Source organism: Vipera ursinii (genome assembly GCF_947247035.1).
Source record: "Vipera ursinii genome assembly, chromosome: Z".
Classification (NCBI taxonomy): domain Eukaryota; kingdom Metazoa; phylum Chordata; class Lepidosauria; order Squamata; family Viperidae; genus Vipera; species Vipera ursinii.
The window spans coordinates 97,967,734-98,039,822 of record NC_139517.1 but is presented as its reverse complement, the minus strand read 5'-3'; positions in this window follow the sequence as shown (position 1 = coordinate 98,039,822).

Sequence of the window (72,089 nt, the reverse complement as noted above, 5' to 3'; positions counted from 1 at the left end):
GTTTTGGTTGCTACCTGTTCTACAATGTTCCAAACCTCTGTCCCTAGTTCTTCATGCACTCTGTCTATCAGATCTAATTCCTTACAACTTACTCTAAGCTAGTTCCTTATAGATGCTGTATGTTGGAACTGCAGTTCCCAGAATTCCTAGCCAATATGGCCAAGGATTATAGCATAGCAGCAGATTTAGAATCCCTATCCAGTGTTGTGGGGAAATGAAGTCATTTTAGTTCATGTTATTGCCTTAGAAAATCATGCCAGGATCTTTTCCCAGCTGTGGTAGGACCTACTGGAATGGCAAGAATTACAGAGATTTTTCTTTATCCTCTACAGTACTGTCCTCTTGTTACTTTGTTGTGGTTTGTTGCCTGACTAATTATTTTGTGTTTTGTTTTCTACATTTTATTTAGTTGCCTTAATAACTAAACTACTCAATATTTATTGAGATTTTATAATTTGTCTGTTGATAAGAGATGAGATATGGGAAGAACAGAGTTTTTAGTGAAATGTTAGACAAAGTGATAAATTACAAAAGTTGTTTTTACTTGTCTGGTGGGAGAGAGAAGTAATTTCTTTACACATCCTTTTTCTTATTTTTCCTTTTTCGTGCACGTTTAGTGCCCAGAAAATTCTTAGTTTGCATACTTTTTATCTTTGTATTTGTAAGCTTTAATTCAAATTATTAAAATAAATTATGAGCCATATATTTTGCTTATTGAAAAATAGAACCCCTGGAGCAGGCATGTCAAACTGCCAGCCCGTGGGCCAGATGCATCATACTGAAACTGCACCCACCCCATTGCCGGTAATGGGGAAAAAGTCACGATACATCACGTGATGTCACGTGACGTTGCGAGTTTGACATGCCTGCCATAGAGCATTAAGTGAAATTAGATTTTTCAAGGATACCATGCTGATGTTTATTAGGTATAGTGGCTCCTGTGGGTTGCTTCTAGATCTAATAAACAATGCTGGTGTAACCCATAAAGATATAAACTCTTTGAGATTAAGATGCTAAACAAATAGAATAGAATAGAATAGAATAGAATAGAATAGAATAGAATAGAATAGAATAGAATAGAATAGAATAGAGTTGGAAGGGACCTTGGAGGTCTTCTAGTCCAATCCCCTGCTTAGGCAGGAAAACGTATACCACTTCAGACAAATGGCTGTCCAGTCTCTTCTTAAAAATTTCCAGTGTTGGAGCATTCACAACTTCTGGAGACAAGTTGTTCCACTGATTAAATGTTATAATTGTCAGGAAGTTTCTCCTTAGTTCTAGATTGCTTCTCTCTTTAGTTATTTTCCATCCGTTGCTTCTCGTCCTGCCTTCAGGTGCTTTGGAGAATAGCTTGGCTTCTTCTTTGCAGCAACCACTGAGATATTGGAACATTGCTATCATGTCACCTCTCGTCCTTCTCTTCATTAAACTAGACATACCCAATTCCAGCAACCGTTCCCTATATGTTTTAGCCTCCAGTCCCCCAATCATCTTTCTTGCTCTTCTCTGTACCCTTTCTAGAGCCTCAACATCTTTTTTACATCATGGTGACCAAAACTGGATGCAGTATTCTAGGTGTGGCCTTACCAAGGCATTGTAAAGTGGTATTAATCCTTCACATGATCTTGATTCTATCCCTCTGTTAACGCAGCCTAGCACTGTGTTGGCTTTTTTTTGCATCTGCAGCACCTTTCTCAATATATGCTTATTGAGTTTTATGATTTGCTTTCAAAGATTCTGTTTTGTGTGCTTCTGCCAAGTGAAGTGAGCCAAGTGGTTATTAAGTATTCTTGATAATGGCATCTTAGTTTTATTAGAAAACTCCCTGGAGAGGGTTTGCCTGATGTCTTCTTGTGCTTTATGCATTTGAGAAAGATATGGTTATTTTCCTAATCTTTTTACATACTACGTGTGCTCTCACTATTTTAGAATGACTTTTAATTTCATTTTTCTTGTAGTTTCTTTAGTAAAATATATTTTTATTCTTACATTTTTATTATTTGTTGCCTGAATAATAGTTTATTGTTTTGTTTTCTACATTTTATTGGTTTGCCTTAATTTCTAAACTACCCACATATTTATTGATGGGCAATCAATAATAAGTCATGTCATTTGGGGAAACACAAGATTGGATTAGATGAACCCTTGTCCTAATCTAGCAGAAGTTTTGACAATCTTATGCTAAATCTAATTATTCAAGTAAACAGAAAGACACTGGGAAAACAAACAACCATTAGGAACATATTATCAAGTTTTGTGAAAATGCTTTTGCAAATGATGCATTAATGAAGGTATTTAGTCTCTTCTTATTGTACAATATTGATAATTCCATTAAAAATCTTATATAAGTATGATCCAGCTTGGAAGATCAAATAACTCAAATTCTAGAAAAGGATTATTACCTAAATAGCTTGATTTTCAAATTTTAATAGCCAGAATGACTGCTTAATCTATTTTATATGGAAAACATGGATCAAGTTACTTTGCATGGGTTTAGATGGTTTCACATAGGTATTAAAAGCAGCACAGTATGATTGGTAAGCCTCACAAAGACATCTATAGGGTGCTATGATTTTGTTACATGGCATGATATTAAGCTTCTGGCTCAGGAGTGGAATATACCAAAGACTAATCAGGGTTGGAATCTAATACTATGTATCTGAAAATCATATTGAGACTGATTTCTGAGAAAACATGTAGATTTGGAACTAAATTTGTTAGTCCATAAAGATTTCTTTCTCAGCCTAAGGTCTCAAAGTTTGATCCAAGAATCTTCTTTAGAACATCATTCCTATTTTTCAATTAACCAATTTTGTCTTGATGAGTATACAAAGTAGAATGATAAAACGAAGGAGATCACAGGAAAGTTTAGAAATACTATACATTATTATCATAGTGTTTCTAAAGTTTCCTGTGATCTTCATTTTATCATTCTACTTTGTATACTATTTTCCTTTTTTTATTATCTTCAACCTTTCCGACCACAATGACTTTTCCTAATTCATTATCTACTCATTCCATATACTGAAAAAAGTGAATTTCTGCTTGCAAGAATAATCAATTATTGCTGTTAAGATACAGTGAGTTTTTGTTTCATTCTGAATCAGCTGATTAGTTCTTATTGCTGTCCTTGGTATTCAAAGTTATTTTCCAATTCATAAAAATAAGATATCCGTCCTTTTTCTCCTGCTGTTTTTCAGTGTCCAGTTTTCATAATTGTATATCCATTACCACTACATAGGTAAAAAGACTAAATGGATAATTTCTCAATTCTGATTTTATTTTAATTATTTTTTTAATTTTCTGGTTCTAATGTTATAGTTAAAAAAGGTAAAGTTTCCCCTGCACATGCGTGCTAGTCGTTTCCAACTCTAGGGGGCGGTGCTCATCTCCATTTCAAAGCCGAAAAACCAGCGCTTGTCCGAGGACGTCTCCATGGTCATGTGGCTGGCATGCCTAGATGCCAAAGGTGCACGGAATGCTGTTACCTTTCCACCGTAGTGGTCCCTATTTTTCTACTTGCATTTTTACGTGCTTTCAAACTGCTAGGTTGGCAGAAGCTGGGACGAGTAACAGGTGCTCACTCTGCTACGCGGCACTCGGGATTCGACTCACCAAACTGCCAATCTTCTGATCGACAAGCTCAGTGTGCTAACCCACTGAGCCACCGCGTCCCTAATGTTATAGTTATCATTGTTTTATTATTGCATCATCATCATCAATCATCAATCATCATCATCACCATCATCACTCTTTGGATTTTATAAGGTGAGCATTAGATTTTTAAGAGCTATACAGACATTCCTTGAAGTAACTGACACCTGTAAACAACTTTCATTTAAAGACATGTTTTAGTAAGGTCTCAATTTAGAATCTTTATTAGTTGGATAAATAATCTTGATTTATCTATTTTTTCTCTTGCTTTAATCTATAGCTGTAGCATACTTTTTCAATATATGCTTAATTAGTAAACATAATATCCAACCAATGATGTATAGATTATATTTTTACCCAGTTTACAATAATGGGAGGTTTCCTGCAGTACATACAGTATTTATAACTTGATGGAGAAATGACAGAAAGCATTACCTTTTTTCCACATATTTGCTATTCCATGCAAAATGGACAACATATAAATCAGAAAGGTTTACGCATTATGCAGATATAGATATTTTACACATATAAATAAAATGGAATAAACAAAAAGAGAAAGCTTGACAGAAAGATTTCCATTTATGTCTGCAACTGGAGTTTTACAATTTTCCCTAAAGTAAAGAATCTATTTTATAGATTCTTTAACTTTTAAAAATTCTAGTAATATAGTCTGGTAAAATCAGCTGCAAATCAGTGTTTTCTTGCAGTTTGTTAGCAACTGTCAGAAAAAAGAATTGGAGCTGTTTATTGGCCTGTTAATACCTCTGTTTTCCTCCATCCATGCATTGAAAGGATCTGTCTGTAGAGGGCGGTGTTCTCTATACATGTGGGCTTCTTCCATAACATGGAAGCTACTTAGCATTCTGTTCTCCATGTTTACCAACCCATTCAGGGCAAAATAATGAGAGGGAAGTGGGAGGGAAGTGCCACAACATCAAGATATGTGGCACAGGACTGTTAAATGGTTGGAATTTAATACTATGTTGAAATTGAAATTTTTGAAAAGTTGTTTCCTGCTATAATAGAACTTGAAGAGAATTTCTTTGAAATCTCTTATTATAATTGTTTCTAAACTTATTTGGAGATGGTGGGCAATATTGTTTTCTGTTGTACTTCTTTGCTGACTGCTCATCCAAATTTGAGAAAACTCTGGGGAAATATCTTTCTTCAGGTTGTTTTCCCTTGAATTGTCAAGACTACCAGAGATATAATTGCACAGTGAACAACTCCACCACTTCATAGCTAAATAAGGGCAAGTGGACTCTCCATAAGAATTATTTTTTGAAAATAATCTTTATTAATCTTTGAGAATAACATTTTAAAATACAATTTTCTTTGAAAAGATTAAATGAAAATATTTATAAAAATGTAAAAGAAAATTTAAATATAGTACAGAAAGTATAAATTATTCTCTTTAGCACTGATTTTAATCAAATTCCTTTTAAAGCCACAACAACACTTTAATGCGTGTTTACCTGTGGTTTTAATTAAGCAGGATTACTTTTATTTGATAGAAATTTGTCTCAGTATTTATGATTATATGTATTTTTTTAAGTCACTGTTGATGGAACTGGTCATAAAACAAGTCTTCTGTTATTTTCTGAGGTTATATGCAGTTAATAATTTACCTTATATATCTACAATCAGAATCAGTATGTCAGAACTTTTTTACAATTTGTATACTTTAAAATAAGTGTAATGCAAAACTTGCCTAGTTGGTTTACATTTAATCAATAACCAAAAAGCCATTTATAGCATCACTAATAGTTGCTTTGAACATGTTATATATACGTACACATTCATATGTATATGCATACATATACACATGAACACACATCCATTCTTGATTTTCTTATAAACAGGCCCCAATATGTGTGAACTGGAACAAATATTTCTAACATCATTTTCTTGAGCACAGGTACTTCTCAGGGCTGCGTCCTAAGTCCACTGCTGTTTGCCCTGTTGACCCATGACTGTTGTGCTAGGTTTGCCACCAACCATATTGTGAAGTTTGCAGATGATACAACAGTAGTGGACCTTATTCATGATGACAATGAGGGTACTTATCACAAGGAAGTAGAGAGTTTGGTGAACTGGTGTAAGGAAAGCAACCTAATTTTAAACACTGGAAAAACCAAAGAAATCATTGTCGATTTCAGAAAAGGCAGGCACAGCCACATTTCTCTGTGCATTAATGATTCCCCTGTGGAGATGGTTACCAGCGTCAAATTCCTGGGTGTGCAGTTAACAAGTAGGCTGGTGGGTCACTCAACAGCGAGACACTGGTGAAGCGGGCATAGCAGCTCCTGCATTTTCTGCATCGCATGAGAAAAGCACATCTTCCTTCTCCTATCCTTACCACTTTCTACAGAGGGATAATTGAGAGCATCCTGTCATACAGCATCACAATCTGGTTTGGAAGCATCAATGCTTCAGACAGGAAGGCGGTGCAGAGAATGGTGAGGATGGCTGAAAAGATCATTGGCAGTTCCCTCCCTTCCATCCAGGACATAGCACAGAAGTGTTGCTTGAGCAGGGTCCGTAAGATTGTCTGGGACACTACACATCCTCTTCACACTTGTTTTCCTTGTTATCTTCTGGGAGAGGCTCTGTGGTAGCCGAAGCAGAACATCCAGATTCAGTTCCAATTTTGTGCCATACAGTATTAACCTTGTGAACTCTAAAGCTTCCTCCTTCCATTATTGTATTCAAGATGGACAGTGATTAATAGTTATATGTTACTTATATGTAAGGGTGTAGGTCTATGCATATGTTGTATATAGTATGTTTAAATGTGTGTTATGTATGTGTACACTTTGAGAGCAAGCAACTAAATTTCATTTTTAATGTGTACCATTGTGCCCACAGTAAAAAAAATGTCAATAAATCTTATCTACATACATACTGGCAATTTGGAACATAGTATTCATTTTTACATACATAATGTTAATATGTTTTATAGTTTTAAAAGGAGGGCCTGCAGTGGTTGATTCCATAGATTTTATAGAAGTACTGGAAACAGAATATCAAGAATAGTGTCAAGCATAAAGTGACATTAGAATGTATCTTCTGAAAATGCATATTCTTTCTAAAGCATGGTTTCAATTCAAAATGATTATTCTGTATGTTTCGAAATATTTTAGCAAAGGTCTTTCACAGGTATGAAGACCTGGAATTAACTGATTCCCTAGGATATTTGTTGAAACCCTAGGATTGCAAAGTCTCCTATATATATTTGGGTAGATGGCAATGCTAACTTTTTAGTTACCAAAGCATTTAATTACAATTTCAACTTGATATGTGTGGCATTGAATGTATATAATCTTGGGATAGTCATCTTCTCAGTGTTTTTTTCTATATACTTCTAAAAACTCTTTGTCATGACCTTGGAATAGACTAATTTACATGTGTCCAAAATCCAGGACCCATGACTGTCAATGGAATTAAATTTGGAAAAGTTGTGTCTGTTTCAGGGTTACTGGTTGCTGCTGAGTTACATGATGTCCGTATTCAATGTTCCATGACAGTTTCCCAGCCAGTCTTGCAATCTCTTACTCCCTTGGTCTCCCTACCCAGCTACTTATCTGCCAGTTGGGAAGGGAAGGGAAGAGAAGGGAAGGAAGGGAAGGAAAGGGAAGGGAAGAGAAGAGAAATGAGATTTCCTGCTTCCCACAAGGAAACTCAATGGGGAGGCTGGCAGAAAGTCAAAAATCCTTCTTCAACTGTTTTTTTTGCCTGTCATTATTTATTCTGTTTTTCTGTTTAGGCAAATAATTATCTCTGAAATGATGATCTCATGGGGCACATGTTGTCTAGGTTGAATATAAATGAGATGGAACCTCCATATATACTTCCATAGGTAAAGGTAATCTAAAATGGTATGTTATAAGAACAGCAATATTAAAAAGTCTTACTGAATCTTGTCCAGTGCCCCTCTAGACCAACATTCAGCATTATAATCAGGGCCAACAAGGAACTTTGAAGAAGCTAGGAAACATGGGTAAAAGAGATGGCTCTTTTCCATTGTTTCCCCCTAACATTGGTATGTTAAAAGTATATTGCCCATGATTTAGGAAGTAGCCTGCATTCATTAAGATTACTAACCATTTAAGGCATATAAATTTATGCCATTAAAGAAATAAGATTCCTGATTTTAGCTTTCAAGCTTGCTATTAGCAAGACCAAGAAGAATAACATACATCTTTCATGGATCAGCAAGGGAAATTCTTTTGGTTTTAAAAAGATCTTTGAAGAACTATACAATGAACAATACATTTATTCAAATTTGGCTGCAAGTTATTAACTATATTGCTGTAATGATGGTTTTCCTAATACATTAGCTTTGTCTTTACAACTGTAATTTTGAGTTAGAAATAATGATCTTGGGTGTTTAATATATTTTTCCTTAAGGAATTCATCTTTTTTTCATTCCATGTGCATTTACACACACACACATATTTTTTTTAAAATTCTTTTGCTTTTATTTCTTTTTCTTGAATTATTGTACTTTCTACTCCATTTTTAAAATCTTGGTTTGGAGGTTTGACTTCAAATACAATTAAAACAAACAAAATCAGATATACAACTGAGAATTTGATTCTCTATGAATATGATAGATAAATATATAAATATTGGTAGTCCTTACTAAGGGTGATAATGAATTTGATACCGTGATAATGGTATCTTGAACAGTATCTTGAAATTATAGAAGGTGATTTTTTTTTAACTTGGCACTAATATTTGCAATGCATTGGTCATATATCAGTATGTTGCATATATCCTACTTGGTGGAATGCAGGAAATATTACACTGGCTTGTAAGGTGTCTTTAGATTAGAGATTCAGCTTGCATTGACTGGCATAAGCATGCTTGGAATAAAATTAAGCACTTTTGTAGTGGTTGTGGCATATTGTCTAAAATGTGGAAAAAATTGCCCTTCTGGTTAGCATGAATATTGAATGTGACAAATTATGAATAATTTGATAACTAAGAGCATTTTGACGTCAATGTAAGAAAGATGACCTGAAGGAAGATGCATTGATTTATCATATTATTTATTTACATAATTCTAAACTGTTTCACTCTAAAAGATTCTAATGAATGAAATGAAATGAAAGAAAATTAAATATGATGTATTCCTGTGAAACTAAGAGAAATGAAGAGGATATAGTAGAACTTAATGAAGGTTGCCTGATTTTTGTAGAGTAAAATTGATGCATATGAGTGGGAAAGTAATGTATAGAGTTAAGTATGAATGAAAATTCTGAAATATATCTTGGAAAGAATGAATTGGTGTTATCTATATTGCTGTGCATATGAATGAAAGAGTTCATATGGTAATAATAGCTGTATATTATTATCCAATGAAAGTGCTAATAGCTATTACAATACCACTTAGACTTATATACTGCTTCACAGTGCTTTATTTAATTTAATTTCTATTAAATTTAATTTGTATACCACCCTTCTCCCGAAGGACTCAGGGCGGTGAACAGGGCCATAAATACCAAAATAACCAAAATACAAAATACAAAACAAATACAACCTCTCTTAGCAGTTGACAGAGTCAGCATATTGCCCCCAACAATCTGGGTCCTTATTTTTACTGACCTCAGAAGGATAGAAAGCTGAGTGAACCTTGAGCTGGTCAGGATCAAACTGCTAGCAGTAGGCAGAGTTAGCCTGCAATACTGCATTCTAGCCACTGCACTGCTGCATGGAATGATGGAACAATGTCCATAGAATAATGGGAGAATCAGAAGAGTTTTGAGAACAACTATGCCTTGTTCCAAATGGATGTGATGTAAGGGAAAACATTATTCTACTAGGTGACATGAATACATGCATAAGCATGTGTAAAAAAAAATTTGGGCCATTTTAGGACCCAAGAATGAATGAGAAGGGTGATTATTTGGTGAGTATCTTTTAAGAAAAAGGTCTCTGTGTTTTGAATATGTAGTTTAATCATATGTCTATTCATATGTACAGAGAAAATGATGAATATAAATTTAAAATCATGATCTGACTATTTTTAAATGAAATGCTGAGAGAGTAAGTAAAGAATACGAGCAATGATAGATTCTGTATGTGGGATAGATTATTTTCTGACAGTGTGAAAAAGTGGTGAAAAATAAGCAAAAATGCAAAAAACAAAAGAAATAACAGCAACTGCAGTAAAAGAAAAGTATAAGTTCCATGTGGAAAAAAAAAACAATTCTCTCAATAGAATGAACAGAAAGTGGATTTAAGGAAAATGATTATAGAGACTGCTTGGCACAGAGAAGAAAGAGTTGCATTTCAGAGTGTTACAGAAATATGCAGAGTTATGCTTGTTGAGATAATGAACGGAAACATGCTGTGGATGAGAAAAATGCATTTCAGAGAAATTAGAAATAGATAAACATTTATGAAAAACAAAAATATTAACTGATTTGACACCAAAGTGAGGGAATGTAGGAAAGAGTATTTTAGACACTGTGTAGGAAATATGAGAGCCAGATTGGTATACTAGGTGAGGCTAGAAACTATGAATTCTAGTCACACCATGAGCAGGAAACCAGCTGGATGATTTTGGGCCAGTTAATCTCTCTTAGCTTTAGAAAAGAGGCAATGGCAAACAACTTCTGAAAATCTTGTCATAGAAACTGCAGGGGCTTGTCCATGTAATTGCCAGAATTGCCAGGAGAAACACCCAAACCCATACACCCATACACAAACCTAAACCCACACCCCACCCACAAAGATAGTTGATAGATAGATAGACATTCAGTATGACAGATAGATAAATAGACAGACAGACAGACAGACGAATGGACGGATGGATGAAGGAGGGAGGGAGGGAAGAAAGAAAGACAGAGACGAAATAGTATATGTCGAAGTGTAGAGCTGTAATACTTTGAATGTTACAATCACTTAGAAAAAGTTCTTTTCTTCAAAAAAAGATAAGTGAAAAGGAAGTAATAAATGCTGAAAGAATGCTGAAAAATAGCAGGGCTGTAGGAATAGATAGTATTAACTGCAGAAATGTTGAAATATGGGTGTGGTTTGTTTATAGAGTGGCTGTAACAGAACCTGAGGTAGGTGACTGGAATAGTACAATTGTTGCTCTTCTATACTTGTATAATTTATAAAGTGTGCTTCAGGAGAGGTCAGGCAAACGTCTGATAAAACGGTTACAAGAAGGGAAAGGAAACAAAATATGGAAAGTGTGGTACTCAGAGGTTTTTGCTGAGCTTGTGGTATGAAACACAGTTCAGCAGTCACTGAAAATAGCTGCTGTGATTGTGAGAAAGAATGCTTCTTTTATGTTTGTTGATTTGGAAAAGGCATATAATAAAGTGAAGAGGTTTGAATTATGAGATGTTTTGCATAAATCTGGAGTTGCAAGTTGATTGCTAAATACAGGAAGGACAGTATGGTAGGATGGCCCATTAACCACTACACCAAACTGACTGTTGCTATGATGGTCTGTTACTAGGATGTAATGCTTGATAAAAGAATTATAAATGGTTATGTATAAGTTTTCTTCTGTCCATTTTCATATGGAAGTGGGTACTGGATATGTCATTGTTGTTGTTGTTGTTGTTAGTTGCGAAGTCATGTCCCACCCATCGCGACCCTATGGACAATGTTCCTCCAGGCCTTCCTGTCCTCTACCATCTTCTGGAGTCCATCTAAGCTCACGCCTACTGCTTCAATGACTCCATCCAGCCACCTCATTCTCTGTCGTCCCCTTCTTCTATTGCCCTCAATCTTTCCCAGCATTAGGCTCTTCTCCAGTGAGTCCTTCCTTCTCATTAGGTGGCCATAAGACATATTAAAAATAAATGGCATATGACAAGAATGAGAATGCGAGGAGTTTCATATCAAATAAAAAGTAGTAATTCTTTATACAGCATCTAGTTAAAATGTGTTTCATTACACTCAGTGTTTCTCTTTTTTAAAATAAAATGTTATTAAAGATTTTTTTAAAAGTTAAAAACTAATGCAAACCAACAAATTAAGGAAAAGAAAAAGAAATAAGTTCAAAGAAAAAATTAAAAGTGCAAGAAAGAAAAAAGAAGAAAAATAGAAAAGGCAAAAGATACAAAGAAGTAATTTCTGATCAGCAGTAGTTATAATTACAGTTATAAATTTATGTCTTATTCTGTGGCTATAACATATCTCTCTGCTAGTTGTGATGTTCAGAATCATGTGTAGCCAATTAATACAGTAGCTTTGTTTCACTTTTAGAAGCCAAGCAATGTATTGGATAGTAAAGCAATGGATGTACATGTTTTACAGTGTAGCAACAAAGGTTAAAAAAGTTTGAGATTAGGAAAAAAAGCTTCTAAAATGAATTACCACATTTTAACCTTGGTTGGAATTTTTATGGTGGAGCAACGTTTCATAGGTGAAGCTTGTTACAATATGCACATGAGCTGTTTCAATCAGTTGGTTGTTCAAATGGAAAAACCTTTGGGAATAGATGCAATTTGAAATCAGCTAAAGTCCTAAATATATACCTTTATGAAACTAAGTTTTGAGAACCTCTCTCTTAAGTTGATTAGATGGGGAAACTTGCCTGAGTACATAATTTGGGGTTCCTTGCTCATTAGAATATTCTAAGACTAAAACCTCAATAGAAGCAGTTGGTAACTTGTATGAATAAGTTTCATAAACTCATTCTGATTATCAATTAACAATCAGTTAAAATGTGTAAGATGTTTCCATTTGTTATAGTCCCGATCAGTGCCAGTAACAATTGTAAGAAAAAACATCATTGTATAAATAAAAGGACGTTACCCCTTTACCATGCTACTATTAGCAGAAAGACCCTGGCACACAATTTATCTTACCCACAAGATTGTTCTTTATAGAAATGGAACTCTGAGTTGCATTGCATCATGATAATATATGATTTTGGTTCTAGAGGCTTGTCAGAATCTAAGTGATAAATTTACAGATTTATTTATAAATGCCAAAAATGTTTTATTTCTATTTTCTATGTTGACTTTAAAAGAGTGATTTGTAAACTTAATTACTTTGCATGTTACATAATTTATTAGAATGTAATCTAGCAAAGTGCACTATGAAGTTTCCTTTTAAGAATGGCTTGAGAAACATTTAGTTATTTATATATGGCATCTTTGCCCATAGGCTCCCAAAGTAAGTTATGAATGCTCAGTAATAAGTATATATTCTATATATTCATATTTATAATCTATTCTAAAACACATGACATACAAAGAAAAAAGGATGGAGACAGAGGAGGGAAAGGCAAGCATTAGTTTTTAACATTTTATATTATATCACAATTATATTACTTTATATCTTTGTGCACGTGTTGGACAAAGAAATGCATTATCTACAAAATAACTTCTTGGCTGGGAAGTCTCAGTGTTGTGACTACATCACATCTGAGAATACCAAGAGGGAAAAACTATATATTGGCAATCATTGATTGGGTTTAAAATAGCTTCTTAGGTCTTCTGGTATTGAGCTTGATAGGTCATAAAAATGTGCCATGGTAATCACATCAGATAAGGTCAACTCAGATAGGAATAATTATTATGCTAAATGTCCTGCAGAGTAGGTTCAAGACCCTCTGCTTTGAATCTGTTTCAGGAGTTAGAATGTTAGACATGGTCTGGGAGACCTGGAATTGAATTCCAGCACTGGTGACAAAGCTCAGCGGGTGAAAGAGGCAACCCCTTTATCTCTGCCCATTCTAATCTAGTGCACAAGGCTACTGTGGAAGTAAAAAGAGTTCACCACGTTGGATTCCATGAAGAAAAAAAATCTATCCACTGTGAAACCAAATGAACTAAAGTGTTACATATATAGTACATAGTACTCTGATAAATGCTATTTAAGTAAGAATAATACATACATAAAATTCTAGAGGGCCCTAAAGACTGGGTTTTCTGCAAAGCTTTGGGCTAGGGTGGTGGAAGCTCTTATTGGATATACTGTATGAGATGTTTAATCTTGGCTGGATTTGCCATTTTATTTACTGTTATGTGCTTTGTTTTTTTTATTATATATTTGTTTGGGTTTTTTTCATACAGCAAGCCATCCAGAGATAGATTGGAATGAGGCAGTGCCTAAGCTGAATGAAGCAAGCAAGCAAGTAAATATAAAGAGAAATCAATAAATAAAATATAGAAGTTCTTTCAGGTTCCTCATAACACATAGAACATTTTTTATGTTTCATCTGTTTAACTTTTCCCAAACTGGTTTGAAACTCTTTAATGCTATGCCTTAATTTTATTTGCTGAACAATTGATGTTAGCATGGGAAGAACAACAAAATGAACTATAACATCAGGGTTAAATAGTTGAATGTTTTGGGGTGAATATATCTATAAATTTCTACACTACTCTTGTCTTAAATGTGAATGAGGTAAATGTTTGTTGTAAAGAACAAATGTAGTCATCCTTTATTATCAAGCTTTTCTAAATGATTCTTTATAGATATATACAGCATATACTTATTTAGCTTTCTTTAGTTTTCTATGCTGATGTTTTTATGCAAAAGGTTCAAGGGATGAGTCTGTGATCTAATTTGTGCAATTGTTTTTGTGCAACATTTCTGGATGGGGGCATCACCAAAGGATATAAAAAATCATCATGCAAACATGCAATTGAAGCCCACATGTGACATAATCACAGCTACCATCTTGACTTTTTTGAATCCTTCTCAGATTCATCTTTTTCTGGAAACACTGGATCTATAGAGGTTTTACAAACCACCAAAGTTTATTGCAATGTGATGGAGGAGATCAACTGCATAAATCTGCTTTACTTTATCAGTACAATTTTGCAATCTACAATTATTCTTATTCAAAATCCTTGTCAGAATTCAAGTAGCACAGAGGGCCTCCTCAACTTTAAGCTGTCCAGTTGATTTGACTCTAGTTCTAATTATTGTTCACCATATTAGCTTGGGCCAATGAGAATTTTATTGTTGAAAGTTGGGTAGCATATACATCATCATCATCATCATCACAACAACAACAACACCATTTGCATTGACAAATTCACCATTAGTCAATTGCAAAAGGTGGCCTTCCTAGGAACAGCTTCCATCCTGCGATGATATCTGTAATATTATCAAACATCGACATCTGCCTATCCTTGATAAGGACTCCATAGGTAGACAAAAGTGCAAAATCCAATCTGAACATCTGGCTGACTGTATGGTGACCACCACCACCAACAACAATTCAGAAATATCTGGAGAAACCTGTATGGGGAAGGATAGACCAACAGCAGACTGTAGAACAAGGGAAGAATAATTTTATGTCCTTTTGTAGGGTGGCAGTGGAATATCTATGGAAGTTTACTGCTGTATAGCTACTCTACTAGAAACCCAGCCAGGATAATCAATGAAGATAAATGATGGGAGTTAATGTTGGCAAGATCTTGAAGGTCAAAAGTTCATAGCTTTGGCATAGGACGTAAGAGGATTCGTCTGTAACTGGAGAGTGAAAAGAGATTATTTGCATCAATGCTGAACTGAAGATCAGAAGACAGAAATGATTCTGCTTCATTTTACTTTTGCACTGCATACGACCTTGAAAAAGCCTTGCTATGCTTAGAGAAAAATGTGGGGTGCTAGAAACCTTAAGTATTTTTTTCAGAGGCAGTATAATTTCTCACCTTTATGAGGATGTAAAAATGTAAATACAATTGCTGGAGGTAAATGAAATATTTGAAGGTCACGCTAGTATCCTCCATAAAGAGATCCAAATATACTATTTGATTCATCAGTGCCTGAACAGACAATAAGGCAGTCTATTGCTCTCTAGTAATCTTTTTCTAAGCACTTTATGGCCAATATTTATGTCCCTAGTTTCTAGTTTGGGAAATAAGAAATCTAAAATAAACCTTTAAGAACTTCATTGTAGGTATATTTATATCCTGACTTACAGCGCATCAAGCAATGAACTTTTAAAATGCCAAGCCTTCCTGGATTACATTTTCTTAGTTGCAAAATGGCAGTACAGAATATTTGTAGAGATAGGAAGAACAGCTTTTGAAAGCTCTTGAGCAATCTTTGCTAGACTTTAAAAGAAAGAAAATCTTTAGGATCCTTATCCATTATTTCCTCTTGCACCATTACCATAGCAAAATAGGCCCTTTCACTTTACTATCTTTTTCTATTACCAAACAAAAGCAGTCATATTTCCACAGGTAATATTTTAATTTATCTTAATTGCTAAACAAATGCTTCCACTATATTTTAGATTCATAATTTATAAAACTTGCATGTTGAATTTTAAGGAAAACCAGGTAGACCCATGATTTCATTTTTCACTTGAGGTCTCAGGATGCTGCAGGGATGACTAAACCTGGACTCAGCTCATTCCTTCCCTTTACATAGACACTAATAGATTAATAAATTATTTAGACCTCAAATTAATGTCGTATGGAGATATTGGACCATAACACCATCCCATGTTTGCACATAATCTGTTCTAGTTGAGAGTGGCAGGACATATAATCAAATACATTCTGAAAATATCCATGAAGTCACCACAAGTTGAGTTTGACTTGAAGGAGACACTCACTTTTTGAAATTCAAACAAATAAATTGGAGACAAATTTTCCTTAAATCACAATAACAGGGCTTTCCAGTTCCATTAACAAGATAAAGTAATAAACATTCATGATTTTATTTCCATTAGCATTTAAGGTACAACAAATTTCTTGCTTTGTTCCCATTTTTCTGCAGATTAGTTGTTCTAGATTATGGACATATTTAAGAACTTTGTTGATTGGCGAGGGACCATGGTGTGTAAGGTGCTGATGCAAAACAAATGGGGCCAGAAGTATTTGTTTTCTTGGACTTTATAACAGAATATATTCATTATATTTTATTATTTTATTTTAAAACTTTATGGCCACTTCAGTCCAATGACTTTAAGCAATGTACAGCTTTCCAAAGCTTTAATTTGGGATTAAAACCAAAGAATATTTTTAATGCAAAATCATATATTGTAAATAACTTTAAAAAATTGTGAATCAACATCCAGTGTAATAAATATATATCAACCTAGCACTTTCAATAGTCAATGATGCAAATCCAAGTCCTTTTGCATTGGCCTAATTGGTTTGTGATCCTGAAAATCAGTAAGAATAGGAAAAAATTAACTTTTATAATAATATGGTAGGAAAAATAAAGTTAAGATAATTAAATATGCAATTAATATAGCATAGTAATATATTTGTACTTTATTAGCCTAAGCTATAAAAAACAAAATACCAGATTCGAAAGCTTTTAATGTCTTGGGTGCACATAACAATTGTAGATCAGATTGTGTTCTACATGTATATCTCACCATCTTCTAAAGTTTTCTGTAGTCATTCATTGTTGAATCTAATGCTCCAGAGCTAAGGATGCATATGTCATATTTAAGAACTTGTTGTCATTGTTGTTAGCTGCAAAGTCATGTCCGACCCATTGTGACCCTATGGACAACATTCCTCCAGGCCTTCCTGTCCTCTACCATCTTCTGGAGTCCATTTAAGCTCACGCCTACTGCTTCAGTGACTCCGTCCAGCCACCTCATTCTCTGTCGTCCCTTTCTTCTCTTGCCCTCAATCTTTCCCAGCATTAGGCTCTTCTCCAGTGAGTCCTTCCTTCTCATTAGGTGGCCAAAGTATTTGAGTTTCAATTTCAGGATCTGACCTTCTAAAGAGGAGTCAGGGTTGATCTCCTCTAGGACTGAACGGTTTGATCGCCTTGCAGTCCAAGGGACTCCCAGGAGTCTTCTCCAGCACCAGAGTTCAAAGGCCTCAATCCTTTGGTGCTCAGCCTTTTTTATGGTCCAACTTTCACTGCCATACATTGCAACTAGGAAGACCATAGCCTTGACTATACACACTTTTGTTGACAGGGTGATTTCTCTGCTTTTTAGTGTGCTGTCTAGATTTGCCATTGCTTTCCTCCCCAGGAGCAAGCACCTTTTAATTTTTTAGCTACAGTCCCCATCTGTGACTGTGATCTTGGAGCCCAGGAAAATAAAATCTGTCACTACCTCCATTTTTCCCCCATCTATTTGCCAGGAATTGAGAGGGCTGGATGCTGTGATCTTGGTTTTCTTAATGTTAAGTTTCAACCCAACTTTTGCTCTCTCCTTCTTCACCCGCAACAAGAGGCTCTTTAGTTCTTCTTCACTTTCTGCCATTAGAGTGGTATCATCTGCATATCTTAGGTTGTTGATATTTCTTCCGACAATCTTAATTCCAACTTTTGATTCATCTAGCCCTGCCTTTCTCATGATGTGCTCTGCATAATTTAAATAGGCAGGGCGACAGTATACAGCCTTGCCGGACTCCTTTCCCAATTCTGAACCAATCAGTACTTCCGTGTCCAGTTCTCACTGTTGCTTCTTGACCCGCATATAGGTTTCTCAGGAGACAAATAAGATGGTCTGGTACTCCCATCCCTTTAAGAACTTGCCACAGTTTGTTATGATCCACACAATCAAAGGCTTTAGCATAGTCAATGAAGCAGAAGTAGATGTTTTTCTGGAACTCCCTAGCTTTCTCCATGATCCAGCGTATGTTGGCAATTTGATCTCTAGTTCCTCTGCCTCTTTGAAATCCTTCCTATACTTCTGGTAGTTCTCGATCCACATACTGCTGGAGTCTAGCTTGTAAGATTTTAAGCATAACTTTACTAGCATGTGAAATGAGTGCAATGGTGTGATAGTTTGAACATTCTTTGGCACTGCTTTTCTTTGGAATTGGAATGTAAACTGATCTTTTCCAATCCTGTGGCCACTGTTGAGTTTTGCAAATTTGCTGGCAAATTGAGTGTAGCACTTTTACTGCATCGTCTTTTAAGATTTTGAATAGCTCATCTGGAATACTGTCACCTCCACTAGCTTTGTTGTTGCTCAGTTTTTCTAAGGCCCACTTCAATTCACATTCTAGGATGTCTGGCTCGAGGTCAGTGACCACCTCATCATGGTTATCAGGGATGTTAAGCTCATTCTTGTATAGTTCTTTGTAACTTTGCCACCTCTTCTTAATGTCTTCTGTCTCTGTTAGGTCCTTGCTATTTTGGTCCTTTATCATGCCCATTTTTGCATGAAATGTTCCCTTCATCTCTCCAATATCTTGAAGAGATCTCTGGTCCTCCCTATTCTACAGTATTGTTTTCTTCTATTTCTTTGCACTGTTCTTTTAAGAAGGCATTCTTATCTCTTCTAGCTATTCTCTGGAATTCTGCATTCAATTGGGCGTATCTTTCTTTTTCTCCCTTGCCTTTCACCTCCCTCCTTTCCTCATCTATTTGCAAAGCTTCCGCAGACAGCCATTTTGCTTTCTTGAATTTCTTTTTCTTTGGGATGGTTTTAGTTGCTACCTGTTGTACACTGTTGCCAACCTCTGTCCATAATTCTTCAGGCACTGTGTCTATCAGATCTAATTCCTTAAATCTATCTGTCACCTCTACTGTATATTCAACAGGGATATGATTTAATTTATACCTGACTGGCCTAGTGCTCTTCCCTACTTTCTTCAGTTTAAGCCTAAACTTTGCAATGAAAAGCTCATGGTCTGAGCCACAGTAGAGCTCCTGGTCTTGTTTTTTACTGACTGTATAGAGCTTCTCCATCTTTGGCTGCAGAGCACATAGTCAATTCTGATTTCTGTGTTGACCGTCTGGTGATGTCCATGTGTAGAGCCGCCTCTTGGGTTGTTGGAAAAGAGTGTTTTCTATGACCATCGTATTCTCTTGACAAAATTCTATCAGCTTGTGCCCTGCTTCATTTTGTAGTCCAAGGCCAAACTTGCCTGTTATTCCAGTTATCTTTTGGCTTCCTACTTTAGCATTCCAATCCCCCATGATGATAAGGACACCATTTTTTGGTGTTAGTTCTATAAGGTGCTGTAGGGCTTCATAGAACCAGTCAATTTCATCCTCTTCAGCACTGGTGGTTGGGGAATAGACTTGGACTACTGTGATATTGAATGGTTTCCCTTGGATTCGAACTGAGATCATTGTGTCTTTTGGGGGATTGTATCCCAGTATTGCTTTTCCTACTCTTTTATTGACAATGAAGGCTATTCCATTTCTTCTGAGGGATTCTTGCCCACAGTAATAAACCTTATTGTGTAGTGGGCCCGACGCAAGGAAGAGACGCCAACCGGAGTACGTGTTCAGCTCTTTATTGGAAGGGGGGTAGCGTACTGGGGAATGAGGGTTACCTGGCCTCCTTAAATGCCTGGCCAGGTAAGCGGACAGCCAATGGGGTTGGCCCTAGGTTTCCTGCCGAAACTGGGTTTCCCGCCAAAACCGTTCAGGCCAACGTCCCCTGGTGGCTGTTGCTATGCAGGTGCCTGCATACATAACACCCCTCCCTCCTTAGAGAAGAACCACATAACGATGACACAACTTACAACTAACTACAACTATATACACTGTATGTCAACAATTTAAAAAAAACAATGCAACTGTGTAGGGGTCAACTGCACACATAGTCCGACAGGTAGGCAGGTGTCCTGTGGGGCCGGGTGGACCACCTGGGTGTGCCTTGGCCCTGGGCTTGGGCAGCTGGTTCTTGAGGCCTCTGTGTTGGGTTGAACAGAACTGGGTTCAGGAGGCCCTCCTCCTCTGGTTCCTGCTCTGTGTTGTTTCCAGTTGGGTTGGCCTCTCCTGGGGTGTGGCTCTCCTGTTGGGCGTGTGTGGTGCACTCAGGGACCCTTTCTCTGAGCTGGTTGATGTGTCGCCTTATGTGTCTGTCCCCCTCCACCCCCACAATGTAAGAGAGGGGTCCAGTTTTCTCAACCCCTGTCCCTGGAACCCATGGTTGCCCTGCCCCGTAATTCCTTGCCCAAACCAGGTCCTCCACGTTGAGCACTCTGTGTGCTGGTGCTGGTGGTGATGCTGATGGTGATGGTGGTCTAACCATCTCGGATGCTACTCGGTCTGGGTGTAAACGGTCCAGCTTGGTGATGAGGCGCCATCCCCATCGAAGCTCTGCTGGGCTCTTCCCGGTAGCAACGCATGGTGTGGTGTGTTGGGCAAGTAGGAATTTCGCCAGTCTGTGATGCCAGGCCCGCTAATGATGCGCCGGAGTGCGTCTTTGGTCGTCCTTACCATCCGTTCAGCTTGCCCATTGGTTGATGGATGGAAGGGCGCGAAGGTGGTGTGTCTAATCCAGTTCACCTTCAAGAACGCCTGGAAATCATTAGCGGTAAACTGAGGCCCGTTATCAGACACAATTATGTCGGGGAGGCTGTGTGTGGCAAAGAGTGCTCTGAGCACCTGGATTGTCCTCCCAGAGGTCATGTTAGGCACCGGGACTACCTTCAACCACTTGGAGTGGCTGTCCACTACTACTAAGAACAGTTGGCCCTGGAATGGCCCTGCATAGTCAATGTGGATGCGGGACCAGGGTGTGTGTGTAGCCTCCCACCTGTGCACGGGTGCATGTGGCATCTCTGGCCTGGATCTCTGGCACGTGTAACAGGCCTTGACCCGTTCCTCAATGTCCTTGTCCAGCCCTGGCCACCAGAGGTAGCTTCTGACCAGAGCCTTCATCCTAACCACCCCTGGGTGTCCCTCATGTAAGGAGTCCAATACCCTGTCCCGTACTGCAGGGGGAATGATGACCCTGCTTCCCCAGAGGAGGCAGCCCCTGTGCGTGGAGACCTCATTGCGCCTAGTGAAATAAGCCTGGAACTCAGGCCCCAGGGACTTGTCCTGCCACCCTGTGCAAACCCATGAGTGTACCCTGCTCATGACGTTGTCTGTGGCTGTGTGGCTGGCAATGTCCTTGGCATGAACTGGGTACTCTGGTAGCTCCTGCAGTGCTAGAATCTGTGTTGCTGGGGCTGGGTCTGGATCAGAGGTGTCTAGCGGTAGCCTACTGAGACCGTCTGTGTGGCCCATCTCCTTCCCTGGTTTGTGCACTAGCTTGCAATTGTAGGCTGCAAGGAAGATGGACCACCGGAGCATTCTGGGGGACAGAATTTGGGGAGTCTGCCTGTCCATTGTGAACAGGCCCAGGAGTGGTTTGTGGTCCGTGTAGACAGTGAACTTCCTGCCATACAGATAATCGTGGATTTTTTTTGATTCCTGCCACGATTGCCAGGGCTTCTCTGTCGATTTGGGCGTCGTTCCTTTCTGCTACAGACAGCGTCCTGGAATAGTAGGCTATGGGGATTTGCGCCCCATTGGGCTCAAGGTGACTGAGTACTGCGCCCACACCGTAAGGGGATGCATAGCATGCGATGCAAATGGGCTTAGACTCGATGAAATGGGTTACTGTGGACTTATCCGACAGTAGTGCTTTCAAGGCCCTGAAGCTATGGTCATGGGCGTCAGTCCAGGCCCATGCTGCCTGCTTGTCTAGTAGCCTGTGGAGTGGCTCTGCAATGGCTGCCTTGTGGGGCAGGAAGGTGTAATAGAAGTTGAGCAGGCCCAGGAATGCCTTTAGCTCTGCCTTGTTCTTGGGTGTTGGTGCCAGTTTGATTGCCCTTACCTTGGACTCTGTGGAGTGGATCCCCTTGGCATCTACCCTGAATCCCAGGAACTCAGTGGAAGGAACACCAATGCTGCACTTTTCCCTCTTTAGTTTGAGGCCAGCTGTGCGCAGCCTGGATAGTACTTCCCTCAGCTTACCTGCCAGCTCTTCTGCTGATGCTCCTGCAATCAGGACGTCATCAAAATAGGGGCAGACTCCTGGGATGCCCCTGAGCGTTTTCTCCATGATTTCCTGGAAGATGCCTGGAGCTACGCTGATCCCAAACTGCAGCCTGTTTACCCTGAACGCTCCCCTGTGAGTCACTATCGTCTGAGTGTCAGCTGTTGCCCTGGTAACTGTGAGTTGCTGGTACGCCTGCACAAGATCGAGCCTTGCAAAGATGGCACCGCCTTGGAGGGAAGCAAGAACGTGGCTGACCGTAGGGACCGGGTAAGTGTGCGGGTTCAGAGCGTGGTTCACCGAGCACTTGTAGTCAGCGCAGATCCTTATTTCCCCGTTGGTCTTGAGGGGGGTTACGATAGGGGTTTCCCACTCCCCGTCTACGGGCTCTAAAATTCCCTGGGCCACCAGCTTATCTAATTCACGCTCTATTTTTTGTTTGAGTGCGAAGGGGACTCGCTGTGGCTGGACCCTAATGGGGGAAATGTTCGAGTTAAGCTTTGACGATATGGGGGGCCCTGTGTACCTGCCCAGCATCCTGTTGAAGACGTCTGCGAACTCCTTGCAGACGGTCTCGATGGGGTCCCCCTGGATCCGGTGGATCCCGGTGACTGCGATTCCCAGGGCCTCGAACCAGTCTAGGCTGATCAGGCTGGCTCTCCGGCCCTCCACCACTACAACCCCCAGGTGCTCTTCGCGACCTTTAAACCCCACTGAGACGGTAGCCTCCCCCTTTACCTTGACCGGTGAATTCTGGAAATAGATCAGGGTTAAATTTGTAGGCCGTAATTTAATCTGCTGCTTGCTCTGGCTATTTATGTAGTTAAGGGTCTCGTAACGAAATGATCGAGACCACTGATCCGGAGTCAAGCTCCATGCTGCAAGGGATGCCTTGCAAGCAGATTGTTAGTCTAATTTTGGGTTTGAGCAGCCGGCGGCTACCCGTGTGGTTAATGGCCTGCCAGCTCTCAACATAGCCAATTCACATTTTGGTCGGGGCCCCAGTACCTTCGAACGGTGAATCTTCCGGTTGCAGCTCGTGGATCTCCTCTCGGGGGCGGCGGCTACGACAGACCACGGCTATGTGGCCTGTTTTCTTGCAGGCCCGACACGTGGCAGACCGGAACTTACAGAGGCTGCGCACGTGGTTCCCACCACACCCTGTGCACTTCTGAGGGTTGGCGGCATTGCTGGGAGGCCTGGACTTGTCTGGGCATCTGGCTCGCTGGTCAGGGGTCAACTTCCGCTGGAGGAGGTCGATGCTCTGGTCGTCCTCGGCCATAGTGATTTGCCGGTGGATGCTGGCCGCCTGGCTGCCAGTCCGGATTTCCTGGACTACTTGGACAGCCCAGCAGGCCTCTTCGTGGGCCAGGATGGCTTCCTCGGCTTCCTGGAGCGAGACCTCCTCTCTCTCGAACAGGTGCTCTTGCAGCCGCCTGTCTCGTAGGCCGCAAATCAACCGGTCCCGTAACCGCTCCTTCAAGTTCGAAAACCTGCAGCCGACGGCGGCTTCTCATAGGGCAGCGAGGAACTTGGCACCGGACTCATCGGGGTGCTGGTCCCTCTTTTCGAATTGTGACCACGCGGCTACTTTGGAGTGCCAGGGCTTGAAGTGGGCATTGAGCCGGGCCACGAGGTCCTGGTACGCGACGGTGTTGATGGCCTCCTGTGCGAACAGGTTTGTGGCGATCTCCAGGAGTGCTGGTCCCCCGATGCAGAGCAGGGCGGCCCCCTTCGCGCCGTCCTCTGATATCTGATTGAACCGCATGTACAGTTCGGCATGAGCCAGGTAACGGGCCCATGTGTCAGGGTGGCGGGTGTCGAATTCATTGGGTTGTCCAGCTCTGGCCATTGTGGTGCTGGTGCGGTCGTGGTCGCAGATGCGGTGGCCGGCGTGGTCCGGTCGGCTGGTGGTTGTGGGGGAAGAAGGAAGGAAAATGCCTTTCCCTTCAGCTCACGGAGCGCTCCCCCAGTGACTTCAGCTCCTTGTCAGCAGCGATCCCACCTTTGTCGCCACTATTGTGTAGTGGGTCCGACGCAAGGAAGAGACGCCAGCCAGAGTACGTGTTCAGCTCTTTATTGGAAGGGGGGGTAGCGTACTGGGGAATGAGGGTTACCTGGCCTCCTTAAATACCTGGCCAGGTAAGCGGACAGCCAATGGGGTTGGCCCTAGGTTTCCTGCCGAAACTGGGTTTCCCGCCAAAACCATTCAGGCCAACGTCCCCTGGTGGCTGTTGCTATGCAGGTGCCTGCATACATAACATAACTGATGGTCATCTGAATTAAATTCACCCATTCCTGTCCATTTTAGTTCGCTGATTCTTAAGATGTCGATGTTCAGTCTTGTCATCTCTTGTTTGACCATGTCCAGCTTTCCTTGATTTATGGATCTTACATTCCAGGTTCCGATGGAGAAAAAAATCTTTATAGCATTGGACTTTCCTTTCACCACCAGATACATCCACAGCTGAGCATCCTTTCGGCTTTGGCCCAGTCGCTTCATTCTTTCTGGCGCTACTAGTACTAGCCCTCTGCTCTTCCCCAGTAGCATATTGGACGCCTTCTGACCTGAGGGGCTCATCTTTCAGTGTCATATCATTTTGCCTTTTGGTACTGTCCATGGGGTTTTCATGGCAAAGATATGGAGTGGGTTGCCATTTCCTTCTCCAGTGGATCACGTTTTGTCAGAACTCTCTGCTATGACCTGTCCATCTTGGGTGGCCCTGCACAGCACAGCTCATAGCTTCATTGAATTACGCAAACCCCTTCGCCATGACAAGGCAGTAATCCATGAAGGGGATTTAAGAATTTAAGAACTACATTTTTGCAATTATATGAACATCACTTGAAAGCAAATAAAGGACACTAATAGAAAAATGGTATGCCTTTGCTTTAAAAACAGAAGTGTAGTATGACTGGTTAGGGCCTACAAGTGTGGAGACTTAGATTCAAATCTGCTCAGCGATTGAAAATTACAGGATGACCAGCTTTGTTACAGAATTGCTATTGTAGGATAAACCGAAGGGTGGTCAACATGTCACTTGTAAAGAGCTCTTGAAGTAAAGGCAAGATATCAATCAATGAATCAAATGAGTAATGAACTAACCAATTATTTCTTTTTTGTATAATAAAATCTGCCTATGCTTTTGCCAGATATGTCCTTGTAGTAACTGGGTTTACCTTGATCCTAACCTGACATTTGAATATATACAACTGAATATATAGAGTCAGGCATAATCCAGTCATTATAAGCTGCACTGATTTTAGTCTTTTGCTCACTCATAGTTAATTGAGAAGTAGACATATGGTAGTAAACATTTTAATGATACGGACAGAAGCTCACTGGTGGCTTAGTATGTGTAGATGAAAATTTGTTTGTGCTGTCATGAAATTGTATACAACAGACATACACATTCTGGTTTAAACAGTATTTGCTTATATACTATTTTGTTGGTATGAAGCAATTCCTTTTCATCATGCATATAAGATCTGGCCCGCAAATAACTGGATGACAAAAAGATGAGGGAAAAGTGTTTGCTGTCATCTAATTGTTCTCCACATTTTGCAGCCCAGATCTGGTAGCCCTAAAAGGCATTTCCTCTTGTGTGAAATTATTTGAAGCAGACTTAGGTTTAAAAGATCATTTTGATAAACAGGAAAGCTATATATCACAATGAAGAATGCTGATTTGAAATTTATGTCATAACGACAGTAGAAAGGATGCATTCATATACCAGCAGAAACCTCTCACCCACTGAGAACAATTAACAGGAGGAAAGATCGAAAATGGAATCTTTACACTGAAGCTTGGAGAGTCTATCAGATTCTTGAACAGCATGGGGGTAGAAATCGTATGAAAAAGTTCATTGATTTTGTGCTAATGATTTTTTGAAATATGGATTTTATTCTCTTCACTTTATTTCATTTCCTATTTATGCTTTTAAATTCTATTATAAGATTTTTGCAACCAAAGCCTCCAGAATTAAGCAGTTCAGAGCAGATAATGTTTTGATTCAAAGAAAACAGGCTAGTGTGAAAAGGAGCAAGCATACGATGCCATAGGGGAAAAATATTACTAGGTTAGAGCTATCCATATTGATTTTTGGACTTCGATGGTGGTCTGTCTGATTTCTTTTAGCCTAAATCAGTCAAGGCTGCCCTTGACTATGCTTTATTTCACCTCATTGGAGCAGCTGGCTCAGAAATGGCTTGAAGAATCTTCAGACTTGACTCAGCCCCCTTTTGATTCTCCTTACAGTTCGGATACTGAAACTGAGCAATTAAGAATAGACCTGTGTGCTGATGCAAATAAATACAGTTTGGGAGTTAGTCTTAATTAATGAACATTGAAAAGGGGTCAGACCCCCTCACCATTCCTATTCAGCAAGGTCTTAACTATAAGTCAGTGAAGCAAAAAATAACTAAGAACCTCAAGAAAATATGGCCCTTTGCATACTTATCTTCAGTGTCTTAATTGGGAGGCATCTGAATCTTTTTCCTTTCCCCCCTTAATTTCTGCTCTTCATTTAAGAGAATCGATTTTCTATAATATAATATTTTTTATGTTTTTAATACTTGTTATATTTATTCCTACCCTTTTTCTGAGGAGCTCAGGTGCAGCATTAATATCATGTTTGCAGGGGTGTACAAATAGAAACAGGGAGTTAGTTTCTTTTATAAACACAGGGGGTCTAGAAAACCCCCATCTTTAACAAACTCAACTGCATGGCAGGAAAGGAATGGCAAGATGATTTTTCTTCTCTTTCTCCGACAAATAGTCTATCCAGCAGGTAGACCAGACCAGGAAGACTCAAAAGTACTTTTATTGAGATGGGATATAATAATAGAATCTGGCAAGTCTGCTGATGTGGTCCCTTACCCATATACTTCGATGAAATAGGTAGGAATCTCCTTCAGCCACTTCCAAATGTTATCTAATAATTCTGGACTTTAAAAAAAAGGTTACAGCCAATTTTTCCTAGGCATTCCTGCTTATCTTCATCAAACTAATCTTCCTTACAATCTATAGCTTTGCTTGATTGTCCAAATTGGCTGAAGGATTTTGGGGCTATTGATTATTCTTGTCAATGCCCTTGGCTTTCATCATTGTCAGCACTCCCTACTGAAAACCTTCTTGGCACTTACAAAAATTTTTTGAACAAACATTTACTTTTTGATGCTTTATTTTTAGGGTTCAATTTGAACATTTTATGATCTCTCGTGTTGTTTTATGAGGAATTGTCAGGAGATCATGGTACTCAAGAGTGTAAAACAATAATGCTATAAATAATTTTTTCAGCCTAAATGCAAAACTATCATACGCATCTCACTAAGGTATGGTTTGCTTAATTATGGTTTGCTGAATAAATCATAGTGCCCTGGGTTCAAATAACATATTAAGTCATAACCTAGTGGCCACAATGGCTGGATTCATATAATATACCAAGTCAAAACCAAACTAATCACATCAAGATTTAGTATAATATATGAACTGAAGTCTATGACCAACTTCATAAATCACACAAAACTGCAACTAAGCAAATAATTTATGATATTTTGCTTCTGTAGTGCTGTAAAAGGTAAAGGTTCCCCCGCACATGTGTGCTAGTCGTTTCCAACTCTAGGGGCCGGTGCTCATCTCCGTTTCAAAGCCGAAGAGCCAGCGCTTGTCTGAGGACGTCTCCGTGATCATGTGGCCGGCATGACTAGATGCCAAAGGCGCACGGAACGCTGTTACCTTCCCACCGTAGTGGTCCCTATTTTTCTACTTGCATTTTTACGTGCTTTCGAACTGCTAGGTTGGCAGAAGCTGGGACGAGTAACAGGCGCTCACTCTGTTACGCGGCACTCGGGATTCGACCCGCCAAACTGCCAACCTTCAGATCGACAAGCTCAGCGTCCTAACCCACTGTAAGTTTACAAGTTTACCCCAAGATTCATATTAAAGCAATGTCTGTCATACAGTAAAGTGATGGGTTAATTATTCCAAACCATAGTTTATATTTAGTACATGCTATTACCATGGGATATGAAATCATTTCTTCAACTACAATTTCTGATTTGGTTTCTACCAGTAAAATTTCTTAATTTCGATATGCTGGTTTTATGGTGGCTAGGCTTTCTTTTGCCACAGTTTGCTATTTTGAAAGATCTTTCCTAATCAGCATGATTCATGTAATGATGGGACCCATAGTCCACATTTTGGGAAACATTCTGCTTGAGAAAGATGGCACTAAATAGATCAATTCTGAATATACATCCTCATTTAATAATTATAGGACAGAATGGACTTTCAGGACAAATCTTGTTAATTTTACAAATGCTTTCAAATGCTTTTAAATAGTAAAGCAAATCCATTTTTTTAAAAAAAATCTAAATCAGGAACTTTGAGGTGGAAACTGAAGGATATTTATCAGTGAATTTTCTTCCCCTCTTTCTCCTTTGAAAGCCCAGATTCTGGCAGAGCTACAGAAGGAATGACAAAATTAACTTGCTCTGGGGAATGGTATATCTGATAACCAGGTGGCCTGTTAAAGTAGAGAGATGCATTTCTTTTCTTTAATGCCAGAGTTGTAACTATATTAAAAATCTATCTGGCAAAAAGGAAGGAATGTTTCAGTATTCACAGAAAGTAACAGTTGTTAGCATCTATAATATCTGTCAATCTGAAATCCAGAGAATTTTACAATCCTCAATTAATAACCAATTGTTTAATGATTATTCAACATTACAATAGACTTTTAAAAAGCTATTATGACCCATTCTTAAAGTTATGACTGCACCCCTCTGCAGTCCTGTGACCACATTTCAGGCACTTGACAACTGGTTTGCATCTACAATCAGTTGCAATGCTCTCTGGCCACATGACCCTGTTTTGTAATGTTTGTTGCCAAAGAATATTCATTGGATATGCTGAATTTGCTTAACAACCATGTGGTTTGCTTGTAGACCATGTGATTCACTTAATGATCATGGTGATTCAATTTACAAGCATTGTAAAACTGGCTATGAAATCAAGTCAAATCATGTGATGTCTTGGTTTATGACTGCAATGATTTACAACTGAAATTCCAGGTGTAGACTGCCTGCACATTTAACAAACTGGCAGAGTAAAGATTTGGTTTTGAGTTACGGAGCAAGATGCAGAAAACATTGTATTCTTCTCCCTTACACTGTCTATCAGTTGTTTAGTTTATGGTTGGTGCCACATTGGTTGAAATAAAGGGACCTGTAGTCTCAGTTGTGCTTATGACGAATTCCTTTTGCTGTAAGAATTAAGAATTAGCCGAATTGAATATCCACTTATCTAGGAGTACCAGCTCTGTGCTACAAATGTTTGGGAAACCACAAGGTGACAGCTAGATGGTTCATAAAAGAAACTCTTTTGATGCCATTTACTGATTGCCCATTCATGAGACTCCTGCTCATGATTAACATGATTAAATTAGCTGTGATTTACTATAGTTGATTAGTTCAGGTGGTGTGGCATACTGAAGAATAAACTAGCCATATAGACTGAGACCTAATAATTAAACATATTTGACTTGCTTCCAGTTCAGCAAATCATGCAGACTTAACCAATACATTTACTTATACTATACAAAGGGCCTTAAAAGTCATTTCGTTTTAATGTGTCATTAGCAATTTCAAACATTATATAGTTTTAATATTTAGGATAGGAAAAATATTTTAATGTGATTTAGGTCTTCAAATATATGTCTGATATACAGATGCAACATACTTGAAGAACATGTTGTTAAATTTTATTATTTTTGACAGACTATTTGCTAGAGATTAAATAATTTTAATATTTATTGCTGCGAAGAACACTGAACAGAAACTTACAGTAAGTTAAAAATGTGCTCTTAACTTCAATAATTGTATTGTAGTCAATTAATTGGTCTTTTCAAAATGCAATAACCTTTGTAAGATGCTACATTAAATATGAAAGCAAATGAGTCTTTGCATTTTATGTGGATACTTTTTAAATCTAAATACATGTATTGATAGATTCAAATGAGTTCAGGACCTCAGCAGATATGAAAAGGCATTAATTTTTTCTAGCCTGCCTTAATTGGAAAATGGTTTCTGTGTAAGGTATTTGAACAGGGAGAAAAAACTTACACTGAAAAACTGTTGAGTCATAACAAACAAAGAGTGAGTTGGGAATAACCTGCCTTTCATAAAAAAGAAGAAGTTTGTGTTGTAAAAAAGCTCCCTTTGGCACCATTATTGGAATGTTCCTTTTGTTCTAAATAACAGTGTTAAAAAGAAAATAATTTCCTAAAGTTTGTGATAACAAGAAAAAAACTTTGCTTCCCCTTCTTGATCATGCTTGATCCTGGATCCTCATTACAAGTATTTGCTTTTTAAAATTAATACATATTAGTTAGTTTATTTCTTCTTTGATGTCATTCTGGCCTTAAAACCTACCTGTGGTTAAATGGATCAGGATATATCCAACTGCTTTTTGACACATTGAGACATGTATGGACTGGGTTTGCTGAAGACCCTTTGCTAAAATATGATTAAATTGCTCATGGGTATTTATTTATTTATTGCCATTCAAAGTATGAGGCATAAAGCTGGGTAATAATTTTTCATCCTTTCCTAGGCAGTTACTTGATACCCCCGGAAAGGCTTTCTAGAAGATTGGATGGCCCTGAATAGGAGAGATGGGAATATTTACTTTCATCAATATCTCTATGTTAATTTGCCTTAGGATCCAAGCCTAATGTGAGTGAGTGATTATCTCTCCTTTGGCAGTCCTCTCAGAGGAACTTTTCAGGGAACAGGAAGCTGTAGGGAAAAGCAACAGAGAAAACTTTTCTGCCATGATTTTCTTCAGGCTACTTTGTCTCAGGAAAGTCACATTTTCATTCAGCAAATTTATTTAATTTTCTGCTTCTGTTACTAGCCTTGCATATCAAATATACCTTGGCTGTGCATTTACATTCACTGCCATTTTCTGACAGAGCTATGGTGATTCTGGAAGTGACATAATTCCATTTTTATAAGCTGAAAACTGAAAGTGTTTTGCTATGATTTGCCTGGAAATAGAACTCATGGAACACATTCAACCTCCTTCTGAGTCGCCACTTAGAAAATGACACAGTTGATCTCAATTTCATTTAGGTAGCTACATTTTTTGTTTGTTTAAAATAAAATAATGTCCTATATTGGAACTTTATTTGATGCAATCTATCTAAACATTTTTAAGAACAGAGAACTGGCTTAAGATATTTTTCTGTCTGAAACAAAGACAAGAGGATAGCATCTTGTGCATCTTTTGTGTGGAAGTCAACTGAATAGGTGGTTGAATTTTATTTTGCATTGACAATCGATTGTGTTTTCCACCATATCTAAAGACAGCAATTTAGAGGTGTATAATAGACCATGGGGCTCATATAATTCTATTCTCCAAGAAGGAATGGCCTGGGGGTGGTGGTGGTAAAGCAATGAAATTGAAGAGCTGTCACAAAAGCCTTCCAACATTTGCCCGCTGAAGTAATTATATTATTCTATCTAACGATAGAGCTGGCCTGCTAGTGTATAAGAATCTTACTTCATATTCATTAACTTATCTTGCATTCTAATAATGGAAAGCATCCAGAAACCTATAAGCAAAGCATGAATCTAAGGGCGTTTTCTACTGATTGTCCTTAGCTGGTTATTCAGAGATAAGAACCTATGACATGTTGTGCCATTTTTGGTGACAAGCCAGGCCTCTGGACTTTCTGTAAGTTGTGCAAGAGATGTGCAAAAATGTTGGGAGCATTCTTCTGTACGTTTCTGAGGCTACAAAGGCCCATTGAAAGCAGGGGCCTCTCATGTGACTTTCAGAGGGTCCAGAGAGGGAGTCCAGATAAGAAAGTCCAGAGGAGAACATAGGAGAGTCTGGAAAGGAGATCCAGAAAGGCCTTTCTTGTCTAGGATATGGCATATCAGCAGAATATAGGCATTTTCTGAATTTTTGACATGCTGAGTCATGCCATCATTGTCCTAAACCCTAGATATTCCATAAAATATTGATTTCTTTATTTTCCAAGAATAAGATATGTATTGTTCCTTATATAATAGAGTGAAGTAACAACAAAACAAAATTATTTCCTTATTATGGTAGCTAAGTAAAGTAGGTCTTGTAAAGAAGAGCAAGCGAATCCTAGCAAGCTAATATGTGGATTTTCAGTATCTTGAAACGTATAATCTAAATGTTTACATGAGGGCCTTCCTTGTTGGAGCTATGATATATGCAGTGTAAATGCTTCTAAAACATGTTTGTCTTAATGAAAAGATGAAAGAGAGAGAGAATTAGATATATTTATCTTGTGTACAATTTCAACAATTTCATAAATGAATATAAATACCATTTGTGGAAAGTATTGAAGATGTTTATATTGCATTAATGTAACTTCCCAAGGGATGCATTCTAGTGACAAAACACAAATATAATTGAATTGTTCAGTAATGTAATTGCCATTTTATCAAGAGGAATGATAGATTATATGCCTTGTATTTATGGATGGTTAGAAAAATGAGCCTGAATTTTAAGACCTATTTCAGACTTATCATGATGATTAAGTTTCCTATATAATAACAACTAGATTACTGGAATTGCAGCTTGTAATGCTGAGTTTTGGACTGGACCAAAAAACCTCAGCTTCAAATTCTTACTCTGCTCACTTCATAAACTTCAGCCAATCATTATTTCTACCTTAATTTACACTACAAGACTATTAGGAAGATAAAACTGAGGAGACATAAATGACACCTTGAGTTTTTTGGAAGAAAGCAAGGAGATAAATGTAAGAAATCAAATCAATATCCAGAGTAAATAGAAACCTCCTGTGTATGTTACTGGACTTTCACAATGACAAGGACAGTCATCAGCAAAAGTCTGGTGAGGACTAAGTAGATGGAAATGGGAGGCTTCTGCTTCATAGGTCTTGACACTGTGGTTTCCAGTTCTAGGTATGATCATTATGATCATAGAGGACTCATCTTTGACATGACTGGTCTCAAACTCTGACAGTGGATCAAAGTTGACTGAACAGAATTCTCTTGAATTTCAGAACATCAGAGTTATGTATATAGGGACTGCCACAGTTGCTTTACTAAGGAGACACTCCTGAGTTCCTTACGCTCCACTAAACGTATGTGCTGTTGCTAACAGTCAAAGTATGCAGAAGAGATAGAATGCTAGATTACGTCTTAGCAGAACTGGTCATATAAAGCAAGCAAGGTGTGCCTGGTGAGATTTTATGAGGGCATGTTACACAGGATAAAGCACAGAAGAAAATACTGTGGTCTTGAGCTTGTTTTACAGAGGTCAAGGAGGGAGTAGATGAGCAAGTGACAAAATGTCCAGCATGATGCTATGATACAAACTTTCCTCACATGTATTTGTGAACAATTTGAAGATGAAAGGGTGCAATGTTATTGTATATTTTGTCACTTTGCTATCCTCATGGTCAGAAACATATGCTTATGAGTTTCTTTCTCCTTTGAACACCCTAAGAATTGACAGATAGGTTGATAAAATTGGTCATCAGTATCCATCACTGGGACAGCCAACTAAAGAAGCTAACAGTTCCTTCCTATGGTTAGATGCACAGAATTGTTTTCAGTATTAAAACTTCTAGTTATAGAAATTACATACTTTTGATGTAATTTTATATGTATTTTTTTAAAAAAAATGATACTGAAATTTATGTTTTGGTGATTAAGTAGCATCAACAAAGGGAATCTTAGCTGCTGTTACTCTGGGTATTTAAGCCATGCATACTGGGAAAAATCTTACCTTGTGGAATGTTTTTTTCACTGTTGAAGGTCTGTTGGAGAGCAGCATGAAACTCTGAACATGGAGCACAAAGCAGTATCTCATTCTCCAGATTTCTGAGAAATATTGCCTTGTAAAGATCTTGCTAATTCAATATGAAATGTTACTGTTGGTGTAAGAGCTTATTCTCTCCCAACAAGTTGCCTTTCAGATATATCACTCATACCTCCCAGCTTGGGATCTGGAAATCATTGGATCTGTAGTCTAATTTAAGGAAGACTGATTGAATGGAATCAGACTTTAAAATGCTATTAAAGCAATTGGATCAATGCAAGCTCCTGCTAGATTTTTTTTAAAAATGTGCCCTAGGAGGACAATAGTTTAGAGTGTTGGTTTCAGAAATACTTTATTTAGATGTAACTGTATAAAAGAATATAATTGTCTTCTTTGTTTATTATGGGATATAATTTTATAACCAATCTTTCATGGTAGCTTAATGTAGTTCCTGCCACATCATCAGCAATTACTGAACTTGGAAGAACCTATATTTATCAGTTTGGAAACAAAATAATGCTAATTCCCAAATAAATAATTATTTTGGTACATTCAGATGATTAATTGAATATAACATGTATGCTAGTTTATAATCATATATATGTGTATGTTATATGTTATATGTGTATGAGGCAGTTTGATGTAATGGTGAAAGGCACCTGTTTAGAAACCAGGAGATCATGAGATCTAGTCATGCCTTGAGCAGGAAGCCATCTGGGAAATTTGGGGTCAGTTACTTTAATTCAGCCATAGGGAAAAGGCAATGGCAAACCACAAAAGAAAATGTTGCCAAGAAAAGTGCAAGGATTCATCCAGGCAGTCATTCAAAGGCACAAATATAGACATATATATTTAATTTTCTTCTAAACCAGACAGAAAAGAATCTGTGCATTTCTTCTTATAGGATGTTACAATGCTTGATTTTAAATTGAGGGTGTTAGGAGGAAGGAAGGAAGGAAGGAAGGAAGGAAGGAAGGAAGGAAGGAAGGAAGGAAGGAAGGAAAAAAAAATCTTATTAAGACTAGGGACATTAAGCTAATTGTATCATAAGACTAACAAAACTCTCCTTCCTGAACTATTAGGGGAAGTTATTAACTTTACACCTTCCTTCTCTCTAGAAATCTTTCTACTGCCCATAAGAGTAAGTAAATTTAGCAGGGTGAATTTGAAAGCAAGATGGGGATATGAATTAATGCTTGTTCAACTCTTATAATTAATGTTTCCTCCATCCCAGTATAGAAAGTGTTTTAAAATCCTCCCCAGTTTCAAATGAATTAACTACACAAAGGAAGTATCTGAGGACGATGTTAAGAGTAAAATAAGAAAACATATTTTGCATATAGAGGGCCCTAAATTCAATATCTTGGAACTACAGGAAAGGTAGGGAGATACTCTTCTGTGAAGTCTTGGTAGTACTGGATTACATTAACCGATGTTTCACTTATATCAGTTAACTTTTAATGTTAATGTGTATTATGATATGGAACAGAAGAAACAAAGAAGAAGCACAGTCTCCAGACTTCCTTGAGCATGATATTCTACTGGCATTGATCTGTAGATTCCAGTCAAAGAAGTGATGCACTAGCTGTTACTATATTGTCATAGAAATGGCTCTCTATCAATCCCAGCCAGGTTAGTGATGTTTACAGATGCCCCTTGTGTAATCCAGTTGAATTGCATAGTGTCTCATTAACTAAAGGTATTAGATTCTGCCCTGTAAGAAAACTATATCTTAATCCTGACAAACAACAATTTCTCTGAACAAACTAATGGGAAAATCAACTTGGATTGTAAAATTCCACTCAGAGTGAGATGTTCTCTCTGGTCATATTAACGTCATGCTGATTTTCATTTATTTTTAAAGTCGTGTGGCTCCCCTACCATGTCGAAAACCCTAATAAATAAATAATGAAGCATTAAATGGCTCAGTGTGTGCCTGCAACAGGAGTTGCCAGTCTTTTAATTTTGGAATGTTTAAAACCTGCCATAGGTGGTTCTGCCTTGAGTTGATGGATAGAGGTTGGTCCTTAACAGCGACCTTTCTGCACACATTTTCTTCCCTCCCCCATCTGGGACCAAGCTCTCCTGGAGAATTAATTACCATAAAGAAGGTCTCTTGCCCCTGAAGGCCTCCTCTCTGGTCACGGTTCAGCTTGTCAGCAATGCAGGGTGGAAATACTTGAACCTGGATAGCCTGCAGATCTGTTGACATTTAGATAGATGGAGTCTAATTTCCAGTTTCATAGTATAATATCCCTGAGCTTTGGAATTTTCTATCCTAGCTGAGGGCATAGGTAAATTTTGCTACAGCAGGATGCACTGCATGATCTCCATTGCAATGATTTCAGTTTATTCCTCAGTACAATGTATCTTTTTATGAAAGATTTAACTAAATGGATATACCATAATAATTTTCCTACAAAATCTGGGTTTTAAGAAAATAACCTGACTTTCCAATCTAATTGTTCAGTTATCAGACCTGCTTCCTTTTCAGCACTTGTGGTTGATCTAATGCTTTCATCATTTGATGGATCTTTTGAGCATGGAAAGTGATTTCTTTCCATGGATTATTGCTAAACTGTTTTTCAGTGGGCTGTACTTTGTTCCATTGAACCATTCATTTATAAGGAAGGAAACAAAAGGTTGTTGTATGGTAGAGATGCCATGTAGCTCCAATACAAAGAAGATGATTTCATTGTAGAGTTCTAACTTCACTGCTATTATTTTAAAAATGGCATTATGTGGATATAAGGTAAGCCACTGCTTCTAAGCTGGATAGTTATGGATAGGCATCCAGGAATTGTGCTCATTGGTGGATAAACTCATGACAGGCATGGCAATCTTGCAGAACTGCCTAACCAGTCACTCTGACAAACAAGTTGTACAGGTGGGCCTCCCATGTCACTTACTAAGGATCTTTTTTGATTCACACTACTTACAAAAAAAAGTCTTCATTCATATAGATGTTCCTGTTGGTTTGTGAATTGAGCTGATTGCCAATTTATTTCTGGGTAAGATTCAAGATGTTAGTTACTAGCTACATGGCACAGAGTCTAGTCACTAGAGCAGGGGCATCAAACTGCCGGCCCGTGGGCCAGTTGCATCATATGGAGGCCGCACTCACCCCAGCTCTGGCAATGCAAAAAAAGTCATGATATGTCGCAACATGTCATGTGACGTAATGAGTTTGACACCTGTGCACTAGAGGGACCAGTTGTTTGTCATAATATCTGCTCAGCTAGTTTGATCTGCCAGGGTTAGTTACATCAATTAAACAATGTCATCTATTGAGACCCCAAAAGTGCACCTTCTCTGTAGCAGTGCTCGTTAAATTAGACTAAAGATCTAATGATTTCCAGATGTCACAGCTGGGAAGTGTGAGTATGAAATATAATATATTTGCTAAGGCAACTAGCTGGAAGAGAATAAACTCTTTTTTTATTTTTTTAAAAACCAAAATCATATACAGTAATACTTTAAAGAAGGCATTTTAAAATAATTAAATTGTAATAAAATAGAGATGATTACAGGGAGATAAAAAAGTAAAGATGGGGACTTCAGTTGCACAATTGCAGCCACCATCGTGACTTTACTGTCTCTTTATGAACACTCCTGGACAATTTAGGAAAAATAAATATTTTGATTATTTCACAAACAGAACTAAAAACAGCAAAAATTTTGGTAAATATTTATATAACACTGGATGTGGCTTTCAATTCATTCTAGATGTGGCGTAAAACCTTTAAGTTCCTGAATTACTTGATGGCTAGTGCTAAATTGTATTATTCTATGGGAGATAAGTAATTAAATTGTGGAAATTTCCAGCATTTTCTTTGTTTAGTTGCATCTGCTTCAAGCTGCCAAGGCCTTTCAGTTCCTTTGTCAAAGGTGGACATCTTTGAGAAAATTAAATTTTTTCCTTATTTGTGAATGAAAATTATTTATGATCTGTCCAGTGAAATAATAATTGAAACAACTTTCTATTTTATGGCCTTGAAGACTTGAAGAGGTTGGTTACTATAGTCCCATTTGTTTTGATTTAGATTGGGGTAGTGACATTAAACAGCAGCAAGAGGCTCAAGGTTCATAAATTTTTACAAGGGCTTTTCCTAATATCTGAAAGTAAAAAATTCAGCATTGGAAAAGAAATAAATGATTTGCTAAGGTTTCATGTCATATGGGATATATCCGCAGTTATTATTCAAATTGCTCTTGTCCTGTGCATTGCCAGCTTGATTCTAAACTGGTTTAATAAAATCTCGCCTGGACTGTGATCCTTTGGTAACAGTTTGCAGTCTGCACAGCATGCATTTTACTGGATAATTTTCCAGGAATTGTGCTCTCCATCTTGCTGTTTCAGAAGAGCAATAGCCATTCACTCAATGTCCTGTGGGTAGCTTCTAGTTTTCTAATTAACCTTTTGCCTTGAGACCTATTCACCAGCTAGCTGTGCATGCCAGAGACACAACTTTTTATACCCTTCTTCATCCCTCTCTAGATGTTAGCTTGTGAGGTATTCCTGTAAGTCTTGTGGAATAGTCCAAAAACAGGCAGATTAGCTCTATTATTGTAAAGTTACTGTTATGTATGCAGGCACCTGCATAGCAACAGCCACCAGGGGGCGTTGGCCTGAATGGTTTTGGCGGGAAACCCAGTTTTGGCGGGAAACCTAGGGCCAACCCCATTGGCTGTTCGCTTACCTGGCTAGGTATTTAAGGAGGCCAGGTAACCCTCATTCCCCAGTTCGCTACCCCCCTCCAATAAAGAGCTGAACACGTACTCCGGCTGCGTCTCTTACTTGCGTCAGACCCACTACACAATAGTTACACTAACAGCATCTTGCAAGTCTGAAAGTACCCATCCTTCATTTTTACTCTCCCATAAATTAGGGAAGGTCTTTTTTGAAATGCTTTCGCCTCTTCTGGAGTCAACTTTCTTTTAACAGACCATCATCTAGGCTGCAGCTCTTCTTCCTATTTTGTAAAGTCATTCCTACATATCTTTATGCTAGCAAGTGCCCACTTTATTTGATTAGGAATCAATACATCAATAAATACAAGTAACCACTATTATAAAATATGGAATTAATGTGATATCTTAAAAAAGAATTGCCCTTTTTTGCCTTACAGAATTATTTCTGTAGAAATTTCTTTCAGGACTACTGGATCTCTAGAAATAGAGGAATGGAGGGACAGTTGTGTACATAGAGAACAGAATAGCAAATTTTCAGAGTGTTAACTGAACATTTTTCTGATTTTTCTCTCTTTCTTCTTCCATTCTTCTTCAATTCCCAACTGAAACCAACCTGCCAGAAGCTATAACAATTCCACTAAAAGACAAAAACTGCAATAGATATAGCAAAAATTGTACAGTACTCCAATTGTCTACTTACCAATTGGACTTGCAACATTTCTTCAGATATAGGGTGGGTTGGGTTGAAGAGAGGAAAAGAAAGTATAAAGAGAAGTGAAATAAAAATGTCCTTAATCTTTGCCACTGGACTGATCAAAATAAAAATGTTCCCTATTTATTTATTTATTTATTTATTTATTTATTTATTTATTTATTTATTTATTTATTTATTTATTTATCTTATCTATCCTATTCTATTCTATTCTATTCTATTCTATTCTATTCTATTCTATTCTTTATTTATTAAATTTATATTCTGCTGATCTTGGTATTTGGGTTGATTCTAGGTGGCATATAATATAATAAAAGGTAAAGGTATAAAGACCACTATAAATGTAAAAAGCAATTAAAATTAAAAGATCACAAATTTAGAGTGGAACAATGGTGGTGGCCTTCTCAGTCACTGTAGTAACACTACAGCTTCTCCCTCATGGCCTCATGCCAATTGGCAAAGTCAGATTTTAAGGCTCCACCTAAATACCAGAAGGATGGGCAGTGTGGTACAAAAGTCTCTTCTCCTGGATTCTGTTAGTTGAAATTCCTTGGCTGATGGGATCTGCAGTAGACCCTTTCTGCCACAATGAGTGGGATGGGCTGATTCCATTGGGGCATGCTACAAAGGACTGTAAAGATGATGACCAATATTTTGAATGGGACCTGGAATCAGATTGGTAGCTAGTGCTGCTCACGCAAAATTAATCACACTAGTGGCCTCCAAAACTGTTTGCATTGCTGCCTTCTGGACCAGTTGTAGCTTCTGAATGTTTTCATTTGCATTGCTATGCATTTTGAAAGCCGAGGAAAGTAGTCTGGCTGCCAGCAGTTGCTGGTTCATTGAGTTCACACTTTCACACTATCCAGGGTGCATCATGAGGAGATGAACTATTTTCACACATTGATTCCCAATAGATAGCCAAATGGTTCTTTGAATGTCCAATTATAGGAAGACATATAAATGACTCCACAAAGGCTTTGAACTACCACATCAGCAATGAACAATCCCGAATAGGATTCACACCTCACATGGCATCTGCTGGGACTCTCTGTATAAACTGGGCACAGAATCCTCTCCTCAATGTTACTGTGGAGTTCTACCTCAAACTGCAGATCACACCGTGACTGGTGGTCAGCTGAGAGCATATACTGATCCAGTATCTGATTTTTAAAATGTAAACAATGCTGAGCTTTGATTGTTAGATGGCCTAGACATTGATATTTGACATTTATATTTTATTGGGTTCTATTAATCTAGTTGAAATATTAATATATGTTGCTAGTCCATGTGTGATATGCCATACACTAAATAAATGAATAAAGCTTCTGAATGCTCTTTAAGAGTAGCTCCATATACCCTCTTACTTGATTTTAACCTAAATAATGAAACCCTATACTGTAGACTAGAAAGCAGGAGACTGTGAGTTCAAGTTCCACCTTAGTCTTGAAAGCCAGCTGGGTGACTTTGGGCCAATCACTGTATTTCACCCCAACCCATCTCACAGGATTGCTGTTGAGGGGAAAGTAGTGGTCGTAGGAAGATGTGTCAAATATGTTCACCACCTTGAGTTATTTGTAAAAATAATAAAGGCAAGATATAAAAAAATAAATACCAGGTAATGGACCACAAAGTTAGTGGATATTCTTAGAGGCTACTGCTGCATGGTTGTAATTGAGATTTCTCCTATGGAAAGAATGTTACAGCACAAATGCTAATGCTGATTTTAACATCAATAAACGTGATCAATTTTACAAAACAGGAGCTGATGAAATCTGGTTTCTACTGTGGTGCTATCTAAATATTCATTTTAACTCACTTCAGATTCTGACCCTCTCAGAGAATCCTTGGGAGCAAAAAATGAAAAAAGACTTAACAATAATCATGAAGTCATACAAGAAATAGGATATCAGTGAGAATAGTACTATGTTTTCCCAGATATTTGATTTCTCAAGGGTAATCAAAAAAGCCAATTTCCTGGAGGGACCTACTTTTTTTAAATTGACCTAGAATTCAGAGAACAGAAGGGAAAGTATCTTGGTATTAATTTGTTATGAAACTACTAAAATATAATGCAATGAAGATTCATAAGAATCAGACTAGCGATGCATACTTTCTCAGAAGTACAGTAACTTCCATTAAGTCCATATTTAGCCATATAGTTATTCAGTTTAAGTAGTTTATTGAGCTGGGGAGTGACAACACAAGCTGAGGTGAATCTAATTTGGAAGAAGAAAATTCCAAATGTTGGAGACTGTTAGGAGAAAAATCACAAACTTGTAGGGAAGATTCTTTGCCATTATAGTAAACATCATTCATTGTAAAATCTTATTGCACCCATTTTCTTAAAAGAGTTCCTGGATAGATCCTGCTTTTGTGCTTTAAATGCATTTATAGTCTGCTGCCATTGCCTCCCCACATCCTAAAGTTTGAATTCCACCATTTCTTTCAGAGGAAAGAAATCCTTACTTTTTAAGCAGTCAAATACCATGGAGGCAGAATGTATAGTATAAGCTAGAGCTTTTCTTCAAAATATTGCATTATAAAAGATAGATATAACTGCTACTGTCTTAAATACTGGGATTATGTTTATAGTGAAACAGATAATACAAATATAATCTTTTTATTTTTTCAAAATATTATTTTAATTTTTTAAGTATATTTTAAATTTAAACTATACAATTTGGATTGTATCTGATATCTGACACCACACACACACACACACACACTAATAAACAGAGAGAGGGGGGGAGAGGGAGGGAGAGAGAGAGCTAAACACAATAATGAAACAATCACAAAGGGATTCCACTCAACTGGATTAAAATATTTGAGGAAAAAGATATGTCTTGACAGCTTTCTTAAAACTGAGTATTGTTGGAGTCAGTCATTATTTGGGGGGAGATTGTTTCATACAACAGGAGTGGCCTCAGAAAACACACGTTTCCTAGGTCCCATAAAATGACAAGAGCATGCCCACCCCACTGTGTGGTGTGATTAGCAGCAGCAGCAACACCAGAAGTCCTCATTTTTAAGAGGAAAAAAGCCTATTTATTCTGCAGTATTTATCACTGCAGGTGATGAAGGTCTTCTAGAGGCTGATGGTGCTCTAATCAACCTTTCTGGAACATGGTGCAAAACAAACATCAGCAGTCTTTCTGGCAATGGGCTACATTTTCCAAACTGTGATTATAAAAGTCAGAACCAATTCTTGCTTGCCAGCTGAAGGGAAACAGAGACAGTGAAAACAGGGTTTTGTGTGAATATGGCCATTAATCACAATAGAATTCTGTTCATTGAAGGAAGGCCTGGAATTAAAGGATGCTGCTGAATGAACTGGCCACCATATGGAGCAAAATCTTGGCACTCGTACTGAGAAAAAGAAAGAGATGTATAAAGTCAGCAAGAGATATTGCTGCTCTGAGGCACATAAACCTTTATTTTGTTCACTTCACATTCTTTCCTTTATCATTCTACTGCTTTTGATAAGATAGATGGAGTAATGTTTATGCATTTGATAACCACTTACTCATCCTGAAAACCTTATATTGAAAAGTAGCAGTATGGGAGGAGCAAAAGATGCTACATGGACACCATGAGTTTCTCATCATAGAGTTGTGAGCAATGATAATAAAAAGCACCTACTGGACCAATGAAATCAGGATAAGAATAAGTATATGAGATGGAAAAGCTGCTAAGATAAGTTAGTGTATAAAACTGCATTTGAAGTGTGAGAGAAATTTATTTTCATACAATCTAGTGTCATCTAAAAGGCTTGGGTAAAAATGCTGGTAAGTAGTAGCTAACAGAAACATAAGCTGTTTAGTCTTATACAGCTGGAGGACACTAAGCTATCTATTTGTATGATGGCCAAGGGATATTCATGAGCATCCTGTCTTTTCTCCAGCAGCCTAGATTGTCCCTGTCTTTCCATAGTTCTGTTAAATTCCAGTGGAAAGTACATTTGGGGAACTCTTCCTATTGGATATGTCAGAAATTATAGTTACCTGCCCAATTCCGCCCCCCAATACATTTGATGAGAAATTACAAAAATACATTTGTGCCCAGCCTCACTTGAAAAATTTCCAGTCTGCTTTTACACCCTTTTTCATTTAATATTTTTGGAGATACTTCTAGATATAATCACATTCGAAGACAGTGACCTAGGTTTAAGTATTTATATACTCAAATGTTTGATTCAGTTCAAATGTGAACAGTAACAACCTCAGGGTAGAGGGGGCAAAGGGCAATCTGATGTTATGACACAAGTCTTATGCTTTTTCATGAGCACTGCAAATGAGCACAGATCGTGCTGTGAATTTGCAACTCCTTTTTTCATCATTTTTATCAAATAGTGAGATCCTGCAAAAGCCACTAAATACAATGTTCAGTAATACCTTCATAAATGTTTGAATCAGTGTATAACTATGGGAAAAGTTACAGCCAAAGAGAAGGGCTGCTCTGAAGTTACTTCTGAGAAGTATGACATGGTTACTCAATATTCTGACATACAGTATATTTTGTTCTAGATGGCAATGAATATGATTAATTTTTGAGAGATTACAGCAGATGCTTTAACAAGGTACCACAAGAATGCAGATTCATAATGCTTGATCATACATGAGTAAATTGGTATTGGGGGAGTTTTCTGATGATATCAAAATAATGGCTACATTTTGGAAAGTCTATTAAAATTTGGAAGCTATAGCTGATCCAGAATGTAGGTATGTGAGCATTTATGTGGCAACTCAGTGTGTTCATGTGATATCTTTGCTCTGCAAATTATACTGATTACCAATAGCATATTAATGGTTTTTATCAGTTTTTATCAGTAATAAAAGTACTGGTTGTTTTGTATAAGTTTATAAGTCCTGCATAATTTGGGACCTATTTATTTATGGGACCACTCCCAATTGTGATCCTAAACTGAGGAGATCAGTGAGGTGAGACCAATCCCTTAAATGAAAAGGCAGGCGGAGGGAGATGCCCCCACACCATCCATCCAATAATACTTAGATTTCCTGCATAGGTAGGAATGGCAAGAAGCAGAGAAACAGCCAGTCAGTGTTGGACTGAGCATCTATTGTCAATCTCATTGCCAATGTGCAGCAATCCAGACAGGATTTCTGAACTTAGGTTTTTTTTTTAAGGGCAGGAACAGCATGGAAGACAAGCAGCTTAAGCTGTTGTGCAGAAATGTCCTAAGAGGAAGCCCAGTGGTGATGCAAAATATCTTACTGAGACTGTGTTACCGCTTCTGCTCAATGAAGCAAACTGAACTATCTTTGCAACACAAAGTACTTCCCTAAGCAAAACAAGCCATCTCACTGAGGCCTATTTATTATCTAGACCACTTATTTTGTCTTCATGTCAGTGTACTTCCTGGATGGGTTTTTGATGTACTAAAGTGATTACTGTGAGTTAAGTGAAGAACTACATCACACCCTTCTTTATGGGTCCATGACCACACCTGCAAGTAATATTAAGAGAATGTTAAGAAGCATTCATAACAAGTACAAAATTGGGACATAGAAATTGACCAGTGATAAGTTCAACCCAACCCAACCCAATCCAACCAAACCAAGTTTTTCCCCCCTGATAAACAATAATAGGAATATTGAGTATAGAAAAGTTACTTTAAAAATCTACATGGAGCCCTATTCTTTACATTCACATTTGTGCAAAAAGTCTTGGAGTATCAATTCTCAGGTAACCAGTGTGAACAGGAAGTTTAGGTTTAGGTTTAGGTTTTATTAAATTTTTATACCGCCCTTCTCCCGAGGGACTCAGGGCAGTGAACAGGGCATATCATAAAACTACAAAAGTACAAAAGTTAAAAAAGAATTAAATTATTGCCCAAAGTAAAAACAATAAAAAATATATACAAATATTAAAACCCTAAGTAACTCCCCATCAGGCCAGGCCAGCTTGTTCAAATAAATGGGTCTTTAACCCGCGCCGGAAGGAGCGGAGATCCGGTGCCATCCGGAGCTCAACCGGCAGTTGATTCCACAGAGCTGGGGCGCCCACAGAGAAGGCCCTCCCCCTGGGGGCCACCAGCCGACATTCTCTGACTGGAGGCACCCTGAGGAGGCCCTCTCTGTGGGAGCGCACAGGGCGGAGGGGAGTCGACGCCGGCAGCAGGTGGTCCCCAAGGTATTCCGGACCCATGCCATGTAAGGATTTAAAAACCATCACTAAGACCTTGAACCTCATCTGTGAAAGAGTGTGTAGAATTGATTGTGGCTCAGATAGCCAAAGTATAAAAGAAATAGGCCAGATGGACCAGAGAGAATGGGAAAAGAGGAATAAGGAGAAAGATGGATGAAGGAAGGAAGTCCCCAAAATATTTTATCCAGAACAATTGTAATGAGCATAATTGTAAAAAGTAGTTGGTTTGGCTTTAGTAAGTCCTTGATTTTAAAAAGGTATTGCATCTCCAAGAGGATTGGTTAGTCCACAGGTCGGCAACCTGCGGCTCCCAGCCGCCCGGTGCGCGCGCACCTCTTCCAACGGGCAGTGGTGCGCGCGCACCTCTCCAAATGGAGAGTGGCACCGCCCGTTTGGAGAGGTGCACGCGCACCTCCCCGAATGGGCGGAGGTGCGTGCGCAGCTCCCCAAACCTTTCGGCAGCTTCCTCAAAGAGCGGCGCCGCTGCCCCTTCGCACGGAGGTACGCGCGCACCTCCCCAAAGGTTTGGGGAGGTGCGCGCGCAACTCCGGTCGTTCGGAGAGGTGCGCGCGCACCTCTCGGAATGGGCAGGGGCGCCGCTCTTTGCGGAAGCTGCCGCGGCCCGTCTGCTAAGCTGCCGCTTTCAGCAGCTTCACAGACGGGCCGCGGCGGGCTTCCTGAAAGAGCGGCACCGCTGCCCATTCGCGCGGAGGTACGCGCGCACCTCCGGTCGTTCGGAGAGGTGCGCGCGCACCTCTCGGAATGGGCAGGGGCGCCGCTCTTTGACGAAGCTGCCGCGGCCCGTCTGCTAAGCTGCCGAAAGCGGCAGCTTTGCAGACGGGCCGTCGCCATCGGGCAACCGGGAACCGGTTTCATCTCATTTTTAAAAAAATGGCAGCCGCGTGCGTCCGCGCATGCGCAAAAAACCTTTTTGCGCATGCGCGTGCATGGACACACGCACGCGGCTCCCTCTTTTTTTAATTTGTGATGGAACCGGTTCCCAGTGGCTCTTTTTCTTTTTTAGGTTGCCGACCCCTGGGTTAGTCAATACTTTAATGTAGGTTATATTACAACTGTACTTGTGTTACAGTTTATACATTTGATTGTATGTTGTTTCCTAATGTTATGAGTGAAAGTTGTAAGCATTTCATAATTATCTAACCAGTATTAGTATGATATTATCACTGGGTGAATCTTGGAAGGCAGTTAAGGGTTAAAGTTAAAATTTTGTTAAATTATATCTCTTGTATATAATTTTTAATTAAGGTTTTTGATTAGTAGAAACTGATTCAAACTAAACTTAAAGAAAAAAAGGGATTTTCTTCTTTGTACTTAGAATCTTTAGTCCCCTCTAGTGTCCAGTTTCTAAATCATAAAGTTGCTTATCTTTTTATGAAACAGAATATCTAAAATAACTCCCACAAGAAGCTCAGTTTTTATAGTTAATTCTAGAATCTAATAGTAAAAACCAATATTTCAAATTTAACTGGATACTTAAACCATTTGTAACTTTCTTAGATCAAAGTCTTATTTTTCTCTTTGCTCTTTATTTCAAATGCTTTAAATTCCTTAGCTTTTAATTAATTTTTATTTGGTACAGAGTTAGGATAAACTCACGTACCAATTTTTCAAACATGTCATTCGGAATATCTCTATAGCTTTAAGATGACTAATAAGCAATTTCAGAAAGTGATTAGAAAGGGAGGCTTGCAAACTCAATGTGCTTTAAAAGGCTCCATCATGGCTGTGAACAAGACGGCTAATCACTTTGTTTCTCTGTGCTCAAATCCATAGAAAAATACTGTCCTGTGATCTCCTTGTGAGGCGCAACAATTATTGTATTGCCACTTAGAAGGTGATGATGATTGATGTAAAATATAACCTTGACATAAATACTTGTACATAAAACTCTCAGTAAAAACCTGATTAAAATATTTAACCAGTTGTCATGAGCTAAGTATCCAAGGCATATTTTAAAATATAGTTTAATAATATTACCTAGTTTGGGTAATGAAATGTCAGCAAGAAAACAACCAAGCTCAGAGCATGAAGACCCTCTCAAAGTTTTTCAGAGTCTTCCTGAACACCAGGAGAGAAGGGCAAAACTCACAGAGGTAGTGCATCACATGATATGGGGGGCAGCCACAAAGAAGGCACTACTTTCCACTCCATACCCAACTGATCTCATGTGGAGGTTGGACCTTAAAGAAGACTTCTCTAGCTCTCCTCACAGGAACAGCAGAATCATATTGGAAAGACAATTCCTAATGTTTAGAAGAGTAAATCATATTTTCAATTATTTCCAAAAGCTTTTGATTTTCTCCATTTTATAGTTATAGTTTTAATTATAGTTATAGCTTTATTGGTGGAAGCAGTACAAAACAATAAGAAATGAACATATGGTCTGCTAACAGGACATTGCTTTGAATGTAATTGAAGATGGCATCAACATGATTTCTGCATTTCATCTTCAGTGGAAACATCCCATCAAATCTTAGTTTACAATTTTGGCACACAGAAGTCTCCATAATATTAAAGAAGTCAGTAGTTAATGGACATCTAATTAAGCATATCACAAAGACATGCTATGACTGCTTTGGGTCACATATCCCTAGTTCCAAGTGACAGTTGAAATCAAATTAAAAGTAAATATATTGTCATAAACAGTTAATATCTGACTTGGATATTTTATCCTTTCTATTGATTTTTTAATTCTCACTTTAATTAAATATTTATGAATATCTAAACTGACTTCCCCCTATTCATTTATGTGCAAAAGTATATCATTCTGAGTTGAATGGAATATACTAAGGAAATTATTACAGACTAAAACTACTTTGGAGAACCACCTGGTTAGAATTCACCCTCAGTTGAACGAGTAGCTGATCTCTTGCTTTGTTGACTACTTTAAAATGATTATTACTATAAAACTTAAATACTTACTTGGCTTTTTGGGAAAGAGCATTTCCCTAAGAAATTTGCAGAGAAATTAATAATCTTTTATATGCATTTATTATAACTTTGTAAAATATAGTTACTGAATGGGGCTAACCATTGGCTAAGCCAGTTCCAAAATCTGTAATTGTAAATTACATGGACAACACTTCTATTAAATGCATTTCTACCCTAGGCTATTAGACAATATTTGCTCATTCATGTAATAAGTATTGATGTGAGATTGTTTTAGAAAATGTATTATATATTATGGCCTTAGACAAGGGTCCTCATTCTTTTTAGGTCTGTGATCTGGACAGACCTAAGTCTGGCAGAGGACAATATAGTTTCTTTTACAAAAGGTCTGCCCTAGTGGGTGTAGCAGTCATAAAATATTACTAGAAGGGTTACCAGAAACTTTTTTTAGTTATATAGAATGCATTTTTCATAGTTACCCAATATCAACAATTTTGTAGAGCATACAAAATTTAAAAAACAATACATTAAAAATGCCACAAAATAAAAGACAAAGATGTCATAACAGGGGAACAAGCACACAATCTAAATATAGACAGCTTATTGCATAGTAGAACAACTGCCTTAACCCAAACCCTAGAGAAAAAGCCTTCAGAGGAAGCAGGGTCATGGCTGTTCAAATGTCCAGGGTGATGCTATTTCAGTGCTGTGCTAGAGAAGTGCTGTGCTAGAGAAGGCACTATTCCTGGGTCCCAATGATGGCATTAATTAATAAATGGGTCTCAGAGCATGCCAACTCTCAGTTCTTATGGGTTGAGCAGAATGGATATAAATCTGCTTTATGGCCACACAATCTGCCCAACATGGTTAAGACTTTCAGAATCTACAAGGAATCAACAGTATCTCTCTATGTGGTTGGTAACAGATGGAGTTGATAAGATTTTCCTTGTTAAGAGGAAGGTGAGATTTGCTTCAGCATGGCAGTTTGTGTAGACTTCATGCAGCCAATATGCCAGAAGAAGCTCTAAAATGAGTGAGCAGTTTGTTTCAGTATTAGAAGTGGAGTAGATAGCATTGCTTTATGAATAATTTTCCAAGAGATGCTTCACTTGAAGGGACTGCCCCATCCCTTTGATATTTTGCAGCGCCTTCCTTTGGACTCATAAGGAGGTCATCTGAGAAACCATAAAAAGATATCACTAATGCCTATTTTTTGAAGCAAGAAGGTTCTCAACCAACATTAAGTGGATGATGGAGTCTATGAAAATCTACACGTGGAAATATATAGAGTTTTATAGCCTAAGACTGCATATGGCTCCCAAAAATGTTAGGGATCATCCCGAACGCCTCCAAAAGTAATTGGTTAATAAATTTGGGTAATTTTAATGTGACAGAACAAGATATAAATGTAAAAGTAAATGAAATAAAATTCATCTACTACTTTTTGAACTGCTGATTTAATCTAGTAATTAAACTTGAAGTGGTACCCTCATCCCACAAAAACTGAGTATAACTTGTTTAGACTGTGTTCTATGAAATTGGTTGGAATGATGTTTTTGAGGAATTGCAATGTTTATATAAATCTAGAAAACTCAAAACATCCTATCATGGAACTGTTCTCCTCCAAAACATACTATCGTCTCTGAACATTAGAATGATAAGATGAATGTCATTGGGAAAAATAAAAAATAAAAATTGAAAGAGAAATTGAATGGCTTGCTGAAACCACTAACAGTTTACAACAGAACAACATGTGTTTATTTACAGTAGATAATATGTCACAACTTTTTGTTGCAAATACAATTTTGCTCCAATACTATTGAGATACTTGAGAGGCAGAACATCTTTGTGGTACTTGATCTAAGGAGCTAGCCAATAAATGTGAGTAGATTAAATTGCAAATTGTTTTGTCTTTCCATGCACTTTGGGCTGCAAAAAGTAGAAGCAAGCAATTGCTGCAAAGTGCAACTTCTCAGCAAAACAATTCAATAAGTTGTACATGCTTTAGAGAACAATTCTTTGTCAATCAGTCTTAGGAAACCAAATTTATATTTCTTTGAAAATTACTGGAAAGCCTCTTTCTCCTCTGCTAGCCCAGATCATTGTGTCATGATGTCCCCTCTGTTTTTTCCTTCCATTTTAGACTCCATTGTTAGCTTTATTTATCTGCTGTGCTCTTCACTTACTGACAAAAGCTTGTATATGAATGCTCTGAGCAGAAATGTACCATTTGTAAATTACCATACAATGATGAAGTGAACACAGATACTGTGACCAAAGCTTAATGAGATATGGAAACTGATGGAGATTTCTAATCCTCCATCTTAAGTAGCTTTGCCCTGTTGAAAGTGCAGCATTATTATTGATGAATGTGAACATGGAGATATTAGAACATTTTTTTATATTTTTTCCCCACTAGGCAGAGAATCTCTATAGTAGTGGATGATTTCAATCCCTATTGTCATTCAATAATTTAAAAAATAAATAAAGCATTTACTTTGCATAAGATGAAACACAATCATTTATTCAATCTGGGTAGCAAATTAATTATGAGGCAGAACCCATAAAATGAATGTAAAAATAATTCCTTTCCGTCTGACACAGTTTTTAATTTTAAAGTAGAAAAGAGGGAGGCAAAAAGATATAAAACAGGTCACTAGTAAATGAAGTGCATTAAGATCAGAGGTTAGATAATTAGTTCATTTACATGAGGTGCAGGATTTGTTTTAAACTTTACAACATTAACTGTACCATATAAAGCAGCAATCTGAATTAATGAGCATAAATCAAAAGGATCTCCCCCCCTTCATCAACTAACAGTTAATCTCTTGATAGCAAAACAATCAGGTCAGCAGATGTTTTCATTGTTAGCTCTGGAATTAGTCAAGTAAATGGTGTTTGAAGGCAGCCTGTTAAAACTGAGAAGAGATGTTGGACCTAAAGCAGAATTATTGAGGGTTAGCTTGCCAACTATTTCAGTCTGTTTAAAAAATATGTTTTTTTAGTTGTGACCCCTGAATCACAGCACAATCTGGACAAGAGTTGTCTCTTGCAGCAAAGGGATAGAAATAAAGTGGTAGACTGAGAACCTACTGCTTTAAGGTTCATGCTTAATTATTGGTTTCCTGCTACATCACTGTTGGCTCTTCTTGCACAGAATGGTGAGCTGCATATTTAACAGCACATTATATTCTGCTAAGTTATGCTGTGGATGCCACTGCCCAGTATTAAGGGAATGATTGAATTCAAGCAACAGGTTAATTCAATGTTTTTCAAACTTGGCAACTTTAAGACATGTGGGTTCAATTTCCAGAATTCCCAAAACAGCATAAAAAAGACTGCATTAGATTGTGCTAATGACTGGTAGGTAGCTTTAGATTTAGGATGTTGTATGAACTCAGCTATTATTGAAGAAGATATACCAGGCCATTAGATTAAGTTGTAATTTTTGTTGTTCTATTTGGACATAAAGTATTATATGAACTCAGGCTCTGTGTTTTGGTAACCAAGGTTTATATTTTAGTGCATTTATGTTTAGTGCATTAATCAAAGATGATTATATTTCATGTATTTGTTTACCTATTGCAAGTCCAATATTATTTTTTTGCTTGGTACAATCATCCTTTCTCCTTGGAAATCTTGCATTTGAACTTTCTGCTTTGGAAAGGCATGGGTTATATCCGAATCATATTGAAAAGACAGGAATTACTATTTAAGGAGAAAAAGGGGCATATTTAATTTTCTGAGTATCATCTTTAATATTTGAGTACTATGTATGCTCAGCTGCAGGTTTCCATTGAGGTCTTTAAAAAGCAATAGCTGTTGATTTTTCATACAGTGCATATTTTTATTAGACTTCTTAACAACATGAAAATGGGGGAAAACCCGCCTCAACCTGTTTATTTCATGAGTAATTACACAGATATGAAATTATGAGCATTGGAAAGCAAATCATGGAAAATATTATATGAGAAACATGGAATTTATAAAATGTTATTTCCTCAGCCCCAGTTCTTTGAATTATTCATTCACAATTATTCATTCAAAAGAGTACCTTCCTCAACTTGGTACTGACCAGATGTGTTGGATTACAATCTTCATAACCACCATCAGCCACAGGGTGATAACTAGCTTTGAATGAACCATGGGATGTATTTAAGAACATTACATGATTGCTTTGGTACTTTTAAGGCAGCAGAACAAGGGCTAAAGACAAACATGATCCAATGCAAATCAAGAAAGATGCGGATTTGCTTCTGCAGCTAATCCAGAGAGATCCAAAGAAAGCTCCCCAGAGCCATTGTTTCCTTCCTCTGTCCCTTCCATTTTGTATTGAATTTAACCAGCCAAATAAACAAAGCATAATCTCGTTTGGTGCATACCTCAGTGCTGGCACTTAAACTGCCTCTAATGTGCCAGCTGCTTCTTTGTTTTTTCTTGCTGTATTAATGGATTACACATCATTCTCATTACTTAGTGAAAGAACAAAAAGAAAAAAACCCCCAGCACTTGGGATATAAGAATAAGAAAATGGTGTTGCATGCTAGAAAGCATCTTAGATAAGGGGACTGGATGGGGCATGTTTTGAGGAGATTGATTTTCTTTTTTCTTTTAAAAGAAAGGAATATTTTTTTGACTATATGTGTCTCTACTCAAAAATATTTACGAATGACACATATTTGTAGACCAGCATTTCCAAATGTTCCACTTTGTGTGTGTGTGTGTGTGTGTGTGTGTGTGTGTGTGTGTGTGCACTGGGACATTCCATACAAAGAAGTCATCCATTCTGGTGCTGAGTCTTCCCAGGTTCCTTAATCACCAGTTTCATTAGCAATATTAAAAAACATGGAAAGGGGAGGACTGGAAAAAATGCGCTTCTGAATACTAAATTGTTTTGAACAATATTGTTTTAGAGCTCTGATTTTAAAGTAAAATCAAACTAAGACACATTTTAGCTTTGTACTGTATAAATTCTAGAATATATCAATGGGACCTGACCAGCACAGTACACATAGTGTTTGACTTACAACCTTTTGTTTATTGACCATTTGAAGTTACAATGGCACTCAAATAAGCGACCTATGACTATTTTTCCACACAACCATTGCAGCATCCCTATGGTCACATGATCAAAATCCAGATGCTTAGCAATTGACTCATATTTGGGACAGTTGCAGTGTGCCAGTGTCATTTGGTCCCCTTTTGTGACTTTCTGACAAACAAAGTCAGTGTGGAAGCCAGATTCACTTAACAATGTTATTACTGCAGTGATTCACTTAATAACTGTGGCAAGAAAGGTTGTAAAATGGGTCAAGCCTCTCTTAACTTTTTCACTTAGCAACACAAATTTGAGCTCACTTGTGGACATAAGTCAAGGACTATTTTGCTCTAGTTGAATTTACCAAAATTTACTGTACCAAAACCTGATCCATATGCTATTTGGGATAGCATTACCTTTTCTATGTTTAGATGTTTCATCAACCTTACCTACAATAATCCTGTGCAGAAAAAAAATAACCACTTACCAATTTCTGTTCCTTGTCTCTCCAATATGTTTGCCAGGCTAGAGCAGTAGTAACTCTTTCTCCTTCATTGCCTATACATTGTCTGCCCCACACAAATGTTTAAGTGCAATAGTAGCAAAAGTCCCCTAATTTTGAAGCAACATTTTTTAGGGGCTTTGCATGATATCATCCAATCAGTTGCTATACTCCCATGTTACACCTCTGCTCCGTGAGCTGCATTGGCTGCCGGTTGCCCTCCGGGTGAGATTCAAGGTGCAGGTTATGACCTACAAAGCCCTACATGGCATGGGTCTGGATTACCTAAGGCAGCACCTGCTGCCGGCATCAACTTCTCTCCGTCCAGTGCGCTCCCACAGAGAGGGCCTCCTCAGGGTGCCTCCGATCAAAGAATGTTGATTGGTGGCCCCCAGGGGGAGGGCGTTCTCTGTGGGCGCGCCAGACCTGTGGAACCGCTTGCCGGTTGAGCTCCGGATGGCTCCCGACCTGCGCTCCTTCCAGCGTGATTTAAAAACTTATTTATTTGAACAATCTGGCCTGGTCTGATGGGTTTGGGGTTGGATTTAGTTTTAAACACATTTTTAGTATTGTATTATTGGGCATAATTATTTAATTCTTTTTAATCTCTTTTTTAACTTTTGTATTTACATTTTGATATTTATTGCCCTGTACACCGCCCTGAGTCCTTCGGGAGAAGGGCGGTATAAAATTTTAATAAATAAAATAAATAAATAAATAAATATGGACCAATCTAGACTTGACACTAATGATGATGGGGCACAAATGTACAAAGTGTTGGACCTTTGATCATGTTGCCATAATTTGTTTTTTTAAATCTCTGCCTGCAGATACCATTATATACAGTTCTCTGAAAAGATGTTGTGATTTATTTATTTATTTATTTATTTATTTATTTATTTATTTATTTATTTATTTATATGGCTACTCATCACACAAAGGTGATTCTGGGTGTTGGAATGATTAACTGCAGTACTGCAAACTCTGCCCACAGTCCGGAGTTCGAACCTGATGGGGCTTGAGGTTGACTTAGCTTTCCATCCTTCTGAGATCTGTAAAATGAGAACCTAGATTGTTGGGGGCAACATGAAAATAATTCTGACAGTGTAAATCACTCAGAGTGCTATAAAGCACTACAGGGTAGTATATAAGTGTAAGTGCTGTTTCTATTGCTAAAAGAACAGCTATCAGCTATAACCCATGACAGCCATGATTAAAACAATAAACCCCAATCACAAAAATTACATCAGTAGCAGAGCTCACCTAGCCTCACTTGACCCAAATGTCTTGAGTTTCCAAAGCCTTGTAAGATATAACTCCAGGTCCAATAATATGACACTGGTTGGGAAGGACAGTAGCATGCTGTTTTGCTATAACTGGTCAGCTGAGCAGAAGCCATGGGAGAGGCCCTGTATAAAGTCTAGCCAGTGGTGGGATTCAGATAGTTCACACCACTTCGGCAGAACCGGTAGCTAATTTTTTGTTGCCCAGGCCCAGAATGGACTTCCGGAAGCGGCATCCACACAGAGAACTGGTTGTTTGCATATTTGAATCCCACCCTTTGCTTTAAGGAGCGCTATAGATGATAGCCAGCACCATGAATTTCACCCTGCCAGTTTCTGTAATAATTACATGAGTTATGTGAGAATTAAGAGAAATATCAATTGGGCTGCCCATTCCAGTGCATTCTGGACTGGCTGCAGTTTTCCAATATTCTTCAAGAATAATAATAATAATAATAATAATAATAATAATAATAATAATAATAATAATAATAATAATAATAATAATAATAATAAGAAGAAGAAGAAGAAGAAGAAGAAGAAGAAGAAGAAGAAGAAGAAGAAGAAGAAGAAAAGTTGGAAGGGACCTTGGAGGTCATCTAGTTCTTCATGTGGAGCACACTGCAGTAATCCAGACAGGACATTACTAGGATAAGAGTCACTGTTAGCAAAGTCTCCTGGTTTGGGAGTTGGTGCACAAGATGGACCTGTGCAATGGCCCTCTAACCATAGCTTGCACCAGTTCTTTAAGCACAATAAAAGGCTAGAATAAAACGAATATGGCCTTCAATACTGTGTGACTGAAGTGCTTCTCCTGGTTTTAGCTTCAATGCCCATACAAAACAACAGGGCTTCTGTTATATGGCTACAGATGCCATCTTGACTTTTTTCACTTAGTGGAAACCTAGGTACTCCACTGCTTAAATTTTACTGAATTACTTCTAGCACTTCTCTTATTGTTGCACCTATAATTAAAGACAAAATTTCAAGGCATAATTGCTAATATCAGTATTAGTGGTTCTTGTCCAAGAAACTCAGCATCCCTTTGCAGTTGAAAGAAAGGAAATGTCTACTGGCATCTGCCTACAACTTTATGCTTGAAGTTAGTTGTCTATAACAAATACCATTCAAGTCCATTTTATTATTATTATTTATTTATTATTGGGACTTATATGCCGCCCTATCTCCCGAAGGACTCAGGGAGGCTAACAACAATAACATACAATAATACATAAGTTAAAAGAAAATTAAATTAATGGCCCCTGTAGAATAAATTAAAATTAAAATTAAAATACATTAAAAATTACAGTTAAAAATTAAAAACATAATTAAAATCCCTGTCAGTCCAGGTCAGCCAGGTGGAAAAGGAGTGTTTTGAGGCCACGGCGAAAGGACTGGAGATCTGGGGCCATCCGAAGCTCAGGGGGGAGCTGGTTCCATAGGGCTGGTGCTCCCACAGAGAAGGCCCTCCCCCTGGGGGTCGCCAGCCGACATTGTCTAGCCGATGGTACCCTGAGGAGGCCCTCTCTGTGGGAGCACACTGGGCGATGGGAAGTTGTTCCCGGCAGCAGATGGTCCTGCAAGTATTCCGGGCCTAAGCTATGTAGGGCTTTAAAGGTAAGTACCAGCACCTTAAATCTCACCAGGAGGACAACCGGTAACCAATGCAGCTCACGCAGGAGGGGTGTAATATGGGGAGTATCGGGGTGCTCCCATCACTACCCGTGCAGCCGTACTCTGCACCAGCTGAAACCTCCGGGTGGTCTTCAAGGGCAGCCCCATGTAGAGAGCATTGCAGTAGTCTATACGGGAGATAACGAGTGAGTGGGTGACTGTACATAGGGCATCTCGGTCCAGAAAGGGGTGTAACTGGCATACCAGGTGAACCTGGGCAAATGCCCCCCTAGCCATGACTCCGATATGATCTTCAAAACTGAGTCGTGAATCCAGGAGGATGCCTAGATTGCGTGCTCTATCAACGGGAGGTAACATCTCTCCTCCTATAACCAAAGATGGAACCTCTTGGACTAAACGAGATGCCAGTACATAAAGCCACTCAGTCTTGGCCGGGTTGAGCCGGAGCCTGTTCTTCCCCATCCAAATCTGTACCACTTCCAGGCAACAGGACATCACATCGAGGGCATCACTGGGTTGGTTCGGGGTGGAGATGAAAAGCTGGGTATCATCAGCATATTGATGATACCCCGAAGCCATGGATGATCTCACCCAGTGGCTTCATATAGATGTTGAACAGGAGAGGCGAGAGTACCGACCCCTGAGGCACCCCACAACTAAGGGGCCTAGGGGTTGACCTCTGCCCACCTGCCAACACCATCTGCGAATGGCACTATGCAACTTTTTCTTCTTTTATAGACAGAAGAGTAATAAGACAGGCTTTCCCCCCTTCGGTGATGGCTGGGTGACACTAAGAGATGTCATAAGGTAGAGGAAATCACCTTGAGATATTTCAGGCCCTCTTGAGGCAACTAGGGGAGACTTGCAGACTTTTGGGGGCAGCAAACCAGGTCTTCCCTCTCCCTGTCCCTCTACTCTCTTTCTCCCTCTCCCTCTCCCTCCCCCCCTCACACACATATCATCATCATCTGTTTTATGTGGCTACCTATTTCAGAAAATCTTCTTTTGGGATGATGTAGAATAAAGCAAATATTTAAAGCATATTGTAAAACTACTGAAAACATTTAATAAACAACATTTTTGCCCCTAAGTGTCCTTTCTAGGAAGCATTTTCATATAGTAACCTCACTGGACACTAGAAATGCAATCTAGAAATGAATAGTTCTTCTTGTGAGTTATTATTCATTGAATTAATAACTTCATATATACCAGCTTCTCCCAATGGTTCTCTTCAGATGTATTGGATTATAAATTCCATTAATTATAACTTTTATATTAATCATTTTAGCTAATTAGTTTCTTATTATTTCAGTTGATTTGAAAATTGAACAAGGAAGGAATGGATGTGTAAAGCAGATAAAACATTTCATTCCTTTTTTTCAATACCACGCGATAGCGTTTTGCTTTATTCTTTCTGCTTGGCATCCTGTGCTATATCTTCCTGATCAGTAACCTTTTCAAACTCCTTTGCTTGCTGTGTTATTTTGTATTCTTGTTCCTCCCTTAATTATATAAAATTTCCCTATGATTTTTTAAAAATCATTTTGTTAAGTTGCATCCCATGTTGGTGGATCTATGGATAGTATTTATTAAACCCAATGCAATAAAAAATAAGTTTTATAATTAAGAGGAAATGCTTCTTCAGACCTAACCCCATTCTCCAGTTTGTTGAGTTTCCCATCCTTTGGCCCAGAAAGTTTTTTCAGTGCTTTAGATTTTGGCATGTGCTTTCAATATCACTATTTTTTAAACCATCCTTTAAAGCCCTCCGCACGTATTTTTTTTAAAAAAGTGGTACAAAATATTTCAGAATTATGGTATTTAAGGTTCACTTTCCAAAATCTTAAAATATTAGTGTAGCACGGGTGCAGGAGTGCAATTTCTTTAAAAAAAAGTCAGGTATTTTTTTTAAACAAGGGAAAATTACATTTTAACCCTGGGAGCATTAAGTTTGTCCCTGTGCTTGACCACCAATGCTATGTAATTTCATCATGTATGCTCTAACTTTGAGGTTTTTTTAATGTTTTAAATGAATAGAACTCATGAACGAATATCAGTCAGTTATTGATTAAACATTTATTAACTGATTATTCAAAAAGTAACTAAGATGTAGCTGTTACAGTTTGTCCAAATTCTTTATCTATTCCTTGAAATGCATGAAAATGTGAATAAATATGCACGTGTGTGTAATATTTCAATGATACAAGCAGCCCCTCTTTCTTTCTCAAAGAAACTATTACATTTTTTTATCGTTTGCTTCCCTTCCAATCTGCCTGGTTTATTGCTTATTGTAATTTGAAAAGATTATTTTACTAGGGTAATGGACAATAACAAATTTGTAATTCATCCTTATAAACATGAACAGTAGCTCACATGCCTTGGTTGTTTCCTGCCAGGCATAATTTATCCCTATCTTTGGCTGTAAAACAGTGTGGATCTCTTAACTGAGTCCCTGACAGATGGTTTAAGCTTTTCTTTTTTTTTTTCCAGGACTCCATTTCCAATCATTTTGCCCATATTGCAAAATTGGCCTTGAAAAAGGGTAAAGAGTTGTTATGCTGCATTAATATCCCTCCTGAATTGCTTGCTGTGAAGGGCGCGAGAAAAACCAAGGAAATCAAAAGAGGAATGCTTTTTAAAGTGTGCCTTTGAAAGTTACAAATGTGCAACACATTGATGATTGTGGATTATGTCACAAATCTCCATTTACATTTGAATGCAGACACATTAAGGATAATAATAAAAACACAAATACCCTTGGTACCTTAGTTTATAAGCTATTAGGATGACATTCATAATCCAAAAAAGTGTGAATAAAAAGTATTATAATTTGGGAAAGCTTCCTATAGTTTTAAAATCCTGCTGCTCAGCTTTTCCACTGGCACTTAGATGAACAGAGATTTTCATTCAGCTTTCAAGTTTTCTGCTACCAGTTCATATAATGAAAGCTCTGATATCTGCATTCCTTTTCTGTGGAACATGAATTGATCACATTCACTATGCCATTTTTTAAAAAAAATTGGTTTTGCAGCTTTAGCTGACTGACTTATTCATATCAAAGTGCTGTTCTTTTCTTCTTATTACCTTTTAGTTTATGATCAAAATCAATGAGGACTAAAGCTTTCAACAACCATCTATAAAATGCAATTACTGTATACAACACACAGTAAAACTCCTGTGGTGTATATGTTGGGACATAATTTATGCCACTTACCTCCAGAGTGGTATTGATCTTGGCTGAACGTCTTACAAAAGGACCCTTGAGTGTAAGTTCAAGGAAATATGTGGCTATTTGGATTGATCTATAATTTCATTAATAATGAGCTATCACATGAACTCTGCTCTTCTCCTTGGGCTTTGTATGTGTGTGTGTGTGTGTGTGTGTGTGACCGCATGTGAGTGAGCGACCCTACCTTGAACCTTTGATTTTGTTTTTCAACATGGACATCAAATACAGAGCGATGTCTGTCCTAACTGCTTTGTTCATATTGTGCTCTAGTGGGGTGGATGTCAATGCACTACTAATGGAGGATACAGGGGAGGATGTAAGCAAATTTCAACAGTAGTCTTAGATGTAATAGTTAGTGTGTGCCAATGGAGCATGGATCTTTAAGGTGCTCTTAGTGGGAAAAAAAACCCAATTGGTGATATAATGGGTGATATACTCCACGAGAAATAAGATGAGATTGATTGTAAAAAAGAAATCAGTCTGTTAACACATTCCTGCTCATGGAATGGTAAAACCTTTGACACTGATTGTTTAGAATGTTTTGCTCAGAAAACAGTGCTGGCTTTCTCTGAGGAAAGGAGATATTGTTGATCAGTCCGGGAGGAAAATCTCACAGAAGATGTTTCAGGGATATGAAGATGTCCTGGGATTCAAGAAATAAAAATAATAGGCAGAAGGAAGGAATTGAAAGGAGGAGCACGCAAAACCATTTACTGGATAATGAGCATTGAGAAAAAGAGTGAAACCACTGGAAACTAAAATGTGGTTTAAACTGTCAATCCGATTTAATGAGATGAATCAATTCAATAACATGTATGTTCATGCATGTGCGTGATTCCATCAAATCAGCAAATTGATTTGAAAGAACTAGATTCAGTTTGACACATCAAATGGGTTCACCAAATCAGTCTGAAGATTCAGTTTAAAGAAATGAGCCTATCAAATTATTTTCAAATAGTAACTTTGCAAAACCATACTAAGGACCTGAGAAAAATCATGCTATATCAAAGTTCTATAGATTCTAGATAGATTTTCATATTAGCCAGATCTAGTTATCATTTGCATGATTCATTTGACTTTGTTGATACCTTTGTGCATGAATGATGTACAGTATAAAGATAAACTATTTATTCTTTACAGAACTGTATCAGCCTTTCCAACTGTGTCAGCCTTCCCAATGATCATTGTTTAAAAGTCCACACATCTGGAGAGAATTCAGGTTGGGGAAATCTGATGCATGCTAAGGCTGGCAATATATGACATTCCAGATGCTGAATGACAGCTACACTGTTAGTTATTGTTTCCAGCAAGTTATATAATGCCCATCTCTGATTTATATTATGATTATTCCATAGAATTATAGAGTTGAAAGGGGTCATTTAAACCATGGGATCCAAGTCTCTGATCAATCCTGGAATCAAAATTAAAATGTTTATTTTATTTATTTATTAACTTTATATGCCACCCATCTTGAGATTCAAAGCAATTCTGGGTGGCTTTTGTTTCTAGCAGAAGGCAATCTAGCTTCCACTTGAATACAACTAGCAGCATAAAGTTCACCATTTCTCTGCGTAACTGATTCCATCATTAAACTACTCTTCATATTAGATTTATTTTCCCTGCCATTCAGTGAGAATTTGCCATCTAGCAACCTTTCATTCTATTTTATCATGCATTCTGGAATGAGAGAGGATAAATCTTGAACTTATTTTTATTATAAATAGGGTATACACATTTTCTGTCCAAAATTGTTCTCAGTGGGTGTTAATGCCTTCTACCAATCTTTCAAAAGAAGACATCACTGTGTAGGAAATAACAAGATGAAGAAAATGTTCAGCTCTAGTATGTTGGTCTCTGTTATGAAAATGCAAATATTTTAGAAGAAATATTTCCAAAGGGTGGATAGCAAATATTCAGCAGGTTAATTGTTGAGGTTAGGAAACTGCCCTTTGTGATAGAAAATAATGCTCTATGCTTACCATATTAGTAGAGTTTCACAAATTCCATATTTCAGGGGAAATGTGCAGCTATCAAAGGTAAAGCATTGTCTCCTTTGCAGAGATATTGCAGTGTTAGGCTTTATTGTATAAAGCAGATAATGAGGACGTCTTAGGAGTTAACTTTTAAAATTCCAGTCGTGGTCAAATTGCTGAACAGTGAACATTTTATTTGCAAAGAACAAACCTCTATTACTTGATCTCTCAGTATTGAGTCTTAGGTAAATTCTTCAAATAAAAGACTGCAGGGCAAAGTCACTAAGCTGACACTTTGCATTTCAGAGTCCATGTTTCCTGAGATTTTGGACAACCAGTGATAATTTGCTGTATTCTCTTGGAAAACTGTGTACTATATGAAAAAAGAGTGAGGGTCCATTGGAAGCCAGTTCATCTGAATGAAGAACTTAGTTTCATTCTTGCATACTTATGACTTATACTTTAATATTGTGAATTTAAGATTTCTTTCATGATTAAATAATTGCCCGTTTTGGTCACATTACAACTAACAAACATCTCAATCTGGTCAAGAGTGCAATAAAATAACAAGGATTGGAGATGAAAGAGCTAGTCTGCTTTTTTTTGAAGATGGTAGGCACTCGTATTAAGATTTAGGTATTCACTATTGATTCTCTAATGATTTTGTCTCCAAAAGGTTTTACACAAAATAGAAAGTAGAAATCAGGATAGATTATGATTTCAAAGTTGTACTAATAGGTCTGGATTGAAAGGACAGTGAAATGTAATTCAATAAATCCAATGAGATAGAAATAAAATGGCGGGGGGGGGAAGGGTTCAGCCTGTTTTTCCTTGGACAGTAAGCTCTTCATATCACTGGGATGTTACTTTCAAGCAAAATTTTGTCAGAATATTGTAAAATGAGTTAGCATTCTGATAAGGATTGTCAATCCTTTGATATAAATCTGATTAGTTCTTTGCCTTCTGCCCATGAGATCCTTACCTGTATTATATGGCAGTTGTATTGCTTATGTGGTTATGTCAACAATGCAAATGAGTGATTACACAGAGGATTTCTAAAATATACTCAAGAAGCTGCATTTCCTCAACATGATGAACTTGAATAGTATTGAATATAAACTTATTTGATGTATGACCCCATGGTTCATGAGTCAATATATAGTAGATTAAATCAGTAACTGGGTTGTGTGCTCCATGAATAAAACCATGAATCATGTTTCTTTGCATGATCTGCCAAACTCTCAGTAAAATTTGAGGGAGTATTGAGACTGGGCTGCAAAACTGGGCTGCAAAAAATGAAAGGGACCATTAGCTAGTTTTGCACCACTTATCCTGTTTCTTTGGTGTCATCTGGTGGGCATCTGGGTTTTTTTTGGATCCCACATATTATATGACCATTCTGAGTTACACTGTCAGTCAAACCAGTAATAGTGGTATCCTTCAGAACTATTTTACGTCCCTTATATAATTTTAAATGGTGTGAACATGGAACGCAAACACAGCAATTCTAAGAGGTATTAAGAACAAGACTTTCTTAACAGTGGAATTTAGATTATGAAATTCTTTTCACTATAAGACAATATATGTAGCTTAGAACTGAACTCTGGAAACCTTGGTGCTTTCTGAGCTTGGTTGTTTGCTTGTAGACATTTTATTACTCAACTAAGTAACATCATCAATGTGAGTAAATATGTAATTTTCCCCCTGTTTATATACAATAGCTTGCTGTGCCAGTGTTGTTAGAAGTGTGTTTTTCTCCTTGATAGTTCCTTGTTTAGGATATTGTTTTGTGCTTGATTGTTTGTCTGATGTTACTCCCTGCTTCTTTGGGGCTTCAGGACTAGAAAGTATATGCTGTGTTCTTTTTCTTTCCTTCTTAATTTTTTATTGTCTCTTTTGAATGGCATATAAATATATTTCTAGTTTCTATGGATGGCTGACATCCTAGTGTTTTTGAACTTAGTTTGCTTTAAGACATTTACAGTTTTCCATTTGCATATTTGTCTATGCAATTGAGGTATGTGAAATATTGTATATATACAAGGAGCAAACCCTTACTCACTTGCACTGATGATATTACCTAGCTGGGTAACAAAACATCAGCAAGCAAACAACCAAGTTCAGAGAGCACCAAGAACTTCATTCCTTTTCAAGTTAATTTTGCCAGAGTCCTCTTAGGTACTAGTGAAGGGGCCGAGTAAAGATTTTTTCTTTTTTAGAAAGGAATTGTGTACAGCATTTTTTTTGTTCATTATAACCTCTAATAACTCAACATTTTTATTTTTTCTGTGCTCTGATTGCTTTGTTAAGCTTATTCATGTTTCTGTGGAATTGATTCATTGGTTTAGAGTGGAAAGGTTTTGGATTATCAACAGAGAGTTGGCAAAGACAGTATCCAAAGGGAAAAATCTCTGCCCTTTATGGTGGTCTAACATTAGTTCAATGTTAAGTCTTCAAAAGGGTTTCAAAGAACAGTGCAGTGCAGGGGTAAACGACAGCTGCAAAAACTATGTGAAGAAGACCAATGAAGAAGAAAATTTAATTCTATCCCTTTTCTTTTGTTACTCCAACAGATCTGTCAGTGGTATACTTTACACTGTATGTACATTTTTTTTAACTTGATGAAGTGACAAAATAAGTGTGAAGAAAAAAAGCAGAGAGTTGGTTTTAGAAATTCTGCACTACATGGAAATAGCATTTAGGACCAGATGTACATTTCAGTAGTAGGTATGAATTAGGGATAGATTTGCATAAGCAATAAAATTATCCTCGATAACTACACTTATTGTGTTAACATGAAATTCATCTAAAATTATACAAGAGAAAAGAAAAGAGAGTTGATTGCCTTTGAAAATGAAAATATGCTGAAGGTGAAGATAATTTGAAATCCAGACACCAATAGGCTCTTGGGGAGGGCTTGTTCTGAATTATCTGAGATATTTGTTCCTTTCTTACACAAACATTTATCAGCCTGGGTGTATTTTTCATCCAGTCAGCTATGGATAAGACCACCATAAATGGGCTGTAAAAAAAAATCCAGAAAACCTCAGGATGATAGCAATAAGTCATATAAATCTAACTTTCTGCTGTCTCCTGGTGGTATTTGTGATTTTTGCAACCCAGATATAGTAGCTTAAACTGAGGATTTTTTCTTTTGTCCTTGAATATCATATGTCACCCTGTTACTGCAATCAGTCAGTACTGTAATGCTCTATTGAGCTTGTATGACATAATTTATAGTTCTCTAGGCCTTTATATCTGGAACATATGTTCAAAATGAATCTGATTCTTCTATTAACTAGGTTAAAAAGGAATAGTATAGATAGATGCAAGATCACAGGTTGGGTATTTGCTGAGAGGATGTCACAGGAGCCTTACTGGAAGTGGCAGAGAAACAGGCAAAAGCCAAATGATTCCTTTCATGAAATAATTATATTACTAAAATACAGTCCAAGATTGTTTATAATAAAATATGATTTTAGTTTCTTATTTCCAAGAATTTTTCTTGTTCTTGTGCTATGCTATTCTATTTTTCTTTCCAGTTCTATTTATTTATATTTTTTTTATAAAAATATAACTGTATTATTTATTATTATTTATTATTTATAACTGTACAATAATTATTCATTTAACCATATAGATATGGATTTGTAAAACAGAATACTCTAACATTTTCTTCTTACTATCTATATTTAAACTGTCTTAATTTATTTTCATTTACCCATACTTGGGCTGTTTCTTTCTGAGCCCTTAGGCTCCTTCACTTGGATGGTCTAAGAGACCCGGTCCTCGGTGGAGAGTGATATTAATGTCATTTTGAAATATTCAGGAATTGAGCTTTTGTGAAAGTGGGTAGTTGTGTTTTCCATTCTGGAATCTCCCTTGCCGAATTCTTCATCTTGCCAGCACTTGCCCTAGAGCAGGCGTAGGCAACCTTGGCTCTTTTATGACTTGTGGACTTCAACTCCCAGAATTCCTGAGCCAAGGTTGCCAGCCAAGGTTGCCTACCCCTGCCCTAGAGGTTCAGGATTCTTGAACCTTCCAGCTTTCCACTAGGAAAGGGTTACTTGAGCCTTTTACCACACCATCATCATTATTGTGGTTAGTGACATTACTGCCCTTCCTAATTGCTTCCCATTAGTATCCCTTCTATTCAGAAGTGCTGTTTCCTTCATCTGAGCTCCAGTATCTACACCTTTTCCCCTTCCTTGTTTTTGCTTTTCTCCACAATTCTTTCTCTCTTTAGTCTTTCTTTTCCTTTCATTGTCACTACCATCCTTTCTTTTCAAACTAGACCCTCTTTTAAAAAGCTGCCATAGACAATATGAGAAGAGTGTAGCCCTTTTAGGATAATGGGAGTGAGAGAGAATTGTTTCTTTGCTGTACATCCTTCCTCTTACAATGTCATTGTTAGGATTGGGGTAGGGTTGGGGACAACCCCTCTTGCTCAGGTCTATGTTGTTGATAGTTGGCAATAGCAGCTACCTTTTAAATTGCTTCATTATGTATGCAACATAACAGTGGAGAGATCTATTGGGGAATCATTTAATCAAGGTTATATAGATATTATAGAGAAATTAATGTATGAACCGTCATGGCACAGTGGTTAGAATGAAGTATTGCAGGCTAACTCTGCCTACTGTTAGCAGTTTGATCCTGACTGGCTCAAGGTTGACTCAGCCTTCCAACCTTCCAAGCTTGGTAAAATTAGGACTCAGATTGTTGGGGACAATATGCTGACTCTGTAAACCATTTAGGAAGGGCTGTAAAGCACTATGAGATGGTATATAAGTCTAAGTGCTATTGCTATTATTATAAGAAATTAGCTATTTGTTAAATAATTTGTTATCCTACTTTTTTGTTGTGGATAAAAGGTAGTATTTTTGTCCACAATGACAAGCCTACTAGATAGGTTGGACTGAGGAGGAGTGACTGGTCCCAAATCACCCAACTGGCTTTTGCAGCTGACTCTGGACCTGGGAATCCCTAGTACCAACCCATCTTAAGCATCTGTATATACTATTTTATATGGACAATGTTGTAAATAATAATTATGATTTAAACAGCAGTGCAAATATCTCACTGCAACAGAAATTTGTTATTAGGTGATGTGTACTCCTCCTCAGTCTACTATTGAGACATTACTGTAGCTAAGAATAGGCATCCTCAAAAGCTCTCTTCTCCTTTTAAATGAATTCTTACTTTTAAACTTTTAACCTTCAAGAACTGGATTAGGCAGTTCATCAGATAGGGAATTATTCTTTGTAAAGAAGTCCCATGGCATCTTTGTTAGTGAATCAGATCAAAAATAGCTCTTGCTAACAGTTTCTTATTTTAAGCTCATTTCATTCTATTTCTTTTCTAGGCTGCATAATCTTAAAGCATTGCATGGAATTAAATTTATCAAATGCACAAGATTCAGCCTCCAACTGATTCTCCAAGCTAGATATATGATGTTAGCAGGAAGGACTTAACTAATGCCCACATAAACTAGATATTCCCTATCTCAGATCTATACAAAAAAGCATAGTACTATATCTTTGAAGAATATGAGGCTGAAGGATGCTAATTGATTAAAAATAACTGAATCCTCAGGTTTGAACTTGGACTGCCCAGAGCTAACCCAGAGTTCAGCCAGTCTAACCTGAGAACTCTCCAAATGGGCAGACTCAGTTCAGAAGATTCTCTGCAATGATCATGCTAGCTAGTAAATTCTAAGAATTAAATCCACAAATCTAGAGTTTCCTGCATTGGGAAGACTGCACCATTTAAAAACCAAATAACAAAACAAAGAAACAAGAACATTAATCCCCCCTGCCCCCCCTCAAAAGGCCAGAGATGCTATTTAAGAAAGAGATGTTGTAAGAAAAGGCTTTTAGCTCTCCTACCACTCTCAGTTTTAGAAGCCACATACTTCTTCACAGGACTACTTGTACTTAGAAGTGCTTAGTGATTCTATACTCTGCACCCCTGCATAAACAATTAAGGGAAACATTCATTCACAGCAAGCCTATAGTGCCTTTGCTTAAAAGCAAACCTATTCAGGTTTGTTATTCTCTAGGTCTCCATGAAGCTAGGAAACCCATTTGTTAATGGATTTAAGACCTACTAGGGTTTCTCAAATACCTCCAAAGGGCTTGACCTGCAGAGTGTTTTGTAAGTTAGGCATTATTACAAATGCTGAGCAGAGGCTGGACAAGAGGTCAGATACTAATGTTATTGCTTAGGAAATGAACCACTGTGTGGTTGGCCTGTCATATTCACTGCTTGACAGCTGCCAAATTGGATCCCATTGTTACAAAATTGACTTCTTTCCAGAGAACTGGACAGAGACATGGCCTTGTGGGGGGCAGGTGAGGGGGGAAACTACTGTGACAGCTTCCATTTAAAAGAGGCTGAAAAATCCAAGTGGATGTTTAGGAACAGCAGCTGGGTCATCATCTTAATCTTCTACCAATAGCAGCATTACCTGCATGTTGTCACAAGGCTCAAAGAATAATTTCTGCTGAACTTCTTTTCTCTTTCTGATTTAGAACGACAGCAGGAAGGTTATACTGTTTTTAGGAATCAGAGAATGCCACTGCAACTTTAGTTACTACCAAAGTACCTAGGTTAATGGCATCATAGCTCTCAAGGATTTATGTCTCCATTTTAAACAGAATGATGTCAATGCTACTCATTTGGTTTAAGCTAGTTCTTCCTCTCTCCTCTAGAGTATTAAAGGCAAAATGAAGCAACCATTAAGTCAAAATGATAAAATGCTTTAAAATTCTTTTCAACGGCTTCTCTGTGTCACAAGATACAGGATGAGTAACCTTGCAGGCACTGCAGATACATTTTATACTATTATTTCCTTTCTATCTAGTTAATATGTTATCCACCTTGACAACTTCATTCTCAGGCTGTTTTTTCAGCATGACCAGGTAGCAAAGCATACAGACGTATTCTAACCATACATCACTGGCATAATCTATGGAAGGTCTGTAGCTGAGTTTTTCAATGAACATCCAGCTAATTATGTATTTATTTATTTTAAATGTTTCCACAATGATTTTGTAGGATCAACTTTTCCCATGATGAATTTTGTCAGAGATAACTTAAATTACAATAAAAATAAAAATGGCATAAACTTCACAGATATGAATTGAACTGCAGGCTAAATGGTAGTAAACATTTCCTAACAATATGAATGCTAAAAATGTCCAGGGTAATTGGTTTGTTAGTGGGACTAATTATCCAGGAAGGTTCCTCTTTATTGGATATCTTCAGGTAAAGTCTGGAGAGACGTTTATCAGAGGTGCTTTAATTTGGATTAGTTGGATTTGATGATTTGTGCCATTCCTTCCAGCTCTGTGATTTATTTGATTATAAAGAAGAATGAAATAGCAGCAAAGAATAACAATAGAAACCTTTCACCATAGCAGAACTGAAATGAAAGTAATAATTCAGCACCAAATCAATCTATAACAGCAAAATATCTTTATAATGAAAAATTAGTTAAAAACCAATTGGCGTTACATACCATTTTGAAGGTTTGCAATTATGGAACCATAAAAAAACTATACTTAAATAGCATTTTCTAATTAAGAAACACATATATTCCAGAAGTCAGTTGTGTTGTAATCATATGAGCTTCTAGATTAAATTTAGGACCATCTTTACTATTTTGCTAGAGCAATCCTCCAGATTTAAGCTTATTTCTATATTTGCTTTTCTGTTCCCTACTTCCTGTCTACTGTATCTAATTGATTGTATATGTGATTTTGAATTACTGGCCATTCTAGCCAGGATCCAGCATTAGTTGGAGGGCCACAGGTTCTTCATATGAATATAGGAATTGAATACCCATTTTCCCCATCTTTTCCCTGCCCACTATATCACTAGTACCAGGAGTCATTCAATTGAATTGATTAAGCAAAAATATAAGACAGAAACAAAGAAAACCCTTTAGGAAATTTCCAATTCACTTCTGCAGTTCATTGCCTCAAGTCACAGCAATGGGTATGGGATTTGATAGCTTCAAAAGAGAATTAAGCCAAGTCATGGAGTGTAAAACTATGAACAGTTATGAGCTATGAAAGCTAAATGGAGCCTACCTGTTGAGTGGCAGTATGCCTGAAGTATGTGTTTGGCCTCTGTGTAAAATAGGAGCACAGGATTAAATGGTATATTTACATTTTTTGGACCTGGGAACAGGAAGGGAGCCTTGCAAAACATTGCAGAACAAGAAAAGATGGATATTCTATTTGTATCTCATAAATGTGTAGCCAGCTTCCCCTTAAATCACGAGCATTAGAAGGAAAATCAAGGGTACCAGGAAGGACCTATCCTAATTTGATAAAAAGGGATTACAATTAAAAAATTTCTAATTTCCAATATTCTGTAATCTAGTTTCATTTTTAAGAATAAACCCAATTAATGAGAACCTGAGTTTTCTGTACATCTCTGCTGCTATCATGTAGATGGCCTGCTCAGATACAACTATTCCAAATTATAGTTACTTAATAAATTGAATGCCAGCTAAAGTGAACCTGTCCAGTTAGAGCAGAATAAAAGAGGGAAAACAGGAAGTGATATTTTAAGCACCTCTCCCCCTTGTTTTCTGAGATCATGCTGTTGCCTGGCATTGCTTTGGCCTGTGCACCTGATAGGGGAAAATTCAACATGCACATAAACTAGGAAGATTTTGAAGTAACAAGATGCTGAAAGGATTTTTAATGGAGGAGAACTATCAGAGGAAAGGATTAAACTCTTCTGACTTCAAGCTTCTGATTTGAAAAACTGTCAGTATACTGGAGGATTTTATGCATGAGACTCTCAGAACTTGATGGTATTACTGAGGATATGCTGACAGGTGGTGAAGGAGACTCAAGCCAAACTAAGACATCTGCTGTTGATGTCAATAAAGTACGGCAGTCAGTCTATTAACATTAAAGACAGGACAGAAATGGCTGTTCTACCAGAGAAGAGAGGCTGTCAGAAAATTGTGAAAGCAGATCAGGAAGTGTCTCTAGCAAATATCTTACAGAACAGAAGCCAAATTTCATGCTTTTCCAGCTATAGTCAATTTCTGGTGCTCTCCAAAAATGTTGCACTACAAAGCTCCTGGAGGAATGATGCCAGGCAGAGTGACAGTCAGCACATTGAATGAACCAGGTTGGATCTTTTATAATCCACTGTGAAAAAAAAGAACATGGATTTACCCTTTAACTAGAAATGAACACAATTATTTTAAGTAGTAGAATAGCACAAATCTAAGTGAAAACCATAATGAGTTTGCATAATCAGTTTCTGGGAACTACCCTATTTTACCCTCTTGATTAAAATACTCAGCAGTATCTCAAATTTTTCATAATCATCAAAAGTTTTTAGTACCACCTTGGAAAACATTTTAGTGAAAACTGAGTTTATTTAATGGAAAAGAACACTGGCTCATTGTTGTAGAATGAATGGAAAGAGCTGCAGCTAGCAAGAGGGTTTGGCCTTCAATAATCTAGAAAAGGGCTGGTTTGTTATATTTATCTTTTTGGTGTAGTTATAATAGTCTGTTGCCAGGTTCTGAACTTGTGCATCATAAAACCACCCACACCAATCAAGTAACAAGCCAACCTCCCACAAGAGAAGCTGTAAAAACATTATTTAGATGAGGATGAACTTCCTTTTTACAACCCTGTAATATCTTACTTCGTGGTTGAGTCAGGATGACTGAATGGAGCTCAGCATTTACTTGCCAGATGTCCTTCTGATGCCTATGTTGGATTTACCACAGATATTTTGTCTTTGTGCCCCGAGAAAGACACATCTGTTGCTGCTGAGG